We start from the raw sequence: 72,089 nt of genomic DNA, 5'->3' as shown, positions 1-72,089 counted from the left end.
TGGAGTCTGGAAGAGAGAGGAAACACTGATTAGAAAATTCAAAACAAAAAATGTTGGCAGTGCTCAAGGATATCTAAATCAATGCAAGGAGTATAGCAAATGAAGCAGATGAGCTCAGGGCACAGTTAGACACACGGCAGTATGATATCATAGCTATTACACAAACATGGCTAAAGGAGGGACAGGCATGGCAGCTCAATCTTCCTGGTTACAGGGTTTTCAGACGTGAGAGGGAAGGGGATAAAAAAGGAGGGGGAGTGGCAATTTTGGTCAAAGAAACTATTACAGCTGTGAGGAGGGATGATATGTTGGAAGGTTTATCAAATGAGACCGTATAGATTGAGCTGAGGAACAAAAAAGAGGCAATCACACTGCTGGGAGTGTACTATAGACCCCAAAACAGTCAGAGGGAGATGGAAGAGCAGATATGTAGGCAAATATCTGAGAAGTGCAAGAACAATAGGGCAGTAACAGTGGGGGATTTGTACCACCCAAACATTAACTGGGATAATTTTTGTGTAGAGGGAATTGAGGGAGCAGAATTCTTGAGGTGCATTCAGGAGTACTTTTTTAGCCAATATGTAGCAAGTCCAACAAGAGAGGGTGAAGTTTTAGACTTAGTTTTAGGAAATGAAGAGGGGCAGGTGGAAGGAGCGGCAGTGGGACAGCAATTTGGTGGTAGTGATCATAATTCAGTCAGTTTTAATATAATTATGGAAAGGACAAGGACAGAACAGGAGTTAGAGTTCTCAATTGGGGTAAGACCAACTTTACTAAGGTGAAGATTGATTTACCGAAAGTGGACTGAAAACAGGTAGTTGAAGGTAAATCAGTGTCAGAGCAGTGGGAAGAATTCAAAGGGGAGATTCAAGGGGTTCAGAGTCAACATGTTCCCACAAAGAAAAAGGGTGGGAAGGCCAAATCTAGAGCCCCATGGATGTCAAGGAGTTTATGGGTATAATAAGGCAGTAAAGGAAAGTTTATGCCCAACACAGAGAACTGAATACTACAGAAAGCCGAGAGGAGTATAGAATGTGGAGGGGGGAAATCAACATTGAAATTAGGAAAGTTAAGCGACAGCATTAAAGAATATTGGCAATCAAAATTATGGTGAACCCAAAGATGTTTTTTCAATACATTGAGAGTAAAAGGATAAATAAGGAAAGAATAGGGCACAGAAAAGACCAAAAAGGTAACCTATGTGTAGGGCAGAAGATGCTGGCATTGTTCTGAATAAATACTTTGCATCTGTCTTCACAAAAGAGGGGGAAGATGCATATATTGTAGATAAGGAAGAGGGGTGTGAAGTATGGATGTGATCCATACAGAGGGAGAGAGGACATATTAATGGGATTAGTGTATATGAAAGTTGATAAATCACGAGCGCCGGATGGAATGCACCTCAGGCTGTTAAAAAGAAGCAAGAGAGGAAATAGCAGAAGAGCTGATCATCATTTTCCAGACCTCACTGGATACAGGTGTGGTGATGGAGGATTGGAGGACTGCTAACGTTGTACCTTTGTTTAAAAAGGGAGTGAGGGAGACCAAATAATTACAGGCCAGTCAGTCTAACATCAGTAGTGCGCAAATTATTGGAATCTATTCTGAGAGACAGGATAAAATGTTACTTCGAAAGGCACAGATTAATCAAGGATAGTCAGCATGGATTTGTTAAGGGAAGATCTTGTCTAACCAACTTGATCGAAATTTTGAAGAATTAAGAAGGAAGATAGATGAGGGTAGTGCAGTTGATGTAGTCTTCACGGATGTAAATGTAGGTGGTATGAGTTTGCAGATGGCACAAAGATTGGCTGTGTGGTAAATAGCAAGGAGGACAGCCGTAGACTGCAGGAAGATCTTCATGGTCTGGTCAGATGGACAGAAAAATGGCAAATGGAATTCAATTCAGAAGTGTGAGTTGATGCACTTGGGGAGGTTAAACAAGGCAAAGGAATACACAATTAATTGGAGAAGACTGAGAGGTGTAGAGGAAGTGAGGGGCCTTGGAGTAAATGTCCACAGATCCCTGAAGGTAGCAGGACAGGTCGTTAAGGTGGTAAGAAGGCATATGGAATCCTATCCTTTATTAGCCGATGTATAGATTTTAGAGCAGGGAGGTTATGCTGGAACTGTATAAATCATTAGTCAGGCCACAACGAATACTGTATGCAGTTCTGATCACCTTATTACAGAAAGGATGTAATTGCACTAGAGAGGGTGCAGAGGAGATTCACGAGGATGTTGCCGGGATTGGAAAAATGCAGCTGTGAGGAAAGACTGGATAGGCTGGGGCTGTTCTCCTTGGCACAGAGAAGGCTGAGGGGAAATCTCATTGAAACATCCAAAATTTTGAGGTGCCTGGATAGAGTTGAAGTGAAGGGCCTATTTACCTTAGCAGAGAGGTCAGTGACTGGGGGAAACAGATTTAAAGTGATCTACACTAATGGAATTGATTCTGTATCTTTCCATTTCACAGTGTGGGTGAGTTCTGAACTGGTATCTAATTTGTGTCTCAGGTTACAATATCTTTCAGCACCTTAGAAACTTTCTCTGTAATGAATGTTGAACTTGTATGTAACTTGTATCTCAGGGTACACTATGGGGATGTTTAAACATCCTTTATCATGAATGGATGTGAGCTTTGAGTAAGGTATTTAATTTAAATCTCAGGGTACAGCATTACGTTAGATTCTGTGCCATTCAATCAATACTGTGTGCCAATTCTATCTGATATTTAATTGATAGCTAAGTCAGCATTATATTTAGATTGACACATTGTATTTCAATCTGTTAATGAGTGTGACTTTGACTTGGGATTGAGGTATCTGACTGTCAATGGGACTGAATTGGGGTGAAATGGAAACAACTTATTTCTCTCCTGCTTTGTTTGATTGTTGGATTGAAAGTGTGTCTCTGGAACTCGGGATCAATGTGGGCCTGACTACTTCTGCAGTCTGAGACCAGGGAACTGATGAACTGTCTATCCCTCTGTACTCTGAGTGATAATGTACCTACTGTGTGTGAGAGGAGCTGGCTGCACTGTTCCTTGTGCCTCGAGTGCAGCAACCATCACATTCATCACAATTCCTTCAAGTATTTGCCTGTATGAAGAAAAAATATGTCTTAACTCAAGAACAGGGGAGGTGCAAAATATCAAAGAGGTGAATTTAATTTCGCAATTAATAATCATTAAAAACACCCACAAATGAAAACCAGTGTCAGTATCTGTCTCCACTGAAGTACTGAAGCTCCCAGCTCCTGCATCACAAGTATTCTGGGCAGATCCATCCAGACAAAACACTGCACTGGGATCGTCCCAACTGCTCGATGCTCGACACATATTTCCAGCCACCCTGCTTCATATGCACCAATAAAGAAAAATAAAGCCCCATATGTATATCCCTCAATTCCTTTCTTCCCATACAGTTGTTCCACCTCCCCTGAAATGCATCGATATTATCGCCTCGACCTCTCCCTGTGGTTGCAAATTCCAGATTCTAACCACTCACTACATTAATACCTTTTTCATGAATTCCTCATTGGTTTTATGAATGTCGATTTTATATTTTTGGCTCTTGTTTCAGACAACACCACAAGAGGAAACATATCTGCATGTATTCTATAGAAGCCCTTCACTATTTCCTCACTTTTTTCATTTGTTAGTGTGATGTAGGCATCACTGGCTATGCCAGCATTTATTGCCCATTCCAAATTGCCCTTGACAAAATGGTGGTGAGCTGCATTCTTGAGCTGCTGCAGTCCTTGAGATGTAGGAATTCCAACGGTGCTGTTTGGAAGGGAGTTCCAAGATTTTGACCCAGCGACAGTGCAGGAATGGTGATATAGTTCCAAGTCAGGATGGTGTGTGGCTTGGAGGGGAACATGCAGGTGGTAGTGTTCCCATGCATCTGCTGCCCTTGTCCTTGTTGGTGGTAGAGGTTCCAGGTTTGGAAGGTACTGTCGAAGAAGCCTTGGTGTGTTGCTGCAGTGCATCTTTTAGCTGGTACGCACTGCTGCCACTGTGCATCAGTGGTGAATGGAGTGAATATTGAAGGTGGTGGATGTGGGCAATCAAACAGGCTACTTGAGTGTTGTTGGAGCTGCACTCATCCAGGCAAGTGGGCAGTATTCCATCACACTCCTGACTTGTGCCTTGTGAATGGTGGACGGATGTGGGGAAACAGGAGGTCAGTTACTCGCCACAGAATTCCTAGCCTCTGACCTGCTCTTGCAGTCACAGCACTTATATGGCTGGTCCAGTTCAGTTTCTGGTCAATGGTAACCAATGGTCAATGTTAATGGTGGGGGATTCAGTGATGGTAATGCCATTGAACATCAAGGGGAGATGATTAGATTCTCTCTTGTTTGAGATGCTCATTGCCTGGCACTTATCTGATGCCAATGTTACTTGCCACTTATCAGCCCAAGCCTGGATGTTGTGCAGGTCTTGCTGCATCTGGTCATGGGCTGCTTCAGTATCTGAGGAGTCATGAATGGTGCTGAACATTGGGCAATCATCAGAAAACATCCACACTTCTGGCCTTGTGATGGAGGGAAGGTCGTTGATGAAGCTGCTGAAGATGGTTGGGCCTAGAACACGAGCCTAAGGAATTCCAGCTGTAATGGCCGGAGACTGAGATGATTGACCTGAACAACCACAGCCATCTTCCTTAGTGCTAGGTATGACTGCAAACAGCAGAGCATTTTGCCCCGATTTCTATTTACATTGGTTTTGCTAGGGCTGCCTTGTTGCCATACATGTCAAAGGCTGCCTTGATGTCAAGGGCAGTCACTCCCACCTCACAATGCAATGTTTCTTTAACTCGAAAATAAAAGCAAAAGACTGTAGATGCTGGAAATATGAAATAAACAAAAATGCTGGAAATACTCAGCAGTTCAGGCAGCATTTGTGGAGGGAGAAACACAATTAACATTTCAGGTCTGTGTCCTTTCATTTTACAATATGCTTTATGTCCTGGTAGATAACAGTGCATTCAGTCTGCAGTAATGGAATTAATACTGTATCCTCCAGTCTGACCACTTGTGAGATTTGTGGAGTGGTGTGTAACATGTAGCTCAGTCTGCAGTCTGGTTACATTATTGAGATTAATTCTGTACTTCACAATCAGGTACTGTTTGTCTGTTCTATCTGACATTGAATTTGTAGTTCAGGCTGCTGTCTTGTGAGAGTGACACAGTGCCTTGCAATCTGATAGTGGGTGTGATTTTGGACTGGGATTGATGTATCTACCTGTCAGTGGGACGGAGTTGGGGTGAAATGGAAACAACTTCAGTCTGTCATGCTCTGTGTGACTGTTGGATTGACTGTTAGTCTCTGGAACTTGGGATCAGTGCCAGTCTGACTAGTACTGCTGGCAGTGATTGTGGAACTGATGTCTCTTTTCTCTCTGAGTGATACTGTACTTACTGTGTGTGAGAAGCCGGCTGCACTTCCCCTTGTGCTGAGGCATCATTCTATTTATTCTGCTTCCTTCAAGTATTTGCCTGTAGAAAGAAAAGGTATTTATTATAATTCAGGAAGAGGTGTGGTGGATGTTACAAGAGAGACCAAAACAATCTTTGAATGAATAATCATTGTGAACAATCACAAAGGAAACCCAGCAATACAAACAGAGTCAGTGTCTGATTCCACTGCAGTCCTTCAGCCCCCAGCTACTGCATACCAGGGGCTTTGGCCGTTTTACAACAATTAAATGACATCCAGAAACAATCCACTGGGCCATGAATGGGACTGACCGACGGAACAGGGACTTTTACACAGGTCAGATTTCCAGTTCCCGCTCCCATGGTCTAACCGTTCAAGCGAAACCAAACAGCCACTGTTCAAAATGTGTCCTTCACACTTCTCACCTGGTGCCTATAATAGATTCTCTTTGTGTAACTCCCCACATTCTGACTGTCCGCTTCTATTTCCACACTTCACTGTCCAATAACAATAAACTGCGGGACCAGGCTGGATCGCTCTCTTTGAGCTGGCACGGACATGTTGGGCCGAATGGCCTCATTCTGAGCCGGAAATTTTCTATGTTTCTGTTTGCTGAATTGCTGCCTGAATCTGCGCCTGCGCTCCCCTCCCCCAGCACTGCCTGTGAGCGGAAGAAGATGGTTTGAAACAGTCGCGAATGGAGAGATCCCGTTCCCGGGGGAAGGAAGCAAACAGCAGCCTCCTTCCAGCAGCACATCGCTTTGGGAGCGTGTCCGCAGATAGACATAGAGATCAGCATCGAGTCCGGGGCAAGTTCAGGGGCAGGCGGGGGCTGTTTGTAAGAGGCGGAATGGAGAATCAACTGGTCCCGGAACATGGGGTGAGTGGGGGAAGGGAGAGGCCATTCTCAGGCTGTGTGTCGACGGGGAAAGGAGACAGAATGGGAAGAACCTGTTACTGCAGTGCAGTCAAACAATGATAATATTTGGATGACTGGGCTTCCTTTGTGGGGGCTCATTATTATTCGAGAGATTAAATTCATTAAAATCCTGTATCTTCTATCTCACCTGTATTTTAGTTATAAACATACTTTTGTTCAAACAGACAAATAATTGAATGAACCAGAATAAATGTGATGTTTCCTCCACCCAAGTTACAAGGAAGAGTGCCACCAGCTCCTTCTCACACACAGTCCGTACATTATCACTCACAGAGCGCAGAGACACAGACAGGTCATCAGTTCCACAGTCTCAGACAGCAGAAATAGTTCCAGAGACACATTTTCAATCCATCAATCAAACAGAACAGGAGAGACGGACGTTGTTTCCATGTCACCCCAACTCAGTACCACTGACAGGTAGATTCATAAATCCCAGTCCAAATTCTCACCCACTATCAAATTATCAGTGTGTCAATCCCACAATAGTGCAACCTCAGCTACAAATTAAATACACATAGAACTGACACATGGTTGCTGTTTCAAAGTTACAGAATTAAGGGCGGTGCAGTGGTTCTCACCGCAGCCTCACAGCTCCAGCGACCCAGGTTCAATTCTAGGTACTGCCTGTGTGGAGTTTGCAAGTTCTCCCTGTGTCTGCGTGGGTTTCCTCCAGGTGCTCCGGTTTCCTCCCACATGACCAAAAGATTTACAGGTTGATAGGTAAATTGGCCATTATAAATTGCCCCTAGTATAGGTAGGTGGTAGGAAAATATCGGGACAGGTGGGGATGTGGTAGGAATATGGAATTAGTGTAGGATTAGTATAAATGGGTGGTTGATGGTCGGCACAGACTCGGTGGCCGAAGGGCCTGTTTCAATGCTGTATCTCTAAACTAAACTAATATAATCTGAGATTCAAGTTAAATACCAGCCCAATATTTACACATGTTATCAGTTTATTATCAGTATTAATTCCCATAATGTGTCCAGACATATACATTAGATACTAGTCCAAATCTCAAATGCATAATCAGATTGAGAGATTCTGAACTATAGTATAACCTGAGATACAAACTCAGATTCCAGTTTAAAACTCATCCGGATTGTGAAACTAAAAGATACATTATAAATTTGATGAGTTTAGTCTGAGCTATAAATTACATACCAGTCCTAAAACCTCATAGTGTCAGATGGAAGACACTGGACAATTCCAGACTGAGCTCATTTTGCACACAAGTCCAAGATTCTCCCTCAGAGTCAGACTGAATGGCATTGATCAAATTGATTAGTACAGCCTGAGTTACATTTGCACATCAATCCTGTATCAGATTGAAAGATACATGATCTTTCGCTATTATGTTCACAGTGACAGATATTTAATACTTGGCAAAACTTCAAACATATTGTCTGCTTAAAACCAACCACATCTGTGGCCTGCTGCTGTGCTGACATTTTATGCAGAATGAATCCAGACTTGCAAACAGTCCCAGGGACGGAAGGTTATATAATGAATCCCCCACTCACACAGAGTACCAGATACTGACAGATAAAGTGATGTTGATACACAGGCTCAGTGCCAGATGCTGAAAAGTATAGGTTGCTTATTGCACTCACTCACAGTACCTCAGCCCGAGTCATCTAAAGCAACCTAACACACAAATAGTAGCACTGAGAGATTGAGAAAGAGTCCAAAACTCACATAGAGTACCAGGCACTGACAGATACAAACTGAAAACTACACACACATGGATATGGGATTGGCTAACTCACAGAAAACAGAGAGTGGGGATAAATGGAGCATTTTCAGATTGGCAAACTGTAACTAATGGAGTGCCACAGGTACAGTGCTGGGGCCTCAACTATTTATGGTCTATATTAATAACTTGCATGAAGGGACCACGTATATTGTTGCCAAATTTGTAGATGGTACAAAGATATGTAGGAACGCAAGTTGTGAGGAGGACACAATGTGTCTGCGAAGAGATATAGATAGGTTCAGTCAGTGGGAAAACATTTGGCAGATGGAGTATAATATGGGGAAATGTGAGATTGTCTACTTTGGCAGGTAGAATAGAAAAACAGAATATTATTTACATAGAGAGAGACTGCAGAATGCTGCTGTACCAAGGAATCTGGGTGTCCAGGTACATGAATTACAAAAATGTTCGCATGAAGGTATAGCAAGTAATTAGGAAGGCAAATGGAATGTTGGCATTTTTAGCAAGGGGAATGGAGTTTAAAAGTAAGGAAGTTTTGCTATAACTTTACAGGGCATTAGTGACATCCCAATTCCATACAGTTTTGGTCTCCTTACATGAGGAGGAATATACTTGCATTGGAATCAGTTCAAAGAAGGTTCACTCGACTGATTGCTGGGATGTTGGATTGTCTTATGAGAAAAAGTTGAGCAGGTTGGGCCTATACTCACTGGAGTTTAGAAGATTGAGTGGTGATCTTATTGAAACCTGTAAGATTCTCAGTGGGCTGGACAGGTAGATGCTGAGAGGATGTTTCTCCTTGTGGGGGATTATAGAATTAGGGGCCAGAGTTTAAGATAAGCAGTCTCTCTTTCAAGAAGGAGATGAGGAGGAATTTCTTCTCTGAGAGGGTTGTTAATCTTTGGAATTCTGCTCTCCAGAGGACTGTGGAGGCTGTGTCATTGAATATATTCAACGCAGCAATAGACAGGTTTTTGATCGACAACAGAGTCAATGGTTTTGGGGGCAGGCAGGAAAGTGAAGTTATGGCCACAATCAGAACAGCCATGATCTTATTGAGTGGCAGAGCAGGCTTGATGGGCCAAATGGTCTACTCCTGTCCTATTTCGTATCTTCTTCTGTTCTTACACACACACACACACACACACACACACACACACACAACCAATGTGTGGCGGATCTAGAATTAATCTCACTTTCATACACAATACCAGTGACTGAAAGGTACAGAATTAATCTCACAGATAGATACAGTACCACCGACAGGTACAGAATGAATCCCATGCTCACAGTCAGCACCCGGGATAGAAAGATACACGTGATTCCCACCCTCACATAACAATATCAGACTGAGTTACAGAATGATTTCCACATTCATACTGGGCACCAATGACTGCGAATTAATTCATCCCACAATCACACACACTACCAAAGGCTGACAGATACAGAATTAATCCCACACTCCTATGTAGTAGCAAAGACTGACACATACAAAATCATTCTCAAATACTCCTGCAGTACCTGGCAGATTCAGTCACTGCCAAACTCACATAAATCACCAGAGGCTGACAGATAAAGAATGAACTCACACACACACTGAGATACTGACAGATATAGCTTGAATTCCACACATACAGAACCACTGACAGATTCAGACTAAGTCCCAAATCACATAACATTCCAGAGACTGACAGAATGAATCAAATACTCACACACAGTGCCACTGACAGAATGTATTCCACACTCACATACAATACCGAAGACTGCCAGATACAGAATGTATCTCACACTTACACAAAGTACCAGTGAGTGACAGGTACAGAATGAATCCCACATTCACACATGACGTTAGAGATGGACAGCCAAAAAACAATAAGACTGCCAGAATAGATAGAATTCACATCAAAATTCTAAAATATGGCAGAGAAACACTCGACACAAATACATGTCTCATTTCCCTCATCTGGAAGGAGGAGAGCATGTCAGGGGACCTCCGCGTTGCGGTAATTGTGATCATCTTTTTAAAAAGTTGACATGACCGACTGTGTTAACTATAGAGGGGTATCCCTGCTGTCCACCACAGGGAAGGTCATCACAAGAGTCCTTCTCAACTGCCTCCTCCCCGTGGCTGAAGAGCTCCTACTGGAATCACAATGTGGATTCTGTCCATCAACAGGCACAGTGAACATAATCTTCACAGCAAGACAACTTCAAGAAAATGTCGGGAGCAGCAGCAACCTTTATCCATGGCCTTCTCTGACCTGACAAAGGCCTTCGACTCTACCAACCGAGAGGGATTATGGAATGTCCTCCTCAAACATACTGCACTACGACATGCAAGCTGTAATCCTTGCCAACGGATCTATCACTGACCCAATCCGAGTGCAAACTGGGGTCAAGTAAGGCTGTCATCGCACCAATGCTCTTTTCCATCTTCCTTGCCGCAACACTCCACCTCATCTCCTCACACTCAAACACAGTACCTGACAGAGACAGAATGAATCCATACAGCACCAGAGACTGAGTTACCAAATGACATAAAACACTCAAACACAGCAGCCTAGACTAAAAATAAAATTAATTGCACACTCACATGCAATAGCAGAGACACAACGACACAGAATCAGTCAATAAGTGTCCTCCCAACAACAGCCAGGACATTTCCAGGAAGCTCCACACAGGGAGCAGCTCTTTCAATTTTAACTGGGGCTGGAGAGAGTCTTTGTGAAATATACTTCCTGATTGCAGTAAGGGAATTTGTGATTGGTTGCAAATATTTAATCTGATTGGATGGCGAAAGAGACCAAATGTCGAATTACAATATTAAATCGTTGGGACATCTTTCCAAATCACCCAATCACAATCTTTGCTTTTCCCCATCCCTCATTAGCATAGAGCTGTGGGATTGTCTATTTAATCCGCACTCGGAAGGGGTTTGGTTTATTTCTGAGTCTGAAATTGAAACTGAAGATGGTTGAGGAGAAGAAGAAAGCAGCTGCTAAGAAGGGCGCCAAGAAAACCTTAAATAAACCGTCAGCAAAGGGCGGCAAGAAGCGGAGAAAGTCGAGGAAGGAGAGTTACTCCATCTACATCTACAAAGTGATGAAGCAGGTTCACCCCGACACCGGCATCTCCTCCAAGGCCATGAGCATCATGAACTCGTTTGTGAACGATATTTTCGAGCGCATCGCGGGTGAGGCTTCCCGCCTGGCCCATTACAACAAGCGCAGCACCATCAGCTCCTGGGAGATCCAGACCGCCTGCTGCTGCCCGGGGAGCTGGCCAAGCACGCCGTGTCGGAAGGGACAAAGGCGGTGACCAAGTACACCAGCTCCAAGTAAAACTGCACAATGGACTGAAAAACATCCCAAACACAACGGCTCTTTTAAGAGCCACCCACAATCTCTCTGAAATAGCTGCATCCGAACATCTCTATGAAATAATTTTCAGACAATGTGTAACATAATAAATGTCCCACTGCTGTGTTTTTGTCTGCTGTCCCATAAACCGAACTCAAACCCATAATCCGCTCATCCGCCTTTACTTTTTTGCTTAAAGCTGTTATTGTGGTTTTGCACAGCCCCTGAATGACCGCATTAACAGCTGCTTTCAGCGGTAAGGGTCAGACCTCAGTCCCTTCACTCTATTCCTGAAATGTGAACTGATTCATCATTTTATTAACAGTAACTCTCCGCACTGTAACAGCCCGGAATGGGATTATTACACAGCAGAGTAAGGGCAGTTTGAGGACTCGATCCTGCTTCCTCTTTTCAGAGAAGGACACTGGGTTCTGATTGAAGATAAACTGAATGTTTCCCTTCAGGGAAATGCTGTGAACAGGGATTTAGAACCTCCCGGGACAGTTTGAAAGCAATTGTAGAAAGATCCACAATTTAAATAACATTTTAAACCCGCGTCTGTAATTCGTGACGGAAAAAGTTGAATAAAACAAAATAAAGAGAAGGGATTTTAAATATTTGACGAAGGATGAAATTTATTTTAATCCGCTCCTTTCTGACAATGAAATTGGCGTCTTTTTGAAACTGATAAATTTTCTGCTTCTGATGTTTTGGCGGTAAACCCCGCCCTCTTCTGTTGTCAGTGACCTGATTGGTGATGAATAGAGGCAAATGAGGTGAATTAAGTACCGGCCAATGGGGAGAGTTTTCAGTCTATAAGTAAAGTAAATGCGGTGGAAATTATCCATTCTTTGTGAAAGTATTTGCGAGATTGTGGAAATGTCTGGAAGAGGAAAGACCAGCGGCAAAGCTCGGGCCAAGGCCAAGTCTCGCTCCTCCTTGGCTGGATTGCAGTTCCCGGTGGGCCGTGTTCACAGGCTCCTGAGAAAGGGCAACTATGCTGAGCGTGGGGGTGCCGGAGCCCAGGTCTATCTGGCTGATGTGCTTGAGTATCTGACTGCAGAAATCCTCGAGCTGGCCGGTAACGCGGCCCGGGACAACAAGAAGTGCCGCATCATCCCCAGACACCTGCAGTTGGCCGTCCGCAACGATGAGGAGCTCAACAAGTTGCTGGGGGGAGTGACTATCGCTCAGGGTGGGGTGCTGCCTAATATCCAAGCCGTGCTGCTGCCTAAGAAAACCAGCGCTCAGAGCTCCCAGAAAAAGTAAAGCGGCCAAAATGTCACCTAATAAACCAAAGGCTCTTTTCAGAGCCACCCACAGTCTCTGTGAAAGGGCTGGTTACTGTCTGATTCCAGAATGCCAGTAACAGGACCGAATGAGAACTATTTCAAATGTTTAAGCATCTGTTTCAGTGATTTCTCACTGTCACCCCAAAGCCTGTCTAATTTATTACTTCCACACTGAGTCAGTTATTTGTCCCGTTACAGATTGCTGAATAGAGTCTTACCTCCGTGTGCAGATAAGTAGACAAAAAAAATTACAGATTAAAACTTCGTAATATATATGATCCATCAAAAGCTTTTTTTATTCCGCTTTTATCAGCACAAAGTCCTGGCCCGATTTTACGAACAGCTTTAAACTAACGCCAGATTTACCATTAATTCGCTTCTTTCTGACACTGAAATTGACGGCTTTTTCGAATTCAAACTTTCTGCCAATTTAAGCCAGTGATTTGTTGTATTTCCTGATTCGAAGCTCTGCGATTGGTTAAGACATGTGAATGAGAAGAGGGTGACCAATCAGAAGTGGGCTCTGGATGGCGCGGGCTCAAATTGCGGGAATTCCAGGTCCCTGAATGACTGAGCTGAAACTGATCAGTTTCACAAACCCTGTCAGTTTCAGTGCAGGAAACACCGTCTCGGGAGAAATAACATCACAAGTGGGTTTAGTTCCAGTGAACGATTTAACGGCTGCTGCAAAACTCTCGGATTCCCTCATTGCAGCGAAATCATTTTGAAATTCTATGAAAACCATGAGTGATTCTGGAGGAGTGATGTGGCTTTTCACTAAGGGCATGTGTGGACTGGGGAAATAACTAACTGTGGAGCCTCAGGCACTGTTTACACAGTCCGTTTAGAAAATCAAATCCACTGCACATCCTTGCTGCAAATGAAATGTCAAATTCGGGGATTCCAGTTTTTTTCATCCCGAACACAGCAGATTGATTGAACAAAGAATTAAAAGTAAAATACTGCGAATGCTGGAAATCTGAAATATTTCAGATTGATTGAACTGTTCTAAACAGCCTATCCCAGCTCCCATTTCTCGGTCAGTGCTCTCTCTGTGAGGCGGTGGGTGGCTCTTAGAAGAGCCTTTGTTTTGTGTTTGCTGGAAATGGTCAAATTGTTCAACCGCCGAATCCGTAGAGAGTGCGGCCCTGCCGTTTCAGAGCGTACACCACATCCATGGCAGTGACCGTCTTGCGCTTGGCGTGCTCAGTGTAGGTGACCGCATCCCTGATCACATTCTCCAGAAAAACCTTCAACACCCCGCGAGTCTCCTCATAGATCAAACCCGAGATCCGCTTGACACCGCCACGGCGAGCTAGGCGGCGGATTGCTGGTTTGGTGATGCCCTGGATATTATCACGAAGCACTTTGCGGTGCCGCTTTGCTCCCCCTTTGCCCAGTCCTTTGCCTCCTTTACCTCTGCCAGACATGATGATTCTTCACTCAGATCACTACACAATATAAGAAGCAGACTCTTGCAGGCTCTACTTTGCACAGACCGCCCGGACCTGCCTGAGAATGGCAGAGAGAGAGCAGGAAGGGGAGGAGACAGAGTGAAGATTGAACAGAGAGCAGATGGGGAGGAGACACCCAGAGTGACAGACAGAGAGAGAACGGCCACTCATCTTTCAGCTCCACCTCCAGTTTCCTCTGGTTCGCCAATTTCAAACCCTTTATTAACAGTGGAACCGAAACCCAGCTCTCCACACAAACCCTTCCAGACTCGGCCTTCATAGTCAAGGCTTTCCAGAAAGCCGGAGCTTTTAAATATGGTTCCGCTACAATTAACACTCAGTAATATTCCCACCTAAACACAGTCCATTCTATAACAAATAACCTACTCAGTAACATCACCATTTCCACACACATCCTCTTCCAGCAGTTTACAAACACCTTATTGCAGCTGTTTGGGGAATCTCCTGTGTTAAGATTGGAGTTGGAAAGCGGCCTTTACCCGGCAGTGTTACCGTCTCACACTGAATCTGCCAGACATCCTGTTGATCTGTCTCGTTCCCCTCTGTCTCTCTTGACTATTACATGGCACGGGTAGTATTTCAGAAAGTACTGCAATGGAGGGAGTGCTGGAGACTCCAGGCCAATCCTGGAGGGATGGGGGAAATATCTTTCGAAATTCCCTGGAGAGAATCGTGATGTGACAGGTCTCCAGGGACAGACCAAGGAGAGAGTGTGGACATTGAATGGAAACATGGCAAAAAGAGTTGGGGATTCAGGAACACAATCCTCTCTGATAGGTTACAGCCTCCCCTCTGCTCCTGCTCTTGACGAGACACTTTTCCAGTTTAAATTTATGGACAAGGTGGGTTAGTTGCTCTCTGGGTGGGTGGGGGGAGAGGAGCCTCAGTGGCCATGGGTGGGACAGGGAAAATGGAGACAGAGAACCAGGACTCCGGTCACTCCCCAGCGATGTCTGCTGGAAAGTACCTGTGGATCGGATGATGCCGGGGTCCCATGGAGAGGGGAAGGGGGTGGGGTGATGGAGTGAGGAGGTGGAGAGGGAGTGTTCGTGGTGTCACAGCCAACCCCCTGCCCAAACCAAACTCCCACATCCCAGCATTATATTGTCCAATTCCTGGAGGCGGAGGATGGCGATTCCCGTTGGATTAATTTCTAATGTTCGGCATCTTATCCTGATAAAATCACCAGTTCTGAAGGAGGCCATTCTGTACTTATTCTCAGGTCATCGAGGGGTCATCTTTCCCTTTTCAGCTCCTGACTGCTGGTATTTTTGCTGTTAAATATGAAATGCAACGTATGTTCGCAGCTGTTTCTGCCCTGTTGCAGCCATAGGAACATAGAAATGGGGGTAGGCCATTCAGCCCCTCGAGCCTGCTGCACCTTTCAATTAGATCCTGGCTCACCTGTATCTTAACTCCAGCTACCTGCTGTGATTTCATAAACCCTCAGACCATCACTGGATAAACATCTCTCAATCTCAGGTTGGAAATTGTCAATTGACCCTCAGGTTTATCTGATTTTTCGGAGAGAATTCCAGGTTCCCACTACTCTTTGTGTGAAAAAGTGCTTCCCGGCAATATTCCTGAAAGACAGAAATCTAATTTTTGAGTTCTCTCCCTTTGTTGTGGAACTGCTTGTTTACAGATCTGACCGAAGTCCACACTGCAGAACAAACAGCTGTTCCTCTGATCCTGTCACTTCAGCTTTGGATTTGAAGCTCATGCCTCTTTCCATGATGATTCTTTGTGCCCTATCTCTGTAAATGGTTATGCCTGTCTTTTTGTGGGGTATGTCAAACATTCTTTTTTCCAGTCCTACTCAGGACCCCACCCCCAGCTCTTTTTCCGGTACAATGATGACTGGATCAGTGTCATTTCCTGCTCCCGCTCCGAACTGGAAAATTTCATCAACTTCGTTTCCGATTTCCCCCTCACTGTGGTTGACAGGGCTCTCAACCCTTTTTATTATTTTATTTTATCATTTTTTTAAAACTTGGTTTTTCAAGTATGTGCTTTTGGACAGACCTATTGATTATTCTGTCATTAACACTCTCTCTGCACTAATATTTTGTCTTTCACTACACCATCAGCACACTCCCTTTGCCCCATGACCTCCTTGTCAGTTAATCTCTCCTGCCCTCTGCCCGATTACACACCTTCCCTTTTGTTCTCTTCCCCACCTCCCCCCACCCCCGCTTCACTTGCTTAAAACCTATTACATTGAGTGTGGGACAAATTCAATCCATCTTTTGTACTGTATGAGATTAATTTTGACACACTTACTGGTACATTATGTGACAGCGAGTTTAATTCTACATCTGTCTGTCTGTGGTACTGTGTCTGAGTGTGAAATCATTTCAGTGTCAGTCTATGAAACTAAATGTGATTGTTTGATTCATTCTGTATGTCAATCATGAGTATTGTATGTGAATGTGTGGCAGCTTCTGTATCTATCTGCTACTGTGGGTGAATGTGGATATCATTCGGTATCTGTCAGTGTCCAGAACTAAATGTGAGTGTGAGATTCATTGTGTATGCATCAATCTTACAGTCAGAATGTGACTGTATGGTTCATTCTCTATGTGTCAGTCTAAGGTACTATATATGCCAGTGGTTTTAATTCTGTGTCTGTCATTGTATGTGAGTCATTTTATGGTCTCACTGTATATCTGTCAATCTCTGGTTCTTTCTGTGAGAGTGTGATTAATTCTCTACCTGCTGGTCTCTGAAATTAATTGATTTTGTGACTCACTCTGTGCCTGTCAGTCTATGATACTGTGAATAAGAGGGGAATATATATGGTGTCTGTCTGAACTTGGTATCGAGTATGATTGTAGGATTCATTGTGCATCTATCAGTATCCAGACTGAATGAGAAATAAGGTTCATTCTGTACGTGAAAACTCTGGTATTCTAGCCACGTGAACTCGAATGTGCCTGTCAGTCTTTGACACTGTATCTGATTATGGGATTGACTCAATACCTTTCAGACTTTGGTACTATGCATATGTGTGGTTCAAGTTCTGCATGTCAGTCTCTGTTACTCCATGTGAGTGTCGATATCCTTTATGTATCTGTCTGTCTCTCGCAATGAATGCAAGTGTGGGATTAACTCTCTTTTCAACAGTATCTGGTACTGAATGTGAGCATGTGACTCCTACAGTATCTGTCAGTGTTTTCTATTGTATGTGAATGTGCAATTCCTCCTATGTCTTTCAGTGCCTAGTACAGTGTGCATGGGATTCATTCTGTACCTGTCAGTATCTGGTACTGAATGAGATTGTGGGATTCATTCTGTTGTCTGTCAATCTCTGCTAATGTACGTGAGTGATATCTGTTATGCATATATTATTTTCTGGTACTGGAAGTGTATATTGTATTTATTCTTTACTTGTTAGCCTCTGGTACCGCGTATGAGTATGGGTCTCATTCTGTTTCAGTCAGTTTCTGGTACAGTCTGCGTGCGCATATCCATGGTTCATTTTGCATTTGGCAGTCTCTGGTACGAAATATGCGTTACAATTCATTTTTTATGTGTCTGTCTCTTGGCCAGTCCATTACAGTGGGATTAATTTTGTACCTCTCAGCTGCTGGTTATGTCTGCAAGTGTACATTCTGAATCTATGTGACGCTGGTGCTGTATGAGTGTGGAATTCTTCTGCACCTGTACTTAATATGTATCTACGGGATGGTATTGAGAACTATTTGTTTAATGCCATAATGTATCACTATTTTCTTGTCTCACTAGTATTTTAAAATATAGATCACTGCACATTTTAACTGTGTGTATTACTGAGTTGTAGTTTGAGCTTTTTGGACTAGTATTTAGTCTGTAACTGTATGAACACATTTGTGAATGACAACATATATTTCAAACTCACACATGGCATGCTCAGTATAATCAGAATCATTCAATTGATAAGATATCATTCAGTACAGCTCTTAGAGAGATTATTGGATTGGTATGTAATGTGTAGTGCAGTGTGCACTAATTGACATAATACTGTAACTTTCCTTTTGATACTGTATCAGATGTTTGTACTACATTGTAATCTGTCACTCAGTCTGCAGCCTGGGCTACATTATTAGGATTCATTCTGTACCTTTCCATCAGCTGCTCTACCTCATATTTAATTTGTAGCTTAGGGTGCACTCTTGTGGGATTGATCCGGTGCTTTTCAATATGATAGTGGGTGTGATTTTGAACTAAGATTGATGTACCTAGCTTTCAGCAGTACTGAGTTGGGGTGAATTGGAAACAACTTCTGCCTCTCCTGCTTTGTTTGATTGCCTGCTGGATTGAAAATGTGTCTCTGGAACTTGGGATCAGTGTGAGTCTGACTGCTTCTGCTCTCTGTGACTGTGGAACTCATGGCCTGTCTGTGTCTCTGAGCTCTGGGAGTGATAATGTACCTACTCTGTGTTAGAAGGAGTGGACTGTACATATCCTTGTGCCGGGGAATCATCACAATCCTTCTGGTTCCTTCAAGTATTTGCCGAGAGAAAGAAAGAAAAATATCTCTTGTAACTCAAGATCAATTGAGGTGGAAGCTCGAAAAGACATGAATATACTATTTCAATTAATAATCATTATGACCAACCACAAAGGATGATCAGTAATACAAAGAGTGTCAGTGTCTGATTCCACTGCAGCACTCAGCTTCTGCTGATCAGGTTTTCTTTGGAAGTTTTATAACAATTTCGTGACATCCAGGAACAACCCAACATCTGCACTGCTCCATGAATGGGAATACCTGCTGGAGCAGGGATATTTGCACAAGTCAAGTTTTAAATTCCACCTGGCATTATAATGCAAGAACATAATAACTAGGAGCAGGATTAGGCCATTCCGCCACTCGAGTCTGTTCCACCATTTAATAAGATCATGGCAGATCTGATCATAGTCTCAACTCCACTATCCTGCCTGTCCCAATAACACTTCACTCCCTTGTAAATCAAAAGTCAGTCTAACTCAGCCTTGAATATATTCAATGACCAGCTTCCACCATCCTCTTGGGAAGAGAATTCCAAAGAACAACAACCCTTTGAGAGAAGAAATTCCTCTTCAGTTCCATCGAAAATGGGTGCCCCCTTATGTTGAAACTGTTCCCCCTAGTTCTTGATTCCCTCATGAGGGGAAACATCATCTCAGTAAATACCCTGTCAAGCCCCTTCAGTATCATATATGTTTCATAAGATCACCTCTCATTCTTCTAAACTCCAATGAGTGTAGCACAACCAGGTCAAACGTTCCTCATAAGACAACATCTTCATCCCTGGAATCAACCTAGTGATGTTTGCCTGAACTACCTCCAATGCAAGTATTTTCCTCCTTAAATAAGGAGACCAAAACTGTATACACACTCAAGGTGTGGTCTCACCAACACGCTGTACAGTTGTAGCAAGACTTCCCTACATTTCTACTCCATCCCCATTGCAATAAAGGCCAAAATTCCAATAGCCTTCCTAATTACTTGCTGTACTTCCATGCTAACTTTTTGTGATTCATATAAGAGGACACCCAGATCCCTCTATACCACAGCATTCTGCAGTCTCTCCTTATTTCAATAATATTCTTCTTTTCTCTACATCATACCAAAGTGGATAACCTCACATTTTCCCACATTATACTTAAAATGCCAAATTTTTCCCACACACTTAACTTGTCTTTATCTCTTTGCAGACTCATTGTGTCCTCCGCACAACTTGCTTTCACACCTTTCTTTGTATCAACAGCAAATTTAGTTACAATACACTCGATCCCTTCATCCAAATCATTAATATAGACTGGAAGTAGTTGAGGCCCCAACACTGATCCCTGTGGCACTCTACGAGTTCCAGTTTGCAAACCTGAAAATGACACATTTATCCTAATTCTCTGTTTCTTGTTAGTAAGCATGTACCAGCGACCTGGGTTCGATTCTGGGTACTACCTGTGCAGAGTTTGCAAGTTTTCCCTGTGACCGCGTGGGTTTTCGCCGGGTGCTCCGGTTTCCTCCCACAGCCAAAGACTTGCAGGTTGATAGGTAAATTGGCCGTTATAAATTGCCCCTAGTATAGGTAGGTGGTAGCGGAATTGAGGGAAGTTGGGGATGTGAGAGGGTAATGGGATTAATGTAGGATTTGTATAAATGGGTGGTTGATGGTCAGCACAGACTCGGTGGCTGAAGGGCCTGTTTCAGTACTGTATCTCTAAATAAATAAAATAAATAATATATTACCCGTTAACACCACGAGCTCTTACCTTGTGTAGTAACATTTTGCATGGCACTTTGGCGAATGCCTTTTCAAAATACAACTACACTACATCTACTGGTTCCCCTTCAGTTACCCTGCTTCTTACATCCTCAAAGAATGCTAATAATGTTGGCAAACTTGATTTCCTTTTCATAAATCCATGTTGACTCTGCATGATTGTATTATAATTTTCTAAATGTTCTACAGATTGGAGGGTGGCAAATGTAACCTCACTATTTAAAAAAGGAGGGAGAGACAAAACAGGGAATTACGGACCAGTTAGCCTTAAATCAGTAGTGGGGAAAGTGCGAGAGTCTATTATAAAGGATGTGATAGCAGAACACCTGGAAAGCATAAACGGGTTTGGACAAAGACAGCATGGGTTAACGAAAGGGAAATCTTGCTTAACAAATCTACTGGAGCTTTTTGAGGATGGAACTAGTAGAATAGATAAAGGAGAACCAGGGGATGTGTTGTATCTGGATTTTAAGAAGGCTTTTAATAAGGTCCCACATAAGAGGTTCGTGTGCAAATTTAAAGCAGATGGGATTGGGGGTAATATACTGGCATTGATTGAGAATTGGTTGACAAACAGGAAACAGAGAGTAGGAATAAACGGGCCTTTTGCCTGGTGGCAGGCAGTGAAGTGTTGCGTACTACAGGGATCAGTGCCTGGGCCCCAGCTATTCACAATATATATTAATGACTTGGGTGAGGGAACATTTCCAGGTTTGCAGACGACACAAAGCTCGGGAGGAAACTGAGTTGTGAGGAGTATGCAAAGAGGCTGCAATGTGATTTGGACAAGTTGGGTGAGTGGGCAAATGCATGGCAGATGCAGTATAACTTGGATAAATGTGAGGTTATTCACTTCGGTTGTAAAAACAGAAAGGCAGATTATTATCTGAATGGTAACAGATTGGGAAAGGGGGAGGTGCAAAGAGACCTGGGTGTCCTTGTACACCAGTCGCTGAAAGCAAATATTCAGGTGCAGCAAGCAGTTAAGAAGGCAAATGGTATGTTGGCCTTCATTACAAGCGGATTTGAGTACAGGAGCAAGGAAGTCTTACTACAGTTATACAGGGCTTTGGTGAGAGCACATCTGGAGTATTGTGTGCAGTTTTGGTCTCCTTATCTGAGGAAGGATGTTCTTGCCATGGAGGGAGTGCAAAGAAGATTTACCAGGCTGATTCCTGGGATGGCAGGATTGACAATGAGGAGAGATTTGGTTGACTAGGCCTATACTCACTAGAGTTTAGAACAATGAGAGGGAATCTCATAGAAACCTATAAAATTCTAACAGCACTAGTCAGGCTATATGCAGGGAGGATGTTCCTGATGGCTGGGGTGTCCATAATCAGGGGTCACGGTCTCAGGATACTGGTATGCCATTTAGAACCGAGATGAGGAGAAATTTCTTCACTCAGAGGGTGATGAACTTGTGGAATTCTCTACAAAGAAAATTACAGCACAGGAACAGGCCCTTCGGCCCTCCAAACCTGCGCCGATCCAGATCCTCTATCTAAACATGTCGCCTATTTTCTAAGGGTCTGTATCTCTTTGCTTCCTGCCCATTCATGTATCTGCCTAGATACATCTTAAAAGACGCTATCGTGTCCACGTCTACCACCTCCACTGGCAACGTGTTCCAGGCACCCACCACCCTCTGCGTAAAGAACTTTCCACGCATATCCCCCTAAACTTTTCCCCTCTCACTTTGAACTCATGACCCCTAATAATTGAATCTCCCACTCTGGGAAAAAGCTTCTTGCTATCCACCCTGTCTATACCTCTCATGATTTTGTACTGCAGAAGGCAGTGGAGGCCAAGTCATTAAATATATTCAAGAAGGAGATAGATATATTTCTTAATACAAAAGGGATCAAGGGATATGGGGAGAAAGCGGGAAGAGGGTACTGAATTATACGATCAGACTTGATCATTTTTGAATGGCAGAGCAGGGTCGAATGGCCTACTCCTGCTCCAATTTTTCTATGTTTTCTGCGATGACTGACTTAATCATTGGTTCCAGCATCTTCTCAACGGCAGACATTAGGCTAACAGGCCTATCGTTGCCTGCTTTCTCTTTACTGCTTTCTTGAACAGGGACATTACATTTGCAGTTTAATATCCACTGGAACTGTTGCAGGATCTAGGGAATTTAAGAAGATTACAACCAATGCATCCACTATCTATGCAGACACTTCTTTTAAACCTTAGAATGTAGGCCATCAGATCCAGGGGACTTGTCAACCTTTAGTCCCATTAGTTTTCCAAAAACATGTTTTTCTCGCGTTGGTGATGTTTTAAGTTCCCCCCTCCTTACCCCCCTTGATTTTCTTCTATTCTTGGGATGTTTTTTGTGTCTACTTCTGTGAAGACAGATGAAAAATTCTTGTTCAGAGTATCTGCCATTTCCTTGCTTCTCTTGGATCAATCGTTCAACGGAAACCGACAGCTGCTGTTTAAAATGTTTCCTTGACACTACTCACCTGGCGCCAGCAATAGGTGTTGTTTGCATAACTGTCCCCATCCCTACTGTCTGGCTCTGTTCCCTCTATTCACTGCTCAATAACAACACAGTGTGAAACTGGAGCTCAACCATGAACATGCATTACAGGTTTGAGGAGAGAAAACAACAATGATTTTCAACAGCAGCTTCTTCCTGCTCTGTCTCCGTTACCTTGTCCACAAACAGCCTGAGAAAGGCTTCTCCTTCCGCGCTCACTCCATGTTCCTGCTCCACTCCGCCTCTTACAAACAGCCCCCAACTCCCCCTGAACTTGCTCCGTCGTCAATGCTGATCTCTGAGCCCCTCTGCGGACGGGCTCTCAAAGCAATGTGCTGCTGGAAGGAGACTGCTGTTTACTCACTTACCCCGGGGCTCTAAGTCTCCATTCCCGTCTGTTTCAAACAAACTTCTTCCGCTCACTAATTAAATGACGCAGAAGGACACGGCTGGAGGAGGCGCATCGCGCATGCGCTTCTTTCCCCACTCATATACAAAAAAAATAAATTGGAATAAAAGCAAAATACTGCGGATGCTGGAAATCTGAAATAAAAACAAGAAATGCTGGAACCACTCAGCAGGTCTGGCAGTATCTGTGAAAAGTGAAGCAGAGTTAACGTTTCGGGTCAGTGACCCTTCATCGGAACTGACAAAAATAAACTGGAACTTTCCCCAGTTCAGTTTTCTCCGAGTTTGAGCAAAGGAACTGGGGCTGTGGGGAAAGGTCAGAAAACGTTTCAAGCTGGGGGATTCCCCCTTTCTGAAGCTCAGTTTGAGATCATTCCCTGCAGTGTGTTTGCTCTTCATTCACCCGTCTTCTCAAAGCAATTCTCCGAGGGAGTCACTGTGTTTGCTGCGATCGCGCAGGAGTTAATATCTGACAGTAACAGTCCCAGATTAATGTCATCACATTGAAACTGTCCTTCACTGACAGTCATATCGAACGGTGTGAGCTGAGATTACAGAGATCAACAGGGCCAAGAGCGTTAAATTTGGAACATTGTTCACCTCACTCTCTAACTGTTACCCAGAGTCAAGGAATAATAATGTGTCTGTTTCTGATACAATGTCAGTTAGAGATGAGACTGCACCGTCTGTCTCCCACGGATCTTTCAAGATAAAATGAGGCTTCCAGTTCAGCCTGTAACTGCTGATGGGGATCTCTCTCTCTCTCTCTCTCTCACTTATTCACTTTCAGCTCTGTCTCTAGTGCTCCATAAAAACGTGGGATCCAGTTATTGGGTGTGATATGGACACACTAATAGAAAATGCACTATTGACACTCCCTCTCTAATGCTGTACATATGTTTGGGATACCATTATTTAGGATGATATGTATGCACTTTATTGTGTTACTAATACTGTCTCTGATGATACATAAGAATGTGTAATACAGTGTGATATGGACACACTGTTACGAATGGTCGGACTGATTCTCTCTCTCTCTGTGGTGCTGTATATGAAAAGGGGATAATGTTAGTGAGCATGATAGAATCATAGAATCATAGAAGGTTTAAGGCAGAGAAAGAGACCACTTGGCCCATCATCGTATGCGGCAGCCGAAAAACAGTGAACGTAAAGGAATGGCAGGGGGGCTTCAACCTCGAGAGTCCACCTTCTGTGCTTTGTGGGAGCTCCTGGATGCTTCCCGTGTCCTGGAGAACCATTTGGCGGTCATCACCTCGTAGCAGATGTAATGTACAACAAAACTCCGCTCTCGTTGATTGACGTCTATGCCCCGGTTCAATGCAGCGAGCAGCTGACCGTCTTCCAGCATCTCCCACTGCTGCTGGCGACATCCAGGCCGGTCATCCTAGGCGGTGACTTCAAAGGCATCATTGATGCACCTGGATGATCCGGCAGAGACGACAGCAAACTGGATGCTATGTCCAGATCCTTAATAGAAACAGTAAAAGATGCCAAACTGCACGACGTCTTCAGCAAACCTGCAGACAGAGCGCAGCATAGATACACATGGTCAAGAACGGACGGGTCTGCCCATTCCAGGATTGACTTCCTATTTGTGTCCCGTGTTTTCACGGTCAGATCCACCGACGTCAAGCCGGTGTTCTTCTCCAAGCATTGCCTTTTACTGGCTGACTTTCACTTACAGGATGACCAGCGGGTTGGCAGGGGGACATGGAAGCTCAATGCTACACTGCTAACCCCAGAGAATGTTGAGGAACGCAAAAGGGATTACAAAGGTTGGAGGACCGTGAAACCCCACCTTTGAGTCTCCAGTTCAGTGGTGGGAAGCGATCAAGGAGAACATCAAGAGGTTCTTTATCTTCAAAGGGGTTCAGAGGGCGAGAGAGATAGACAGATGGAAATGTCACGACTCCAGAAAAGTATGCAAAATCTGCTCTGGCTTCAGTCGATGGGGGTCAAGGTCAAGGAGGACCTTCATGAGGTGAAGAGCCAGCAGGCCTCGCTCTTTGCCACGGAGGCCTACAAGATCATCTTCCAGTCCAGAGTCCGCTCCATTGAGCAGGATGAGATGTGCTTGTGTTACTTCTTCTAAAAGGTACACAGAGAGAGCTCTGTTATCAGCAGCCTGCAGGAAGAGGATGGCTCGGTAATGTCTTCGCAGTCCGACATACTAAGGATCAGCAAATCCTTTTGTGCTGGGCTGTATGACGCGAAGCCCACAGACAGCAGAGCCTCCCAGTCCTTACTGTCATCGATCACAGAGGTCTTAGATGACAGCAGGAGGGAGAGACTGGACAAACCGCTAATTCTGGATGAGCTGACTAAGGCCATCAAATCCTTCGAGATAAGTAAAACTCCTGGAAGCGACGGCTTACCGGTTGAGTTGTATTTGGTCCTGTGGGACTGGGTCGGCCCGGACCTGCTGGAAGTATACGACAGTATGCTCCTAGCCGGCAGCATGTCAGAATCCATGAGGAAAGGCATCATCACCCTCATCTACAAGGGAAAGGGGGAGAGGGCAGAAATCAGAAATTGGCGGCCCATCTCACTGCTTAATGTAGACTACAAGATACTGTCAAATGTCATCGCCAGTCGAGTCAAGTCTGCTTTGGAGTTGGTGATCCACCCTGATCAGACCTGTACTTTACCCACTCAGGGACACGATCACCCACATTCGGGACAGGAGGGTGGACACCTGCCTCATCAGCCTGGACCAGGAGAAGGCTTTTGACAGGATATCGCACACCTACATGATGGACGTACTTTCGAAAATGGGGTTTGGGAAGGGAATCTGCAATTGAATCAAACTGCTCTACACAAACATCAGTAGCACAGTCTCAATCAATGGGTGGGAATCAGAAAGTTTCCCGATCCAATCTGGAGTCAGACAGGGTTGTCCTCTCTCCCCTGTCTTGTTTATTTGCTGTATTGAACCCTTTGCTGAGTCTATTAGGAAGGATGCGAGCATAAGAGGGGTGACAATCCCAGACAGTGGAGGCACTCAGGTTAAAAACTCCCTGGACATGGATGACGTCGCAGCCTTCTGCTCGAACCCGCTGTCTGTGCGCAGACTGATGAGCATCTGCGACCAGTTCGCACTGGCCTTGGGAGCCAACGTTAACCACGGCAAGAGAGAGGCCATGTTCTTTGGGAACTGGGCTGACCGATCCTTTGTCCCCTTCACCGTCAGGTCAGACTACCTGAAGGTGCTGGGGATATGGTTCTGAAGGGCCGCGGCATGCACCATAACCTGGAAGGAGCGAGTAGCCAGGGTACAACACAAGCTGAGCATGTGGGAGCAGCAACTTTCTTCATTATGGGTAAGAACCTGGTCCTCAGGTGCGAGGCGCTCACGTTGTTGCTGTAAGTGGCACAGGTCTGGCCCATACCCCATTCCTGCGCTGTGGCGATCACCCGAGTCATTTTCCGCTTCATCTCTGGATCCAAAATGGACCGGGTCCAAAGGGACATGATGTTCAAACCTCTGGATAAGGGTGGGCATAATGTACCCAATATCACCCTCATCCTGATGACTACCTTCGTGTGCGGCTGCATCAAGCTGTGTGCAGATCCCCAATACGCCAACACCAAGTGTCACTACGTGCTGAGATTCTCTCTGTCCCCAGTGTTGTGAAGGAAGGACCTGGTCGCATTGCCGTGGAACGCTCCATCTAGTTGGACTGTGCCGTACCACCAATCATTCGTGGAACAGTTTCTGCGGAAAACACCTTTGACCACCAATCCATCAGGCAGTGGTCTGCACGGAATGTCCTCAAGGCCCTACGGGAAAAGGAGATGGTGGATGCTGTCGGATGGTTACCCGAGCAGACTGCCAAATCATTTGGCGGGATGCCTCATCACCAGAACTTTCCAACAAGCACCAAGGTGTAGCTTGGCTGGTGGTGAGAAGAGCCCTCCCCGTCAGATCCTTCCTGCACGCCCGAAGTCTCACCCCCTCCGCACAATGCCCTCGAAGTGTCTGCGGTGGGGATGAGATGGTTGCCCAGCTTCTTCTGGAATGTGTCTTTGCAAAGCAGGTGTGGAAAGAGATGCATTGGTTTTTGTCGAGGTTCATCCCAAGCAGCTCTGCAACACAGGAGTCTGTGCTCTACGGGCTGTCCCAAGGGACACACACCGAGATAACCACAACTGCTGCTGGAGGACTATCAATTCGGTGAAAGACACTCTTTGGTCTGCCCAAAACTTGGTGGTCTTCCAGCGCAAAAAGTTGTCCACCACCGAATGTTGCAGACTGGCACACTCGAAGGTCCAGGACTCCGTGTTGAGGGACGCACTAAAGCTTGGGGCAGCCACAGCAAAGGCTCAATGGGGAAAGACCACCATGTAAGCTCCCCCCACCAAGCTGAACTGAGGGGCTGGATCCATGGAAAACCCCCACAAACTGTAGCGGGAAAATTTTCATTTGCCATAAAATGTATATGGCATGAAAAATGAAATGGAAGGGTTGTGAGGCAACTCACTCCTGTATTGAATGAAACTGACCTCCTTTGCACTGTTTGTATTTTTTGACTTGGTGCTGTTTGGAACTGTTTTGCAATGTATTTTTTACAGATCTTTATGAATAAAGTATATTTTGGAAATAAAAAAAAAACATTTGTGCAAGTAAGTGTTGTCAATTGCAGCTGCTTGAGCTCTGGGTTTAGAACTTGAGCAGCAGCTGGAGACACTGCTGTGCATTCATGAGGAGAGTTACATGGAAAGCATGTTCATGATTAGAGAGAGATTCGAGATGCAGCACGGAAACAGGCCCTTTGGCCCACCGAGTCTGTGCCGAACATCAACCACCCATTTATACTAATACTGCACTAATCCCATATTCCTACCAAACATCCCCACCTGTCCCTACATTCCCTACCACCTACCACCTACCTATACTAGTGACAATTTATAATGGCCAATTTACCTATCAACCTGCAAGTCTTTTGGCTTGTGGGAGGAAACCGGAGCACCCGGCGAAAACCCACGCAGACACAGGGAGAACTTGCAAACTCCACACAGGCAGTACCCGGAATCGAACCAGCGTCCCTGGAGCTGTTAGGCTGCGGTGCTAACCACTGCGCCACTGTGCCGCCCACAGTGGTCACCCCACAGCTTAAGAGTACGCAGGGAGAGAGGGAATGGGTGACCACAAGGCAGTCAAAAAGAATCAGGCAGGAAGTGCAGGACACCCCGAGTGCATCTCACTCTCCAACAGGTATTCAGTTCTGAATACGGAGGACAGTGATGCTTCACCAGGGGAGTGCAGCCAGATCCAAGTCCATGGCACCATGGGTGACTCAGCTGCAAAGGTGGGTACAGAGAAGATTGGAAAAGCCATAGTGATAGATGATTCAATAGTGAAGGGAACAATCAGCTATTTCTGTGGCCACAGACGTGAATCCAGGAATGGTGTGTTGCCTCCCTGGTGCCAGGGTCAAGGATGTCATTGAGCAGTTACAGAGCATCCTGAAGGGGGAGGGTGAACAGCCAGCATTTGTGGTCCACATCGGAACCAACAACATCGGTAGAAATAAGGATGTTGTCCTGCAGTCAGAATTTATGAAGCTAGGTAAGAAATTAGCAAGCAGGGCATCAAAAGTAGTAATCTCCGGATTATTCCCAGTGCCACGTGCAAGTGAGTACAGGAATAAAAGGATAAGACAGATGAACGTGTGTCTGGAAAGATGGTGCAGGAGGGAGGGCTTTAGATTCTTGGGACAGGTCACACGGATTGCAGTTGAACAGAGCCTGGACAGAGTTCCTTGCGGGACATGTTGCAAGTGCTGTTGGCGAGGGTTTAAACTCATTTAGCAGGGGGATGGGAACCGGAAAGCATGGAAGGCAGAAAATTAATGGATGAGTCTGGAAGAAAGAGGAAACAAAGGTTAGAAAATGTAAAAAGAGTTTGGCAGTGCTCAAGCATATCTTTTTCAATGCAAGGAGTGTAGAAAATAAAGCAGATGAGCTGAGGGCACAAATAGACATGTGGCAGTATGATATCACAGCTATTACAGAAACTGTATAAATCATTAGTCAGGCCACAACTTGAGTACTGTGTGCAGTTCTGATCACCTCATTACAGAAAGGATGTAATTGCACGAGAGAGGGTACAGAGGAGATTTACGAGGATGTTGCCGGGACTGGAAAAATGCAGCTTTGAGGAAAGATTGGATAGGCTGGGGCTATTCTCCTTGGCACAGAGAAGACTGAGGGGAGATCTGACTGGCATGTACAACATTTGTGGAGTCTGGATAGAATTGAAGTGAAGGGCCTGTTTACCTTAGCAAAGAGATCAGTGACTAGGGGAATAGATTCAAAGTGATTGGCAGAAAGATCACAGGGGAGATGAGGGAAATACTTTTTAGCCAGTGGGTGGTGGGGGTCTGGTGGAATTGATACTGTATTTTAGTTTCGTATTGCATCACTTTTTAGAATGGTATGTAATGTTTATATCAATCTACACTGATGGAATTGATTCTGTCTCTTTCAATTTCACAGTGTGGGCGAGGTCTGAACTGGTATCTAATTTGTGTCTCAGCTTACAATATTTTTCAGCACCTTTGAAACATTCACTGCAATGAATGTTGTACTTGTATGCAACTTGTATTTCAGGGTACACTATGGGGATGTTTAAACATCCTTTATAATGAATGGGTATGAGCTTTGGGTATGATATTTAATTTAAATCTCAGGGTACATCACTCGGTTAGATTCTGTGCCATTCAATCAGTAGCGTGTGCCAATTCTATCTGATATTTAATTGCTAGCTCAGTCTGCATTAAATTTGACAGGCAGAGAGATCTGGGCGTACAGGTCCACATGTCACTGAAAGTGGCAACGCAGGTGGATAAGGTAGTCAAGAACATATGGCATGCTTTCCTTCATCGGTCGGGGCATAGAGTATAAAAATAGGCAAGTCATGCTGCAGCTGTACAGAACTTTAGTTCGGCCACACTTAGAATATTGCATGCAATTCTGGTCGCGACACAACCAGAAGGACGTGGAGGCTTTGGAGAGGGTACAGAAGAGGTTTACCAGGATGTTGCCTGGTCTGGAGGGCATTAGCTATGAGGAGAGGTTGGATAAACCCGGATTGTTTTCACTGGAACGACGGAGGTGGAGGGGCGACATGATAGAGGTTGACAAAGATATGAGCGGCATGGACAGAGTGGATAGTCAGAATCTTTCTCCCTGGGTGGAAGAGTCAATTACTCGGGGACATAGGTTTAAGGTGCGAGGGGCAAAGTTGAGAGGGATGTGCGAGGCAAGTTCTTTACACAGAGGGTGGTGAGTGCCTGGAACTTGCAGCCGGGGGAAGTGGTGGAAGCAGGTACGATAGCGACGTTTAAGAGGCATCTTGACAAATACATGAATAGGATGGGAAAAGAGGGATACGGACCCTGGAAGTGCAGAAGGTTTTAGTTTAGGCAGGCATCAAGATCGGCGCAGGCTTGGAGGGCCGAATGGCCTGTTCCTGTGCTGTACTGTTCTTTGTTAGATTGACACATTGCATTTCAATCTGCTAGTGGGTGTGATTTTGACCTGGGATTGAAGTATCTGACTGTCAGTGGGACTCAATCGGGGTGAAATGGAAAAAAACTTCTTTCTCTCCTGCTTTGTTTGGTTGTTGGATTGAAAATGTGTTCCTGGAACTTGGGATCAATGTGAGCCTGACTATTTCTGCAATCTGAGACCAGGGAACTGATGAACTATCTGTACCTCTGCACTCTGAGTGATAATGTACCTACTGTGTGTGAGAGGAGTTGGCTGCACTGTTCCTTGTGCCTCGAGTGCAGCAACCATCACATTCATCACAATATCTTCAAGTATTTGCCTGTATGAAGAAAAAAATATATCTGATAACTCAAGAACAGATGCGGTGTATAATGTCAAAGAGGTCAATTTAATTTCTCAATCTATAATCATTAAGAACATCCACAAATAAAAACCGGTGTCATTATCTGCCTCCACTGAAGTACTGAAGCTCCCAGCTCCTGCATCGCAAGTGTTCTGGGCAGATCCATCCAGACAAAACACTGCACTGGGATCGTCCCAACTGCTCTATGTTCTACATATATTTCCAGCCATCCTGCTTCACATGCAAAATTTTTTTAAAAATGAAGCCCGATATGTATATCCCTCGATTCCTTTCTCCACATACAATTGTTCATTTGTTCCACCTCCCCTTCAGTGCATCTATACTATTCACCCCAACCTCTCCCTGTGATAACAAATTCCAGATTCGAACCATTCACTGCGTAAATACATTTTTCATGAATTCCTCATTGGTTTTATGAATGACGATTTTATATTTTGGCTCTTGTTTCAGATGCCACCACAAGTGGAAGCATGTCCCCATGTACTCTATAAAAGCCCTTCACTATTTCCTCACTTTTGTCATTTGTTTTTTGTGATGTAGGCATCACTGGCTATGCCAGCATTTGTTGCCCAATCCAAATTGCCCTTGACAAATTGGTGGTGAGCTGCCTTCTTGAGCCGCTGCAGTTCTTGAGATGTAGGAACACCAACAGTGCTGTTTGGAAGGGAGTTCCAGGATTTTTACCCAGCGACAATGAAGGAATGGCGATATCGTTCCAAGTCAGGATGATCTGTGAATTGGAGGGGAATTTGCAAGTGGTAGTGTTCCCTTGCAACTGCTGCCCTTGTCCTCCTCAGTAGTCGAAGTTCCAGGTTTGGAAGGTACTGTCAAAGGTGCAGTGCACCTTGTAGATGGTACGCGCTGCTGCCACTGTGCATCAGTGGTGAATGGGGTGATTGTTGAAGGTGGTGCTTGGGGGCAATCAAGCAGGCTACTTGAGTGTTGTTGGAGCTGCACTCATCCAGGCAAGTGGAGAGTATTCCATCATACTCCTGCATTGTGTCTTGTGAATGGTGGCTATGTTTGGGGAGACAGGAGGTAAGTTACTCACCACAGAGTTCCTAGCTTCTGACCTACTCTTGTAGCCACGGCATTTATGTGGCTGGTCCAGTTCAGTTTATGGTCAATGGTAACCCCCCCCCCACACCCCCCGCCCCCAAATGTTGATGGTGGGGGATTCAGTGATGGTAATGCCACTGAACATCAAGAGGAGATGATTAGATTCTCTCTTGTTTGAGATGGTCATTGCCTGGCACTTATCTGACGCGAATGTTACTTGCCACTTATCAGCCTAAGCCTGGATGTTGTCCAGGTCTTGCTGCATCTGGGCACGGGCTGCTTCAGTAGCTGAGGAGTCATGAATGGTGCTGAACATTGCGCAATCATCAGTGAACATCCCCACTTTCGGCCTTGTGATGGAGGGAAGGTCATTGATGAAGCAGCTGAAGATGGTTGGGCCTAGAACACGAGCCTAAGGAATTGACCTGAACAACCACAGCCATCTTCCTTTGTGCTAGGTATGACTCCAAACAGCAGAGGGTTTTGCCATGATTCCCATTTACACTAGTTTTGCTGGGGCTCCTTGGTGCCATTAATGGTCAAAGGTTGCCTTGATGTCAAGGGCAGTCACTCTCACCTCACAATGCAATGTTTCTTTAACTCTAAAATAAAAGCAAAATTCTGCAGATTCTGGAAATATGAAATTTAAAAAAACAAAAATGCTCAAAATACTCAACAGTTCAGGCAGCATATGTGGAGAGAGAAACAGAATTAACATTTCAGGTCTGTGTCCTTTCATCTTACAATATGTTTTATGTCCTGGTATGTAATGGTCAGGTTCATTCAGTTTGCAGTAATGGAATTAATAATGTGTCTTTCACTCTGACTATTTGTGAGATTTGTGGAGTGGTGTGTAACATGGAGCTCAGTCTGCAGTCTGGGTACATTATTGAGATTAACTCTGTACTTTACAGTCAGGTACTGTTTGTCTGTTCCATCTGACATTGAATTTGTAGTTCAGGCTGCTCTCTTGTGAGAGTGACACAGTGCCTTGCAATCTGATAGTGGGTGTGATTTTGGACTGGGATTGATGTACCTACGTGTCAGTGGGACTGAGTTGTGGTGAAATGGAAACAAGTTCAATTTTTCCTGCTCTGTCTGACTGTTGCATTGACTGTTGGTCTCTGGAACTTGGGATCAGTGCCGGTCTGACTACTTCTGCTGGCGGTGATTGTGGAACTGATGTCTCTGCTCTCTGTGAGTGATACTGTACTTACTGTGTGTGAGGAGCTGGCTGCACTTCCTCGTGTCGAGGAATCACGACATTTATTCTGCTTCCATCAAGTATTTGCCTGCAGAAAGGAAATGTATTTATTATAATTCAGGAAGAGATGTGGTAGAAGATACAAAAGTGACCAAAACAATTTTTCAATTAATAATCATTATGAACAATCACAAAGGAAACCCAGCAATACAAACAGAGTCAGTGTCTGATTCCACTGCAGCCCTGCAGCCACCAGCTACTGCATACCAGGGGCTTTGGCCATTTTACAACAATTAAATGACATCCAGAAACAATCCATTGGGCCAGGAATGGGACTGACCGACGGAACAGGGACTTTTACACAGGTCAGATTTCCAGTTCCCGCTCCCATGGTCTAACCGTTCAAGTGAAACCAAACAGCCACTGTTTAAAATGTGTCCTTCACACTTCTCACCTGGTGCCGATAATAGATTCTCTTTGTGTAACTCCCCACATCCTGACTGTCCGCTTCTGTTCCCACACTTCACTGTCCAATAACAAGAAACTGTGGGAACAGGCTGGATCGCTCTCTTTGCGCTGGCACGGACATGATTGGCCGAATGGCCTCATTCTGTGCCGGAATTTTTCCATGTTTCTGTTTGCGGAATTGTTGCAGAAATCTGCGCCTGCGCTCCCCTCCCCCAGCACTGCCTGTGAGCGGAAGAAGATGGTTTAAAACAGCCGCCAATGGAGAGATCCCGGTCCCGATGGAAGGGAGCAAACAGCAGCCTCGTTCCAGCAGCACATCGCTTTGGGAGCGTGTCCGCAGATAGACTCAGAGATCAGCATCGAGTCCGGGGCAAGTTCAGGGGCAGGCGGGGGCTGTTTGTTTGAGGCGGAGTGGAGCAGGAACTGGTCCCGGAACATGGAGTGAGTGGGGGAAGGGAGAGGCCATTCTCGGGTTGTGTGTGGACAAGGGGATGGAGACAGAATGGGAAGAAACTGTTACTGCAGTGCAGTCAAACAATGATAATATTTGTATGGCTGGGCTTCCTTTGTGGGCGTTTATAATTATTATGAGAGATTAAATTCATTAAAATCCTGTATCTTCTGTCTCACCAGTATTTGAATTATAAACATTCTTTTGTTTAAACAGACAAATAATTGAATGAACCAAAATAAATGTGATGTTTCCTCCACCAAGTTACATGGAAGAGTGTCACCAGCTCCTTCTCACACACAGTCCGTACATTATCACTCACAGAGTGCAGAGACACAGACAGGTCATCAGTTCCACAGTCTCCGACAGCAGAAACAGATCCAGAGACACATTTTCAATCCATCAATCAAATGGAGCAGGAGAGACGCACGTTGTTTTCATGTCACCCCAACTCAGTATAACTGACAGGTAGATTCACAAATCCCAGTCCAAATTCTCACCCACTATCAAATTATCAGTGTGTCAATCCCACAATAGAGCAACCTCAGTTACAAATTAAATGCACATAGAACTGACACATGGTTGCTGTTTCAAAGTTACAGAAATAACCTCAATGAAGTGCTCCGAGATTCAAGTTAAACACCAGCCTAATATTTACACGGGTTTTGACTTTATTATCAGTATTAATTCCCATAATGTGTCCAGACATATACATTAGATACAAATCTCAAGTGCATCATCAGATTGCAGAGGTACACACTCAGATTCCACTTTAAAACTCATCCGGATTGTGAAACTAAAAGATACAATATAAATTTGATTAGTATAGTTTGAGCTATAAATTACGTACCAGTCCTAAAACCTCATATAGTGTCAGATGGAAGATACTGTACAATTCCAGACTGAGCTCATTTTACATGCAACTCCAAGATTCTCACTCAGAGTTAGACTGAATGGCACTGATCAAATTGATGAGTACAGCCTGAGTTACACTTGCACATCAATCCTGTATCAGGTTGTAGGATACATTATATTTCACTATTGTGTTCACAGTGACAGATACTATTTAATACTGGGCAAAACCTCAAACAGGATTTATGTATCTACCTGTCTGCTTAAAACCTACCACATCAGTGGCCTGTTGCAGTGCTGAATTTTTATGTAGAATAAATCCAGACTTGCACCAGTCCCAGTGACGGAAGGTTATATAATGAATCCCACAATCACACAGAGTACCAGACACTGACAGTTAGAGAGTGATTTTGAAACACATGCTCAGTGCCAGATGCTGAAAGGTATAGGTTGATTACTGCACTCACTGACAGTACCTCAGCCTGAGTCATCTGAAGCAACCTAACACACAAATAGTAGCACTGAGAGATTGAGAAAGAGTCCAAAACTTAGAGTAACAGACACTGATAGACACAATCTGAAAACTGCACGCACATGGATATAGTATTGGCTAACTCACAAGAAACAGAGTGGGGATAATTGGGGAATTTTCAAATTGGCACACTGTAACTAATGGAGTGCCACAGAGATCAGTGCTGGTGCCTCAATCTTTATGGTCTTTATTAATAACTTGCATGAAGGGACCGAGTGTAAATCCAAATTTATGGATGGTACAACGATAGGTAGGAAAGCAAGTTGTGAGAAGGACACAAAGTGTCTGCAAAGAGATATAGATAGGTGAAATAAGTGGGCAAAAGTTTAGCAGATGGAGTATAATATGGGAAAATGTAAGATTGTCTACTTTGGCAGGAAGAATAGAAAAACAGAATATTACCAAGGAATCTGTGTGTCCAGGTACATGAATTACAAAAAAGTTAGCATGCAGCTATAGCAAGTAATTAGGAAGGCAACTGGAATGTTGGCATTTTTAGAGAGGGGAATGGAGTTTAAAAGTAGGGAAGATTTGCTGTAACTGTACAGGGCATTAGTGACATCCCAACTAAAGTACTCCACACAGTTGTGGTCTCCTTACTTAAGGAGGGCTATACTTGCATTGGAATCAGTTCAGGGAATGTTCACTCGGCTGATACTTGGGAAGTTGGATTGTCTTATGAGAAAAAGTTGAGCAGGTTGGGCCTATGCTCACTGGAGTTTAGGAGATTGAGAGGTGATCTTATTGAAACCTATAAGATTCTCAGTGGGCTGGACAGGTAGATGCTGAGAGGATGTTTCTCCTTGTGGGGGAATGTAGAATTAGGGACCACAGTTTCAAGATAAGTGGCCTCCCATTCAAGAAGGAGATGAGGAGGAATTACTTCGCTCAGAGGGTTGTTCATCTTTGGAATTCTGTTCTCCAGAGGACTGTGGAGGCTGGGTCATTGAATATATTCAAGGCTGTGATAGACAGATTTTTGATCTACAAGGGAGTCAATGGTCATGGGCGCAGGCAGGAAAGTGGAGTCAAGGCCACAATCAGAACAACCCCGATCTTACTGAATGGCGGAGCAGGCTCGATGGGCCAAATGGCCATCTCCTGCTCCTATTTTGTATCTTTTTATCTTCTTACACACACACACACACACACACACACACACACACACACACTCAACCAGTGTGTGGCAGTGGATCCAGAATTAATCCCACTTTCGTACAAAATACCAGAGACTGAAAGGTACAGAATAAATCCCACAGATACATACAGTATGACTGACAGGTACAGAATGAATCCCATGCTCACACACAGCACCAGGGATTGAAAGATACATGTGATTCCCACCCTCACAGAACAATATCAGACTGAGTTACAGAATGATTTCCACATTCACATCGAGCACCACGGACTGCTAATTAATTCATCCCACAATCACACACACTACCAGAGGCCGACAGATACAGAATGTATTGCACACTTTCACAAAGTACCAGTGAGTGACAGGTACAGAACGAATCCCACATTCACAAACTGTACTAGAGAATGGCAGATCCAGTACCAATGACCAATTCAGAATGAACTCCAAATTTACACATGACACTAGAGATGGAGAGAATTAATTCCACATTCACACTCTGCGAGAGACTGATAGTTACAAAATGGATCCAGAACATGCAGACAGTGCCAGAGACTGACAGTTACAGAATAAAGTACACACTCACATACAGTACCAGAAATGACAGAAATGGAATTGATACCACACAAAAATGTGATACCAGAGATGGAGCATAAAGAGTGAATCACACACACACAACAAGAACAGAGATAGAGTTATACAGAATGAATCACACAAACACACAACAAGAACAGAGATAGAGTTATACAGAATGAATCTCACGCTCATGTACAGGACAACAGATTAACAGGTAAACAATCACCCTCAAACACACATACATTACCAAGGGTCAGTTCAGAATGACTGCAAAACTCAAATAATGTGTTCGAGGTTGAAAGATGCAGATGAATACAAAACTCACACACAAGATACTCATCGATACAGCCTGAAAACTGCACTCAAACACAGTGCAAGGGACCGACAGATACTGAATGAATCCCACACTCATATTCAATACCAGAGACTGACAGATGCAGAATGGATGTCACACTGAACTTCTTCTTCGGAACTCCCTCAGGAATGAGGATGACTTTCTTCCACTCCAGGGTTGTGGTTCATTAGGCAAGTGAATAGTCCAATTCTTGATCCACACACTCGGCCACAGGTGGGGCAGATGGTGCTTGGTGAGGTGGGTGAATGGGATTCTCCAATTTCCAAATACTCCTTCCACTCTTTGCATTTGGTTGCTTCCTGGGCATGTCGACGAATTTCAAACTGGCTGGCACCTTCGCGGATGCTTCTTCTCCATTTTGGGTGGTCTCAGGCAAGAGATGCCCATGAATCAGTGCAGATGTCAGGGCTTTTCAGGATGTCTTGAAGGAAATTCTTGTAATGTTTCCTCTGCCCTCCTGGTAGCTTCTTGCCCTGATGGAGTTCAGAGTAGAAAGCTTGTTTTGGGACTCTGGCGTCAGGCATGGGGATGATGTGGCCCGTCCAACATAACTGACTAGCCATGACCAGTGTCTCGATACTGGGGATGTTGGCCTGAGAGAGGACACTGATATTGCAGCGCCTGTCCTGCAACTGAATTTGCAGGATCTTGCGGAATCACCACCGGTGATATCTCTCCAGGGCTTTGAGATGTCTGCTGTACAGTATCCATGTTTCTGACACATACAGGAGGGCAGGTAACACTGCAGCCATGTCAACCATGAGCTTGGTGTCTGATTTAAGTTCTTTGTCATCAAACATTCTTTTCCTCAGAGGACTGAAGGCTATGCTGACACAGTAGACGTGATGCTGAGTGTCATTGTCGATATCTGCCCTTGGTGACAGGAGGTTCCCAAGGTATGAGCAGTGATCCACATTGCCCACTGGTTTACCGTGGATCTTGATAGTCGAGGGGCAGTGTCGGGGAGCAGGCTGGTAGAGGACCTCTGTCTTCTGGATGTTTTGCTTAAGGCCAATTATTTCATACACCTCCGTGATTGCATTGATCAGGGTTTGACGCTTGGCCTCTGAGTGTGCGCATACGCAGGCGTCGTCAGCATACTGCAGCTTGATGACAGAGGTTGGAGTGGCCTTACATCTGGACTGGAGGCAACATAGGTTAAATAGTTTCCCTCTCGTCCTGTAGAGTGGATCTACACATGCGACCTAAATAACAGCTGATGGGCTGAAAGAACACTGGAACAACAAAAACGTGCTGACAGCCACGACATGTGAGGATTCTTCAGCACAGTCAAGACCATTTATGGCCCAAATTACCAAGGACCTACCCTACTGAGAGTAAAGAATGGAGTGACACTGATCAAGGTCAGAGAGGCAATCAGCACTCGTTGGAATTAGCACTTTGAAGATCTCCTCAATCGCAACTCAGTCCTTGATGCAAGTGCCCTTGACCGCATTCCACAGCATGCTACCCACCGTGCTGTCAGCACAATCCCAGGCTGACAGAGATTGAAAAGGACATCTGACAGCTAAAAAAGCAATAAGGCCGCTGGCATAGATGGAATTCCCATCAAAATTCTAAAATCTGGCAGAGAAGCACTCTTGACACAAATACGCGGTCTCATTTCCCTCATTTGGAAGGAGGAGAGTATGGCAGGGGATCTCCGAGACACTGGAATAGTGATCATCTTTAAAGAAGGTGACAAGACTGACTGTGGTAACTACAGAGGGGTATCCCTGCTGTCCACCACAGGGAAGGCCATCACAAGAGTCCTTCTCAACTGCCTCCTCCCCGTGGCTGAAGCGCTCCTTCTGGAATCACAATGTGGATTCTGTCCATCAAGTAGCACAATGGACATGATCTTCACAGCAAGACAACTCCAAGAAAATGTGGGGAGCAACAGCAACCTTTCTACCTGGTTTTCTCTGACCTGACAAAGGCCTTCGACTCCACCAACCAGGAGGGATTATGGAACGTCCTCAAATTTGGCTGCCCAGAGAAATTCATCATCATCCTCTGACGACTGCATGATGACATGCAAGCTGTAATCCTTCCAACGGACCTACCACTGACCCAATCCCAATGCAAACTGGGGTCGAGCAAGGCTGTGTCATCGCACCAATGCTCTTTTCCATCATCCTTGCCACAACACTCCACCTCATCTCCTCATACTCACAGTACCAGAGACTGACAGATACAGAATGGATGTCACACTCACAGTACCAGAGACGAACAGATACAGAATGGATGTCACACTCACAGTACCAGAGACTGACAGATACAGAATGGATGTCACACTCACAGGACCAGAGACTAACAGATACAGAATGGATGTCACACTCACAGTCCTAGAGTCTGATAGATAGAGAATGAATCCACACAGCACCGGAGACTTCTTTTCTTCTTCTTTGGCCTCCTTGTCTCGAGAGACAATGGGTAAGCGCCTGGAGCTTGTCAGTGGTTTGTGAAGCAGCACCTGGAGTGGCTATAAAGGCAAATTCTTGAGCGACAGACTCTTCCACAGGTGCTGCAGGTAAAATTGGTTGTCGGGGCTTTTACACAGTTGTCTCTTCCCTTGAGCCTCTGTCTTTTTTCCAGCCAACTGCTAAGTTTCTTCGACTCACCACACTTTAGCTGCGCATTTCTGGCTGTCCGCCAGCTCTGGCGATCACTGGCAACTGACTCCCACGACTTGTGATCAATGTCACAGGACTTCATGTCGTGTTTGCAAACGACTTTAAAGTGGAGACATGGACGGTCGGTGGTTCTGATACCAGTGACGAGGTTGTTGTACAATGTGTCCTTCGGGATCCTGCCATCTTTCATGCGGTTCACATGGCCAAGTCATCTCAAGCGCCGCTGGCTCCGTAGGCTGGAAAGGCTGGGGATGTTGACCGCCTCAAGGACTTCTGTGTTGGAGATATGGTCCTGCCACCTGATGCCAAGGATTCTCCAGAGGCAGCAAAGATGGAATGTATTGAGACGTCGCTCTTGGCTGACATACGTTGTCCAGGCCTCGCTGCCGAAGAGCAAAGTACTGAGGACACAGGCTTGATATACTTGGACTTTTGTGTTCCGTGTCAGTGTGCCATTTCCCCACACTTACTTGGCCAGTCTGGACATAGCAGTGTTCTCGCACCTACACTGTTTGGGATCTTCTTCTCCCTGCTGCTCTCACATGCGTTCAAGTCTTCAGAAGAAGGAATTTTACTCCAAGATCAGATGGCAGTTTGTTCAACCTTGCCCGTCTAAGAGCGAAGACCAAAGTACAGAAAGTCCACATCAGGGAACTCCTCTTTGCTGACGATGCTGCATTAACATCCCACACTGAAGAGTGTCTGCAGAGACTCATTGACAGCATTGCGGCTGCCTCCAACGAATTTGGCCGAACCATCGGCCTCAAGAAAACGAACATCATGGGACAGGACATTATAAATACTCCATCCATCAATATGGGCGAATACGCTCTGGAAGTGGTTCAAGAGTTCACCTATCCAGGCTCAACTATCACCAGTAACCTGTCTCCCGATGCAGAAGTCAACAAGCACATGGGAAAGGCTTCCACTGCTATGTCCAGACTGGCCAAGAGAGTGTGGGAAAATGGCACACTGGCACGGAACCAGAGACTGAGAGCTACCAAATTACATAACACACTCAAACACAGTAGCAGAGAGTAAAATAAACGGAATTAATTGCACACTCACATGCAATAGCAGAGACACAACGACACAGAATCAGTCAAAAAGTGTCCTCCCAACAACAGCCAGGACATTTCCAGGGAGATTTACACAGGGAGGGGCTGTTTTACTATCAACTGGGACTGGAGAGAGTCTTTGTGAAATATACTTCCTGATTGCAGTAAGGGTGTTTGTGATTGGTTGTAAATATTTATTCTGATTGGATGGCGGAAGACACCAATTAGGCAATTTCAATATAAAACCGTTTAGACATCACTCCCAATCACCCAAGCACAATCTTTACTTTCCCCCATCCCTCATTAGCATAGAGCTGTGGGATTGTCGATTTAATCCGCACTCGGAAGGGGTTTGGTTTATTTCTGTGTCTGCAATTGGATCTGAAGATGGTTGAGGAGAAGAAGAAAGCAGCTGCGAAGAAGGGCGCCAAGAAAACTGTGAGAAAACCGTCAGCAAAGGGCGGCAAGAAGCGGAGAAAGTCGAGGAAGGAGAGTTACTCCATCTACATAGTGATGAAGCAGGTTCACCCCGACACCGGCATCTCCTCCAAGGCCATGAGCATCATGAACTCGTTTGTGAACGATATTTTCGAGCGCATCGCGGGTGAGGCTTCCCGCCTGGCCCATTACAACAAGCGCAGCACCATCAGCTCCTGGGAGATCCAGACCGCCGTGCGCCTGCTGCTGCCCGGGGAGCTGGCCAAGCACGCCGTGTCGGAAGGGACAAAGGCGGTGACCAAGTACACCAGCTCCAAGTAAAACTGCACAATGGACTGAAAAACATTCCAAACACAACGGCTCTTTTAAGAGCCACCCACAATCTCTGAAAAAGCTCCATCATCTCTATGGTATCAATTTGTTTTTTTCATGAAGAGTCTGGAACTTTCCAATTGCCTTTGTGATCTCTGTTTTAACCCCATGGTTTCTGGGTGATTCACTTTCACTGTTGAGATCTTTGTGTCTCTACTTAATGCCGTGTAAATTAATTACTGATCACTGACCCCATGTTCGCTTTGATCTCGGACGCGCGTTCATTTTCGCTATTGTACTATTTCGTCAATCAGCTGACAGATCAGTTCTCAGTCACTTGTTTCCCTTGTTCAAGCTCGGCCTCAATAATTGATAAGTACATTTTCTAGAAACCCCGCTGTTGTAGGAAACCTCAGTCTCACATTTCAACTCCTGACAATAAAACACTTTCTCTCCGCTTTTGTCTCCCACAAATAGGTTAAATCTAGAATCAGTGATGCGGTATCTTGACAAAGATTGACCTGTAATGTGTCCGCTTCCAGAATGCTGTGAATGAGACTTTCTGCCGCCGCTTACAGACTGTTTCAAAAAGGACGGAGAATAGTCCGAGATCAAAGCGTACATGGGGTCAGTGATCAGTAATTAACTTACGCTGCATTATTAAGCAGAGACAGAAAGATCTGACGAAATCACCCAGAATCCCCAGAATCCATGGGGTTAAAAGAGATCAGAAAGGCAATTAGAAAGTTCCAGACTCTTCGTATAAAAAAACAAAACAAATCAAAACCAGAGAGATGATGTTGTAGCTTTTTCAGAGAGATTGTGGGTGGCTCTGAAAAGAGCCGTTGTGTTTGGGATGTTTTTCAGTCCATTGTGCAGTTTTACATGGAGCTGGTGTACTTGGTCACCGCCTTTGTCCCTTCCGACACGGCGTGCTTGGCCAGCTCCCCGGTCAGCAGCAGGCGCACGGCGGTCTGGATCTCCCGGGAGCTAATGGTGCTGCGCATGTTGTAATGGGCCAGGCGGGAAGCCTCACCTGCGATGCGCCCGAAAATATCGTTCACAAACGAGTTCATGATGCTCATGGCCTTGGAGGAGATGCCGGTGTCGGGGTGAACCTGCTTCATCACTTTGTAGATGTAGATGGAGTAACTCTCCTTCCTCGACTTTCTCCGCCTCTTACCGCCCTTTGCTGATGGTTTACTCACAGTTTTCTTGGTGCCCTTCTTCGCAGCTGCTTTCTTCTTCTCCTCAACCATCTTCAGTTTCAATTTCAGACACAGAAATAAACCAAACCCCTTCCGAGTGCGGATTAAATAGACAATCCCACAGCTCTATGCTAATAAGGGATGGGGGAAAGTAAAGATTGTGATTGGGTGATTGGGAGTGATGTCACAATGGGTTAATATTGTAATACTATAATTGGTGTCCTTCACCATCCAATCACATTCAAACTTTGCAGCCAATCACAAACATTCGTACTGCAATCAGGAAGTATGTTTCACAAAGACTCTCTCCAGCTCCAGTTTACATTGAAAGAGCCGCTCGCTGTGTCAAGCTCTCTGGAAATGTTCTGCATGTTGTTGAAAGGACGCTTATTGATGATTCTGTGTCGTTGCTATTGCATGTGAGTGTGCAATTAATTCCATTTCTTTTATTCTCTGCTCCTGTGCTTGATTGCGTTCTGTCATTCAGCAGTTCTCAGTCCCTGGTGCTGTATGGATTTATTCCGTATTTATTTATTTCGAGATATATTATAAATTGTCCCTAGTATAGGTAGGTGGTAGGGAAACACAGGGACAGGTGGGGATGCGGTAGGAATATGGGATTAGTGTAGGATTAGTATAAAATGGGTGGTTGATGGTCGGCACAGACTCGGTGGGCCGAAGGGCCTGTTTCAGTGCTGTATCTCAAAACAAAACTAAAACAAATAGCACTGAAACAGGCCCTTCGGCCCACCGAGTCTGTGCCAACCAACAATCACCCATTTATACCAACCCTGCAGGAATCCCAACCTACACTAGGGGCAATTTACAATGACCAATTTACCTATCAACCTGCAAGTCTTTGGCGCTGGGAGGAAGCCGGAGCACCCGGCGAAAACCCATGCGGTCACAGGGAGAACTTGCAAACTCCGCACAGGCAGTACCCAGAATCGAACCCGGGTCCCTGGAGCTGTGAGGTTGCAGTGCTAATCACCGCACCACTGTATCTTTCAGACTCTGGTCTTGTGTTTGAGTATGACATCCATTCTGTATCTGTCAGTCTCTGTTGCTGTGTTTGAGTGTGAGGAGTTGAGGCGGAGTGTTGCGGCGAGGAAGATGGAAAAGAGCGTTGGTGCGATGACACAGACTTAGTTGACCCCAGTTTGCATTGGGATTGGGTCAGTGGTAGGTCCGTTGGGAAGGATTTCAGCTTGCATGTCATCATGCAGTCGTTGGAGGTTGGTGACGAATTTTTCCGGCAGCCAAATTTGAGGAAGACGTTCCATAATCCCTCCTGGTTGGTAGAGTCGAAGGCCTTTGTAAGGTCAGAGAAGACCAGGTAGAAAGGTTGCTGCTGCTCCCTACATTTTCTTGGCATTGTCTTGCTGTGAAGATCATGTCCACTGTGTCTCTTGATGGATAGAATCCACATTGTGATTCCAGTGGGAGATCTTCAGCCACGAGGAGGAGACAGTTGAGAAGGACTCTTGTGATGACCTTCCCTGTAGTGAACAGCTGGGATACCCCTCTGTCATTACCACAGTCGGTCTTGTCACCATTTTTGGTGATGATCACAATGACAGCATCTCAGAGATCCCTGGCATGCTCTTGTCCTTCCAGCTGAGGGAAATGAGACCATGTATTTGTGTTACGTGTTCTTCTCTGTCGTATTTTAGATTTTCAGAGGGAATTCCATCTCTGCCGGTGGCCTTCATTTATTTTTTTACCTGTTAGATTGCCTTTTCAATTTCTGTTGGGCTGGGATTGTGCTGACGTCATGGTGGGTAACATGCTGTGGAATGTGGCACTTGCATCAAGGACTGAGATGCGATTGAGAAGATCTTCAAAGTGCTACTTCCAACGAGTGCTGACTGCCTCTCTGACCTTGATCAGTGTCACTCCATTCTTTACTCTCAGTAGGGTAGGTCCTTGGTAATTTGGGCCATAAATGGTCTTGATGGTGCTGAAGAATCCACACATGTCGTGGCTGTCAGCAAGTTGCTGTATTTCCTGCACTCTTTCAGCCCATCAGCTGTTCTTTAGTTTGTGTAAGCAGATCTACTCTACAGGACGAGTGGGAAACTATTGAAACTACATTGCCTGCAGTCCTGAAGCAAGGCCACTCCAACATCTGTCATCGGGCTGCAGTATGCTGACAATGCTTGCATATGCGCACACTCAGAGGCCAAGCTTCAAACCCTCATCGATGCATTCATGGAGGTGCATGAAAGAATTGGCTTGAAGCAAAACATCCGGAAAGCTAAGGTCCTCTGCCAGCCTGCTCCCCGACACTGCCCCCGACTATTAAGATCCACGGCGAATCACTGGACAATGTGGATCACTGCTCATACCTTGGGAACCTCCTGTCACCAAGGGCAGATATCGACAATGACACTCAGGATCGCTTCCAGAAGGCCATGTGGCCCATAAATCCTGCTCTGCCATTCAATAAGATCATGCCTGTTCTGATTTAGGCCTTAATTCCACTTTCCTGCCTGTGCCCATTGACCAATGACTCCCTTGTACATCAAAAAATCTGTCTATCACAGCCTTGAACATATTCAATGACCCAGCCTCCACAGTCCTCTGGAGAACAGAATTCCAAAGATGAGCAACCCTCTGACAGAAGAAATTCCTCCTCATCTCTTTCTTGAATGGGAGACCACTTATCTTGAAACTGTGGCCCATAATTCTACATTCCCCCACAAGGAGAAACATCTTCCCAGCATCTACCTGTCCAGCCCACTGAGAATCTTATAGGTTTCAATAAGATCACCTCTCAATCTTCTAAACTCCAGTGAGTAGAGGCCCAATCTGCTCAACTTATTCTCACAAGTCAACCCTTCATCCCAGGAATCAGCCTAGTGAACATTCTTTGAACTGACTCCAATACAAGTATATCCCTCCTTAAGTAAGGAGACCAAAACTGTATGGAGTACTTTAGTTGGGATGCCACTAATGCCCTGTACAGTTACAGCAAAACTTCCCTACTTTTATACTCCATTCCCCTTGCGAAAAATTCCAACATTCCATTTGCATTCCTAATTACTTGCTGTACCTTCATGCAAACTTTTCTGTAATTCATGTACCTGGCACCCAGATCCCTCAGTACAGCAGCATTCTGCAGTCTCTCTATGTAAGTAATATTCTGTTTTTCTATTCTTCCTGCCAAAGTAGACAATCTCACATTTTCCTATATTATACTCCATCTGCCAAACTTTTGCCCACTGACTTAACCTATCTATATCTCTTTGCAGACACTTTATGTTCTCCTCACGACTTTCTTTCCTACCTATCTTTGTACCACCCATAAATTTGGCAACGGTACACTCAGTGCCTTCATGCAATTATTAATATAGACCATAAATAGTTGAGGCACCAGCACTGATCCCTGTGACATTCCATTAGTTACAGTTTTCCAATCTGAAAATGCCCCATTTGTCCCCACTCTCTGTTTCCTGTGAGTTAGCCAATCTTATATCCATGTGTGTGTAGTTTTCAGTTTGTATCTATCAGTGTCTGGTACTCTATGTGAGTTTTGGACTCTTTCTTACTCTCTCACTGCTATTTTTTGTGTGTTAGGTTGCTTTAGATGACTCAGGCTGAAGTACTGTGAGTGAGTGCAGTAATCAACCTATATCTTTCAGCATCTGGCACTGAGCATGTGTTTCAGCATCACTATCTATCTGTCAGTATCTGGTACTCTGTGTGAGTGTGGGATTCATTATATAATCCTCCGTCCCTGGGACTGATGGCAAGTCTGGATTTATTCTCCATAAAATGTCAGCACAGCAACAGGCCACTGATGTGGTAGGTTTTAAGCAGACAATATATTTGAGGTTTTGCTTAGTATTAAATATCTGTCACTGTGAACACAATAGTGAAAGATAATGTATCCTACAATCTGATACAGGATTGGTGTGCAAGTGTAACTCAGGCTGTACTAATCAATTTGATCAGTGCCATTCAGTCTGAGTGAGTATCTTGGACTTGCATGTAAAATGAGCTCAGTCTGGAATTGTACAGTATCTTCCATCTGACACTATGAGGTTTTAGGACTGGTATGTAATTTATAGCTCAGACTATACTGATCAAATTTATAATGTATCTTTTAGTTTCACAATCCGGATGAGTTTTAAACTGGAATCTGAGTTTGGATCTCAGGTTATACTATATTTCAGAATCTCTCAATCTGATTATGGACTTGAGTCCAATGTATATGTCTGGAAACATGATGGGAATTAATACTGATAATAAACTCATAACCTGTGTAAATATTGGGCTGGTATTTAACTTAAATCTCAGAGTACATTATTGAGGTTAATTCTGTAACTTTGAAACAGGAACCACGTGTCAGTTCTCTGTGTGTTTAATTTGTAGCTGAGGTTGCACTATTGTGGGATTGACACACTGATAATTTGATTGTGGGTGAGATGTTGGACTGGGATTTATGTATCTACCTGTCAGTGGTAATGAGTTGGGGTGGCATAGAAACAACGTCTGCCTTTCCTGCTCTATTTGATTGATGGATTGAAAATGTGTCTCTGGAACTATTTCTGCTGTCTGAGACTGTGGAACTGATGACCTGTCTGTGTCTCTGCGCTCTGTGAGTGATAATGTACGTATTGTGTGTGAGAAGGATCTGGTGGCACTCTTCCTTGTAACTTGGGTGGAGGAAATAGCCCATTTATTCTGGTTCATTCAATCATTTGCCTGTTTGAACAAAAGTATGTTTGTAACTAAAATACAGGTGAGATCAAAGATATAGAGTTTTAATGAATTTAATCTCTCAAATAACAATCATTATGGATACCCGCAAAAGAACCACCGCAACACAAATATTGTCAGTGTTTCATTCCACTACAATAAGTTTCTTCCCATTCTGTCTCCATCCCCTTGTCCACACACAACCGGAGGATGGCCTCTCCACTCACTCCATGTTCTGAGACCAGTTTCAGATCCACTCCGCCTCATACAAACAGCCCCCGCCTGCCCCTGAACTTGCCCCGGACTCGATGCTGATCTCTGAGTCTATCTGCGGACATGCTCCCAAAGCGATGTCCTGCTGGAAGGAGGCTGCTGTTTGCTCCCTTCCCCCGGGACCGGGATCTCTCCATTCGCGGCTGTTTTAAACCATCTTCTTCCGCTCACAGGCAGTGCTGGGGGAGGGGAGCGCAGGCCCAGATTTCTGCAGCACTTCAGCCAGAAACGTGGAAAACTTCCGGCACAGAATGAGTCCATTCGGCCCATCATGTCCGCGCCAGCGGAATGAGAGGGATATAGCCTGTTCCCACAGTTTGTTGTTATTGGACAGTGAAGTGTGGAAACAGAATCGGACAGTCAGGATGTGGGGAGTTACACAAAGAGAATCTATTATAGGCACCAGGTGAGAAGTGTGAAGGACACATTTTAAACAGCGGCTGTTTGGTTTCATTTGAACGGTTAGACCATGGGAGCTGGAACAGGAAATCTGACCTGTGTAAAAGTCCCTGTTCCGTCCGTCAGTCCCGTTCATGGCCCAGTGGATTGTTTCTGGATGTTATTTAATTGTTGTAAAATGGCCAAAGCCCCTGGTATGCAGTAGCTGGGGGCTGCAGGACTGCAGTGGAATCAGACACTCACTCTGTTTGTGTTGCTGGCTTTCCTTTGTCATTGTTCACAATGATTATTCATTGAAAAATTGTTTTGGTCTCTCTTGTAACTTCCACCACATCTCTTCCTGAATTATAATTAATACTTTTTCTTTCTACAGGCAATACTTGAGGAAGCTGAATAAATGTAGTGATTCCTCGACACAAGGGGAAGTGCAGCCAGCTCCTCACACACAGTAAGTACAGTATCACTCACAGAGAGCAGAGACATCAGTTCCACAATCACCGACAGCAGAAGTAGTCAGAACACAAAAACACACAAAATAGGAGCAGGAGTAGATCATGTGGCCCGTGGAGCCTGCTCCGCCATTCAGTACCATCGTGGATGATCTTAGGCTTCAATTCCAATTTCCCGCCTGCTCGCCCTGATTCTCTGAGAGATCAAAAATCTGTCTATCGCAGCTTTGCATGTATTCAATGATGGAGCATCCACAATCCTCTGGAGTAGAAAATTCCAAAGATTCACAACCCTTTGAGTGAAGTAATTTCTCCTCATCTCAGTCCTAAATGATCAGCCCCTTATCGTGGGACTGTGTCCCCATGTTTTAGATTGTCTGACCAGCAGAAACAATCTCTCAGTGTCTCCCCTATCCAGCCCCTTTGGAATTTTGTATGTTTCAATGAGATCACCTCTCATTCTTCTAAACTCCTGAGTATAGGCCCAATTTACTCAGCCTCTCATCATAGGACAATCCCCTCATCCCAGGGACTAATTTAGTGAACATTTGCTGCACCGCCTCCAATGCACATAAATCCTTTCTTAAGTGTGCAGACCAAAACTTCACACTGTATTCCAGATGTGGTCTCACCGAAATCCTGTACAATTGTAGCAAACTTCTTTATTCCTGTATTCTAATCCCCTCGCAATAAAGGCCAACACGCCATTTGCCTTCCTAATTGCTTGTTGTACCTGCATGCTAACTTTCTGTATTCCTTGTACACTGAACACTCAAGTCTCTTTGAACACCAACAGTTACAAGTTTCACACCTTTTATCAAATATTCTACTTTTCTATTCTTATGACCAAAGTGAAGAACTTCACACTACCCTACGTTATACTCCATCTACCATCTTCTTGCCCACTCACTGAACTTGTCTATATCTCTTTGCAGCCTCTCTATGTCCTCCCACAGCTTCCCTGTCCACCTACCTTTGTATCATCAGCAAACTTAGATACATTACTCTCTGTCTCTTCATCTAAGTCATTAATTTAGATTGTAAATAGCTGAGACCCCAGCACTTATCCTTGCAACACTCCATTATTCACTGCCTGCCAATCTGTTTATACCCACTCTTTGCTTCCTGTCCATTAACCAATCCTCTATCCATGCTAATATATTACCCACAATTCCATGAGTCCCTTATCTTCTCTATTAACCTTTTATGTAGCACCTTATTGAATGCCTTTTGGAAATCCAGGAATATGACTAGTTTCCCTTTACCCTGCTAGTTACATCCTCACAAAACTTTCATAAATTTGTCAAACAAGATTTCCCTTCAGGAAAATCATGTTGACTTGTTTGAATGCTTTTCTCAATGCATTGTTCAGACTTCCTGCATTTTCCCAAGGACTGATATTAGGCTAACTGGCCTGTAGTTCACAGTTTTCTCTCTCCCTCCTTTCCTGAAAGGCAGTGTAACATTTGCCAACTTCCAATCTGATGGAAATTTTCTGACCCCCTCCCACACCCACTGCAATATTACAGGGAATGGGGGTGGGGAGAAACAGCCTGTCTGCCCCAGGCCAATCAAGGCCCTTAATTGGCCAATGAACAGCCACTTATGGGCCTCCTCTCTCTGCTGCAGGTATTTTATCCTCGGTTGGGTTGGGGGCGGGGAGGCAGTGTGGCAAAGGCACCAAGAACCCTGCCTGATAAAACCAGGCATCTTTCTTGCGGGCTGCGGGGGGGGGGGGGGGGGGGGTCCTCCTGATTAGGCACCCTGTTCCCCATGGAGGGCCACCCTCAAAGCTCCAACCGCCCCCATTGGGCACCCCCGGACCCTGTACCTGACCCCCCATTGCCTCAGACTTAAAGGTAACATTATATATTCTATCAGAACAGACTGAATGACAAATAACATAGCACTCCACAAAACTATAGTGTTAGAGTGAAAGATATTGTCTCAGTTATTTATTGCAGCCTGAGCTACACATTATATGCCAATCTAAAATCACATACAGTTTCAGACTGAGATACAGTATTTATTCCATAAATGCAAAATGAGCTATATGTTCCACAGGAGTTCATACTATTGAACAAGCCTGGACTCTTTTCTCTAAGTGGTCACCTAATAGAAGCATTGCATAATATGAAGGGTTTCGTTCGGGTAGAGGTAGAGATGTTTCCCACTTGTGGTGGAGTCCAAAGCTGTCGATATGAAAGAGTCAGTAATAAATTAAATAAATAACTCAGGGGAATCTTCTTTACCCTGCTTTGACAGCACTTGAGCTGCTGAACATTGTTACATTTAACATCAAGCTAAATGATTAAATGAGGCAGAAACAATTTGAGAGATTTGCTGATGGGATTAGATGAAGTAGGGTAAGAGTAACCTCATTGGAACTCCCAGCACTTGGGCAGAAAAGCCTGTCTCTGTGCTGTAAATACTATGTAATTTTGTGTAGAGTGAATCCAGAATGACAAACTAACCCAGAGATTAATGGCTACTGAATGCATAACACACACAGGCAGTACCAGAGACTGACAGATACTGAACAAAACCCACACTCACAGGCAGTACCAGAGACTGACAGATGCTGAACAAAACTCACACTCACAGGAAGTACAAGAGACTGACAGATACTGAACAAAACCCACACTCACAGGCAGTACCAGAGACTGGCAGATACTGAACATAACCTACACTCACAGGCAGTACCAGAGACTGACAGATGCTGAACAAAACCCACACTCACAGGCAGTACCAGAGACTGACAGATACTGAACAAAACCCACACTCACAGGAAGTACCAGAGACTGACAGATACTGAACAAAACCCACACTCACAGGCAGTACCAGAGACTGACAGATACTGAACATAACCTAAACTCACAGGCAGTGCCAGAGACTGACAGACATTGAACATAACCTACACTCACAGGCAGTACCAGAGACTGACAGATACTGAACATAACCTACACTCACAGGAAGTACCAGAGACTGACAGATACTGAACAAAACCCACACTCACAGGAAGTACCAGAGACTGACAGATACTGAACAAAACCCACACTCACAGGCAGTACCAGAGACTGACAGATACTGAACATAACCTACACTCACAGGCAGTGCCAGAGACTGACAGACATTGAACATAACCCACACTCACAGGCAGTACCAGAAACTGAAAATATTGAACAAAAAGTACACATGCGGACAGTACCTGAGACTGACAGATACTGAACAAAATACACACTCACAGGCAGTACCAGAGACTGACAGATGTTATGTCCATCCCAAATTCACAACAGAAAAAATAACTGAGAGATCCAACAGAAATCCAACACTTACATATAATACCAGTGACTTAAAGGTACAGAATTAATCGCACAGAATGAGTCTATACTGACACATAATACCAGGGAATGACAGATACAGAATGAATCACACAGTCACATACAGCAACAGGGACATTTTGGCACAGTATGAATCTGACAGTCGTGTACAGAAACAGAGGCTGACAGATATCAAATGAAACCCACACACACATACAGTGACACTGAGAGCTATAACATATATGCCACATTCATATATAGTACCAGAGATTGACAGATGCAGAATGAATTCCACACACACAAACAGTTCCAGAGCCTTATACATTCAGAGTGAATATGACACTTTGTACCAGAGACTGACCAATGCAGCATGAATCCCACACTCCCACTCAGTAATAGAGACTGACAGATAGCCACAAATAAAGAATGATTCTCATTCTCATGTACAGGACAACAGACTGATTTGCCACAATGGTGTCTCTAATCTTTGGGCAAACTCAGTGTAATAACAACTCATCTCCATTCCCAGTATTTCTAAATCCCACCTGTCCTCCATAATCTGAACAATTATTGCATGTCGTGTTGACTGTCTGATCTGTAAACTGCACTGGATCACAGATTGCTGACTTTTGCTAGCTGAAAGTGAGAACTGCAAAATAGAAGCAGAAATTGGCACAGCCTGTCAGGGTTAATAAACAGGTAATGTGAGGTAATAAACTTTGTAATAAACTCATATTGCTTCACATTTTTATACTGAAAATAAAAGTAATCAATTCTTAATAAAAATGTTTACTACATTGATCTGATATTTGTAAATGTGCCCTGTTATATATTACACTACATTGAGCAGTATTTCTGTCTGATTTTTCAGGATACTATTTGCATTACTTCAAATAAAGAAAACATAACGACACAAAGAACTGAGCACAATGCTGAAAGTTTCACAGCAAACAGTCAAAAGGGAAAGAGATAACATATAGAAAGAAAAAAAGCTAAAATACTGAAAACACTCAGCCAGTCCGGAAACAACTGTGGAGAAGAGAAGCTCGGGTTAATGGTCCAGTTCTGTGACCCTTCTATAGACCTGAAACATTGCTCCTCCCTTCCTCTCTCCACAGATACTGCTGGAACTGCTGAGTGTTTCCAGAATCTTCTGTTATTCAGATTTCGAGCGGCTGCAGTATTTCTCTTTTTGAAGAATAAAACAATCCCTGGGAGGGAATGAAAGTTTACATAAGAAATAAGAGCAGGAGTGGCCACTCTGCCCATTGAAATAGTTCCACCATTCAATAATATAACAGCTGTTCTCCTACCTCAACTCCATCTTACCACACTGGCACAGCCCCCTTGATTCCCTTAATATCCAAAAACCTATCGATTTCTCTTGAATATACACAATGATTGAGCATCCAGAGTTCTCTGGGATAGAGAATTCCAAAGATTCATAACCCTTTGACTGAAAAGAAAATCTCCTCTTCTCAGTCAAATATGACCAAGCCCTTTATACTGAGACTGTAACCCTTCATTCTAGATTGCCCAGCTAGAGGAAACATCCTCCCAGCATTTACCATGTCAAGCCACTGAGCATTTTATCTGCCAGTGAGATTACCTCTCACTCTACTGAGTTCTGGAGAATAGAGGCCTAGTCTATTCAATCTCTTCTCAGAGGACAATCCCCTCATCCTAGGAAGCAGCCTAGTGGCACGTCTCTGTACTCCCTCTAAGGAAATTATATCCTTCCTTAGATAAGGGGACCAAAACTGCACAGCACTCCAAGTGTGATCTCACGCTGTATAATTGCAATAAATACTCATACTCTAATCTCTTTGCAATAAAGGCAAACATATCATTTGCTTTCCTAATTGGTTGAGTACCTGCACGTTAACTTTCTGTGATTCCTGGACAAGGACACTCGGGTCCCTCTGAATGTAAACATTTCCCATTCTCTCACTAATTTCAAAAATGTTCTGTATTGCTGTTTTAGATTAGAGATACAGCACTGAAACTGGCCCTTCGGCCCACCGAGTCTGTGCCGAACATCAACCGCCCATTTATACTAATCCTGCACTAATCCCATATTCCTACCAAACATCCCCACCTGTCCCTATATTTCCCTCCCACCTACCTAATCTAGTGACAATTTATAATGGCCAATTTACCAATCAACCTGCAAGTCTTTTGGCTTGTGGGAGGAAACTGGAGCACCCGGAGAAAACCCACACAGACACAGGGAGAACTTGCAAACTCCACACAGGCAGTACCCGGAATCGAACCCAGGTCCTTGGAGCTGTGAGGCTGCGGTGCTCACCACTGCGCCGCCCTGCCAAAGTGTGTAACTGTACACTTCTCCCCATTATATTCCATCTCTCACATTCTTGCCCACATACTTAGTCTGTCTAAATCCCTTTTCTCCCCCTTTGCATCCTCCTCACAGTTTACTTTGCCACCTCACTTTATATCATCGGCAAACATGGATAACATGACATTCAGTCACCTCATCTAAGTCATTGATACAGAATGGAAATAACTGAGTCCCGAGCACCAATCCTTGCAGTATCCAACCACTGACAGCTTTCCTGCCGAAAATGACTCGGTTATTCCTACTCTCTGTTTTTTGTCTGTTAACTACTACTCAATCTATACTAATATATTATCCCCAAATTGCATGGGACCTACATTGGTGTAATAACCACTTGTTTGATAACTTATTGAATGCTTTTTGAAAATCCAAACAGACTACATCCACTGGTTCCCCTTATCTACCCTGGCAGTTACAACATCAACATATTCTAATAATTTATCATTGACAATTTCCTTTTAATAAATCCATGTTGACTCTGCCCAACCATATTCTGATATTCCACATCACCCTTTACCATGTCTGTAATAATAGATTGTAGCATATTCCCCATTGCTGATGTCAGGCAAACTGGCCTCTAGTTCTTTGCTTTCTCTCTCCTTCCTTTCTCGAATAGTGTGGATATGTTTGTTTCCCTCCAATTCACAGCTTCCAGAATCCAGGAATTGTTTCTTATAAGGAACGGGAATAGCTGTGGGAAAATGAATCTGAGTAATTCTATTCTGAGTCCACTGTATGATTCAGGTCAAATAATAATTATCAATAAAAAGGAGTAAAATCAGAGTTCAATTGAACTTTAATTTGAAGGAAATCAGCGTTGGAAATATGTTTATTCAAATTATACACTTCTTGCTTTGGGAAACAAAATTCCTTCGAGACAGCACCCAACTCAGTTCCTATCTTTCAGTTTCTCATCTGAGGAATTTAAGGAACGCCAAACTGTAATGGCTGGGAATCAAACCCGGGCACAGCTGCTTGGAAGGTCATTGACCTGAAACATTAACTCTGTTCTCTCTCCACAGATGCTGCCTGACCTGCTGAGTATTTCCAGCATTTTCTGTTTTTATTCCAGCTGTTTGGAAGGCAGCTTTGCTCATTGCTCTAACAGCATCGCTCACATGGAGCAATCCATTGAGTCTTTCTGTGGATTTTGGGACTGGGCCGCTGTCTTTTGGTCTCTGATGCTATAATCACAGCCAATAAAATACTCAGCTCAGTTCCAGGTGTTTAAAACTGGTGAACTGAAAGGCGACATGATGTGTCAGGATGTTTCTGAACAGCAATAATCTCAATTTTGCAACACAGAAAGAGTTCATTTGAACAATTGTGCTGCTCTTTGAACGATCTATCCATCAGTCCCACCTCACTGTCATTTTCACATTGCCCTGTAATTTCCCCATCAAATAATGATCCAATTCCCTCAGGAAAGTTATTATTGAATCTGTTTTCACCTCCCTTTTCAAGCAGTACATTTATGATCATCAGAACGCGTGTTAAAATATCACCTCATCTTCCCCTGATTCTTTTAACAATTCTGCGTCCATTGGTTGCAGACCCTTCTGCCAGTGGGAACAGTTCCTCTTCAACCCATTAGAATGTAGAACACAACTACTAAATATTACATTAACATCTCTGCACCAAGAAGAACGACCCTAGATTTGCTACAAAAACAAGAAAAGCTGGAATCACTCAGCAGGTCTGGCAGCATCTGTGGAAAGAGAAGCAGAGTTAACGTTTCGGGTCAGTGACCCTTCTTCGGAACTGACAAATATTAGAAAAGTCACAGATTATAAGCAAGTGAGGTGGGGGTGGGGTAAGAGATAACAAAGGAGAAGGTGCAGATTGGACCAGGCCACATAGCTGACCAAAAGGTCACGGAGCAAAGGCAAACAATATGTTAATGGTGTGTTGAAAGACAAAGCATTAGTACAGATTAGGTGTGAATATACTGAATATTGAACAGCAGCAAGTGCAAACCTGAAAAAAAACCTGAAAAAAACAGTGGGTAAGCAAACTGAACAAACTAAGATGAAATGAAATAAATGCAAAAAAAGATAGTAAAAAATGTAAAAAAAGAATGTATAAAAAAGGAAGAAAAAATAACTAAAAATGAAAGTAAAATGGGGGGCTGTCATGCTCTGAAATTATTGAACTCAATGTTCAGTCCGGCAGGCTGTAGTGTGCCTAATCGGTAGATGAGATGCTGTTCCTCGAGCTTGCGTTGATGTTCACTGGAACACTGCAGCAATCCCAGGACAGAGATGTGAGCATGAGGGCAGGGGGGAGTGTTGAAATGGCAAGCAACCGGAAGCTCAGAGTCCTGCTTGCGGACTGAGCAGAGATGTTCCGCAAAGCGGTCACCCAGTCTGCGCTTGGTCTCCCCAATGTAGAGGAGACCACACTGTGAACAGCGAATACAGTATGCTACATTGAAAGAAGTACAAGTAAATCGCTGCTTCACCTGAAAGGAGTGTTTGGGGCCTGGGATAGTGATGAGAGGGGAGGTAAAAGAGCAGGTATTACACCTCCTGCGATTGCAGGGGAAGGTGCCCTGGGACGGGGACGAGGTGGTGGAGGTAATGGAGGAGTGGACCAGGGTGTCGCGGAGGGAACGATCCCTTCGGAATGCTGACAGGGGAAGGGAGGGGAAGATGCGACTGGTAGTGGCATCACGCTGGAGGTGGCGAAAATGGCGGAGGGTGATCCTTTGGATATGGAGGCTGGTGGGATGAAAAGTGAGGACAAGGGGAACCCTGTCACGGTTCTGGGAGGGAGGGGAAGGGGTGAGGGTAGAGGTGCGGGGAATGGGTCGGACACGGTTGAGGGCCCTGTCATCCACAGTGGGGGGAAATCCTCGGTTGAGGAAAAAGGAGGTCATATCAGAAGCACCGTCATGGAGGGTAGCATCATCAGAGCAGATGCGTCGGAGACGGAGAAACTGGGAGAATGGAATGGAGTCCTTACAGGAGGTAGGGTGTGAAGAAGTGTAGTCGAGGTAGCTTTGCTATCCTTTCACGCATCTCTAGTGCCATTCTAGTCAATCTCCTCTGCACTCTCTCTCAGGCCTTGATATCCCTGCTAAAATGTGGAACCTAGAATTAGACACAATGCTCCAGCTGAGGCCGATAACCAGTGAGATTTATAAAAGTTCAACATAAACTCCTTGTTTGTGACCCGTATTCCTATTTCTGGTTTCTAACCCAGTGTCGGCTCTGAGCTGTTGAAGCTGCCTGAATAAATATTTCCGCCCAACAAAGCGCTCAACTTAAAGGCCGGAATGTGAGACGCTGCTGAGAATAAGAGACCCTCGCAGCCAGGCGTCATTTCCCGGTGGATTTTTCAATAGAAACTGGGGCTGGAGAGAGTCTTTGGGAAATGTAATTCCTGAATGCAGTGAGAGAGTTTGTGATTGGTTGCAGATATAAAACTATTGTGACATCACTGCCAATCACCCAATCACAATCTTTACTTTCTCCCATCCCTCATTAGCATAGAGCTGTGGGATTGTCTATTTAATCCGCACTCGGAAGGGGTTTGGTTTATTTCTGTATCTGAAACTGAAAATGGTAAGGTCCCCCCACCAGGCTCCCAGTGGAGCCATCATCCACCCTCCCTCCAGCTTCGCTATTGGGGGAAGTCGAGGCTTCTTGGTCTACGCTGGGCAGCCCAGAGTTTACGCACCTGTGGCAAATCTGGTCACATGGCAGCCAACTGCAGCACGGTTGTTTGCAAGAACTGCAAGGAGGAAGGCCATCAGACCAAGGACTGTAAGCAGACTAAGTGTTGCAACTTGTGCGGTGCGGCAGGCCATCTCTACAAGACCTGCCCCAAACGTTGCCTCAGCTATGCTCAGGCGGCAAGGTCCAAGGGAAGGCCGGGAGAAGGTTCGACGAAGGCGTCCGCTGTTCGAAAGGAGACCAGCAACCTTCTTCGCAGTGAGGAACTTCAACCTGAGAAGGAAGAGGAGGCAGCTGAAACCAACGACCCAGCACCTACCCAGCGCCCGGAAACCCCTCCTCCACAGACAGGATCAATGGAGGAGGAGGCAGCAGATGGACAAACAGGTCAGTGGCAAGTGGTCCAGAGGAAAACCACAAAGAAAAAACATCCCAAAGCCACCACCCAAACCAGTGGCAAGAGGAGGTTCTCTTCTGAATCAGACTGCAACAACTCCTCTTCACTGGACGGGGAAATGCTGGAACGACAGCCCCTTCAAAAGAGGCGGCAGAATTCCGAGATGGATGATAAGGCATCCCAGCCCCCGGGCACTGGAAGCTGTGATGGGCCCGGTGTGCCCCAACCCCAATGCCTCACACGTAACGACGTGGCCAACGCATCTCAGCTCCGGGACAGCGGGAGCAAAGACACGTCTGGCGCTGTGATGTTTTCGAGGAGGAACAGATGGAAGCAGCTGAGGACAACCCAATGCTCTCTGCCTACAAGACCCCCCCCGATGTCACCCGAGCGGCACAAACCCTGCATGAAAAATCAGGAGGGGTTTCTGAGCGCAACCAACGTGAAACTGCTTGCGCACACGATGGGTATGCAGGAACATCCCGAAGGACTGGAACCAGCGAGGACAAATGGTATGGGAAGCAACAACTAATTTTTAGTAAAAAATGGGTGTAAGAATTGCTTCCATTAATGTGCGTAGCATTAAATCTACTACGCGATGTGTTTCAACCTTGGATTACCTTGCCAAGGCCAAAGCTGACCTGCTGTTTCTGCAGGAGTGTGGAATACCACACCTCAGCACCTACAGGCAGTGGTCGCGATGGTGGTCCCACGGGCCATCGATCTGGTCGGGGGGTAATGACTGCCGCTCCTCCGGCCTGGGTATTCTGCTGTGGGGAGGTAACTTCACCATCTCCGAAGTTAAGGAGGTGGTGGGCGGCCGCCTCCTCATAGCAGACGTGATGTACAACAACGCTCCGCTCCAGTTGATCAACGTGTACGCCCCGGTACAACGCAGCGAGCGTCTGACCGTCTTCCAGCCGCTCCCACTGCTGCTGGCGACGTCCAGGCCGGTCATCCTAGGCGGTGACTTCAACTGCATCATCGATGCGGCTGGACGATCCGGCAGTGACGACAGCAAACTGGACGCTACGTCCAGATTCCTAGCAGAAACAGTTAAGGATGCCAAACTGCACGACGTCTTCAGCAAACCTGCAGACGGAGCGCAGCGCAGATACACATGGTCAAGATCGGACGGGTCTGCCCGTTCCAGGATTGACTTCCTGTTTGTGTCCCGTGCTGTCACGGTCGGATCCACCGACGTCAAGCCGGTGTTCTTCTCCGACCACTGCCTCTTACTGGCCGACTGTCACTTACAGGACGACCAGCGGGTTGGCAGAGGGACGTGCAAGCTCAATGCGACACTGCTGACCCCAGAGAACGTTGAGGAACTCAAAAGGGATTACAATGGTTGGAGGACCGTGAAACCCCTCTTTGAGTCTCCAGTTCAGTGGTGGGAAGCGATTAAGGAGAACATCAAGAGGTTCTTCATCCACAAAGGTGTTCAGAAGGCGAGAGAGAGACAGAGGGAACTGTCCCGACTCCAGAAAATTATGCAAAATCTACTCCGGTTGCAGTCAATGGGGGTCGAGGTCAAGGAGGACCTCCAAGAGGTGAAGAGCCAGCAGTCCTCGCTCTTTGCCAAGGAGGCCTCCAAGATCATCTTCCGGTCCAGAGTCCGCTCCATCGAGCAGGATGAGACGTGCTCGCGTTACTTCTTCCAGAAGGTACACAGAGAGAGCTCTGTTATCAGCAGCCTGAAGGAAGAAGATGGCTCGGTAACGTCTTCGCAGTCCGACATACTAAGGATCAGCAAATCCTTTTATGCTGGGCTGTATGACGCGAAGCCCACAGACAGCAGAGCCTCCCAGTCCTTCCTGTCATCGATCACAGAGGTCCTAGATGACAGCAGGAGGGAGAGACTGGACAAGCCGCTAACTCTGGACGAGCTGACAAAAGCCGTCGAGTCTTTCGAGACGAGTAAAACCCCCGGGAGCGACGGCTTACCGGTCGAGTTGTACTCGGCCCTGTGGGACTGGGTCGGCCCGGACCTGCTGGAAGTATACGAGAGTATGCTCCTGGCCGGCAGCATGTCAGAGACCATGAGAAAAGGCATCATCACCCTCATTTAGAAGCAGAAGGAGGAGAGGGCAGAAATCAGAAATTGGCGGCCCATCTCACTGCTTAATGTTGATTACAAGATTCTGTCCAAAGTCATAGCCAGTCGAGTCAAGTCTGCTCTGCAGTTGGTGATTCACCCCGATCAGACCAGTACTGTACCCGGCAGGAAGATCTCTGATAGCCTCGCGCTACTCAGGGATACGATCGCCTACGTACGGGACAGGAGGGTGGACACCTGCCTCATCAGCCTGGACCAGGAGAAGGCTTTTGACAGGATATCGCACACCGACATTATGGACGTGCTTTCCAAAATGGGGTTTGGGGAGGGAATCTGCAATTGGATCCAACTGCTCTACATAAACATCAGTAGCGCAGTGTCAATCAACGGGTGGGAATCTGAAAGTTTCCCGATCAAATCTGGAGTCAGACAGGGTTGTCCTCTCTCCCCTGTCTTGTTTATTTGCTGTATTGAACCCTTTGCTGAGTCTATTAGGAAGGATGCGAGCATAAGAGGGGTGACAATCCCAGGCAGCGGAGGCACTCAGGTCAAAACCTCCCTGTACATGGATGACGTCGCCGTCTTCTGCTCGGATCCGCTGTCCGTGCGCAGACTGATGAGCATCTGCGACCAGTTCAAACTGGCCTCGGGAGCCAAAGTTAACCACGGCAAGAGCGAGGCCATGTTCTTTGGGAACTGGGTTGACCGATCCTTTGTCCCCTTCACCGTCAGGTCAGATTACCTGAAGGTGCTGGGGATATGGTTTGGAAGTGCCGGGGCGTGCACCAAAACATGGGAGGAGCGAGTAGCCAAGGTACGACAAAAGCTGGGCATGTGGGGGCAGCGATCTCTCTCCATTGTGGGTAAGAACCTGGTGATCAGGTGCGAAGCGCTCACGTTGTTGCTCTACGTGGCGCAGGTCTGGCCCATACCCCACTCCTGCGCCGTGGCAGTCACCCGAGCCATTTTCCGCTTCGTCTGGGGATCTAAAATGGACCGGGTCCGGAGGGACACGATGTTCAAATCTCTTGACATGGGCGGGAAAAATGTACCCAACATCGCCCTCATCCTGATGACCACCTTCGTGTGCGGCTGCATCCAGCTATGTGTAGATCCCCAGTACGCAAACTCCAAGTGTCACTACGTGCTGAGGTTCTATCTGTCCCCGGTGTTGCGAAGGATGGGCCTGGTCACATTGCCGCGGAACGCTCCGTGCAGTTGGGCGACGCCATACCACCTATCCTTCGTGGAGCAATTTCTGCGGAAAAACACCTTTGACCACCGGTCCATCAGGCAGTGGTCTGCACGGAATGTCCTCAAGGCCCTCCGGGAAAAGGAAACGGTGGATCCTGTCGGATGGTTCCCCGAGCAGACCGTCAAAGTCATTTGGCGGAATGCCTCATCACCAGAACTTTCAAACAAGCACCAAGACGTAGCTTGGCTGGTGGTGAGAAGGGCCCTCCCCGTCAGATCCTTCATGCACACCCGAAGTCTCGCCCCCTCCGCACAGTGCCCCCGCGTTGGCTGTGGTGGGGAAGAGACGGTCGCCCACCTCCTCCTGGAATGTGCCTTTGCAAAGCAGGTGTGGAAAGAGATGCAGTGGTTTTTGTCAAGGTTCATCCCAAGCAGCTCTGTAACACAGGAGTCTGTGCTCTACGGGCTGTTCCCAGGGACGCACACCGAGACAAACATCAACTGCTGCTGGAGGACTATCAATTCGGTGAAAGACGCCCTTTGGTCTGCCCGAAACTTGCTGGTCTTCCAGCGCAAAGAGTTGTCCACCACCGAATGTTGCAGACTGGCACATTCCAAGGTCCAGGACTACGTGCTGAGGGACACACTAAAGCTTGGGGCAGCCGCAGCAAAGGCTCAATGGGGAAAGACCACAGTGTAAGGTTCCCCCACCAAGCTGGACTGAGGGGCTGGAACCATGGGAAACCCCTCGAACTGTATCGGGAAAATTTTCATTTGCTGTAAATGTAAAAATGTAATTGGCATGACAAATGTGAAATGGAAGGGTTGTGAAGCAACTCATGATTGTATTGAAGGAAACTGATCTCCCTTGCAATGTTTGTATTTTTTGGTGCTGTTTGAAACTGTTTGGCAATGTATTTTTAACAGATTTTTACGAATAAAGTATATTTTGGAAATAAAAAAGAGAAGAAAGCAGCTCCTAAGAAAGGCGCCAAGAAAACCTTAAATAAACCGTCAACAAAGGGCGGCAAGAAGCGGAGGAAGGAGAGTTACTCCATCTACATCTACAAAGTGATGAAGCAGGTTCATCCCGACACCGACATCTCCTCCAAGGCCATGAGCATTATGAACTCGTTTGTGAACGATGTTTTCGAGCGCATCGCGGGTGAGGCTTCCCGCCTGGCCCATTACAACAACCATCATCTCTGGGTGATCCAGACCGCCGTGCGCCTGCTGCTGCCCGGGGCGCTGGCCAAGCACGCCGTGTCGGAAGGGACAAAGGCGGTGACCAAGTACACCAGCTCCAAGTAAAACTGCACAATGGACTGAAAAACATCCCAAACACAACGGCTCTTTTAAGAGCCACCAACAATCTCTGAAAAAGCTGCATCCGACATCTTTATGAAATCACTTTAAGACGATGTATAATATAATAAAGATCCCACTGCTGTGTTTGTATCTCCTGTTATTAACCGAACACGAACCCATAATCTGATCACCTGCCTTCACTTTTTTTGCTTAAAGCTGCTCTTATTCTGTTTTTTCACAGCCCCTGTATGACCGCATTAACAGCTGATTTCAGCGGTAAGGATTAGACCTTAATCCCTTCACTGATTAATCATTTTATTAACAGCAACTCTCCGCAGTGTAACAGCCTGGGATGGGATTATTACAGAGCAAGTTAAGGGCCGTTTGAAGACTTGATCCGGCTCCCTCTTTTCAGAGAAGGACACTGGGCTCTGATTGAAAACTAAACTGAGTATTTCACTTCAGGCCAATGCAGGCCCCACCCGGGACAGTTTGAAAGCGATTGTCGAATGAGTCACAATTTAAATAACATTTTACAAGTTGAATAAAACAAAATCAAGAGATGGGACTTTAAATCTTTCACTAAGGATGACATTTATTTCAATCCGCTCCTTTCCGACAATGAAATTGGCGGGCTTTTTGAAATTGACAAATTATGTGCTTCTGATGTCGTGGCGGGTAAATCCCGCCCTCTTGTGTTGGTCAGTGACCTGATTGATGAAGAATATAGGCAAATAGATTTAAGTACCGACCATTGAGGAGAGTTCTCAGTCTTAAAGTAAAGTAAATGCTGCGGAAATTATCCATTTGTGAAAGTATTTGTGAGATTGTGGAAATGTCTGGAGGAAAGACCGGCGGGAAAGCTCGGGCCAAAGCCAAGTCTCGCTCCTCCCGGGCTGGACTGCAGTTGCCGGTGGGCCGTGTTCACAGGCTCCTGAGAAAGGGCAACTATGCTGAGCGTGTGGGTGCTGGAGCCCCGGTCGATCTGGCTGCTGTGCTCGAGTATCTGGCCGCTGAAATCCTCGAGCTGGCCGGTAACGCGGCCCGGGACAACAAGAAGACCCGCATCATCCCCAGACACCTGCAGCTGGCCGTCCGCAACGAGGAGGAGCTCAACAAGCTGCTGGGAGGGGTGACCATCGCTCAGGGCGGGGTGCTACCCAAGAAAACCAGCGCTCAAAGCTCCCAGAAAATGTAAAGCAGACAAAATGTCATCTAATAAACCAAAGACTCTTTTCAGAGCCACCCACAGTCCCTGAAAGGGCTGATTACTGTCTGATTCAAGCATGTCAGTAACAGAACAGAATAGGAACTATTTAAAATGTTTATGAGCAACTATTTCGGTGGCTTCTCACTGTCCCCCTGATCCCTGTGTGAAGGGGAATTACCAAAAGTCTAATTTATTCCTTTCCACACCGAGTTTGAGTTATTGGTCCCTTAAGGATTGCTGAATGGAGTCTTCCACCGCCGGTTACAGATAAGAAGTGGGGGGGAAAATGACAGGTTAAAGCTGTGCGTAAAATAGCGCCAGGAATTTGTGGCGATAATAGCGGAATAAAGAAAGGTTTTTAAAGGTTGGTGGAAAATATTTTACGAACAACTTTAAATAGATTTTCCAGTAATTCGCTTTTTGCCGACACTGAAATTGGCGCCTTTTTCGAATTCAAACGTTCTGCCAATTTCGACAATTTAAGCCAATGATTTGCTGCATTTTCCCCAATTCGAGGCTCTGCGATTGGTTAAGAAATGCGAATGGGAAGAGGTTGACCAATCAGAAGTGAGCGCGGGCTCAAGCTGTGGGAATTCCAGGTCCCTGAATGATTGAGCTGAAACTGATCAGTTTCACAAACCCTGTCAGTTTCAGTGCAGGAAACACCGTCTCGGAAGAAATAACATCACAATTGGGTCTGGTTCCAGTGACCGATTCAACGGCTGCTGCAAAATTCCCGGAATCCCTCATTGCAGCGAAATCATTTTGAAATTCTATGAAAACAATGAGTGATTCTGGAGGAGTGATGTGGCTTTTCACTGAGGGTATGTGTCGAATGGGGAAATAACTCAGTGTCGAGCCTCGGGCACTGTTTACACAGCCCGTTTAGAAAATCAAATCCATTGCACATCCTTGCTGCAACTGAAATGTCAATTTCGGGGATTCCAGTTTTCTACACGAATACAGCACAGATTTATTCCAGACAGTTCTGAACAGCCTATCCCAGCTCCCGTTTCCAGCTCATTGCTCTCTCTGTGAGACGGTGGGTGGCTCTTCGAAGAGTGTGTGTTTGCTGGAAAGGGTCGAGTTGTGCGGCCCTGCCGTTTCAGAGCGTACACCACATCCATGGCAGTGACCGTCTTGCGCTTGGCGTGCTCAGTGTAGGTGACCGCATCCCTGATCACATTCTCCAGGAAACCTTTCAACTCCCCGCGAGTCTCCTCATAGATCAAACCCGAGATCCGCTTGACCCCGCCACGGCGAGCCAGGCGGCGGATTGCTGGTTTGGTGATGCTCTGGATATTGTCAGGAAGCACTTTGCGGTGCCGCTTTGCTCCGCCTTTGCCTAGTCCTTTCCCTCCTTTACCTCTGCCAGACTTTCTTCTATTAACTTCCAAAATATACTTTATTCATAAAAATCTGTAAAAAAAAATACATTACAAAACAGTTCCAAAAAGCACCAAGTCAAACAATACAAAGAGTGGAAAGGAGATCAGTTTCCTTCAATACAGGAGTGAGTTGCCTCACAACCCTTCCATTTCATTTCTCATGCCATGTACATTTGACAGCAAACAAATAATTTCTGGCTACAGTTCGAGGGGTTTCCCATGGATCCAGCCCCTCAGTTCACTATGGTGGGGGGACCTTACACTGTGGTCTTTCCCCATTGAGCCTTTGCTGCAGCTGCCCCAAGCTTTAGTGCGTCCCTCAGCACGTAGTCCTGGACCTTGGAATGTGCCAGTCTGCAACATTCGGTGGTGGACAACTCTTTGCGCTGGAAGACCAGCAAGTTTCGGGCAGAGCAAAGAGCATCTTTCAACGAATTGATAGTCTTCCAGCAGCAGTTGATGTTTATCTCGGTGTACGTCCCTGGGAACAGCCCGTAGAGCACAGACTCCTGTGCTACAGAGCTGCTTGGGATGAACCTCGACAAAAACCATTGCATCTCTTTCCACACCTGCTTTGCAAAGACGCATTCCAGAAAGAGGTGGGCAACCGTCTCTTCCCCACCACAGCCACCTCGAGGGCATTGTGCAGAGGGGGTGAGACTTCGGGCATGCAGGAAGGATCTGACGAGGAGGACTCTTCTCACCATCGGCCAAGCTACATCTTGGTGCTTGTTTGAAAGTTCTGGTGATGGGGCATTCCGCCAAATTACTTTGGAAGTCTGCTCGGGGAACCATCCGACAGGATCCACCATCTTCTTTTCCCGTAGGGCCTTGAGAACATTCTGTGCAGACCAGTGCCTGATGGATTGGTGGTCAAACTTGTTTTTCCACAGAAACTTTTCCATGAAGGATAGGTGTTACAGCACAGTCCAACTGGATGGAGCGTTCCACGGCAATATGACCAGGCCCATCCTTCGCAACACCGGGGACAGATAGAACCTCAGCATGGAGTGACACTTGGAGTTTGCGTACTGGAGGTCTACACACAGCTTGCTACAGCCACACACAAAGGTAGCCATCAGGATGAGGGCGATGTTGGGTACATTTTTCCCGCCTTTCTCCAGAGGTTTGAACATCGTGTCCCTCGGGACCTGGTCCATTTTGGATCCCCAGATGAAGCGGAAAATGGCTCAGGTGATCACCACAGTGCAGGAGTGCAGTATGGGCCAGACCTGCACCACGTACAGTAACCTGACACAATGGAGAGTGTTCGCTGCTCCCACATGTTCAGCTTATGTTGTACCCTGGCTACTCGTTCCTCCCAGGTTTTGGTGCACGCCCTGGCCCTTCCGAACCATACCCCAGCACCTTCAAGTCGGCTGACCTAATGGTGAAGGGGACAAAGGATCGGTCAGCTGAGTTCCCACAGAACATGGCCTCGCCATTGCCGTGTTTAACATTGGCTCCCGATGCCAGTTCGAGCTGGTCACAGATGCTCATCAGTCTGCGCACAGGCAGCGGGTTCAAGCAGAAAACGGCGATGTCATCCATGTACAGGGAGGTTTTAACCTGAGTGCCTCCACTGCCTGGGATTGTTACACTTCTGATTATCGCATTCTTCTTAATAGACTCAGAAAAGGGTCCAATACAGCAAACAAACAAGACAGGGGAGAAAGGACAGCCCTGCCTGACTCCAGATTGGATTGAGAAACTTTCTGATTCCCACCCATTGATTGAGACTGCGCTACTGATGTTTGTGTAGACCAGTTTAATCCAATTGCAGATTCCCTCCCCAAACCCCATTTTGGAAAGTACGTCCATCATGTCGTTGTGCGATATCCTGTCAAAAGCCTTCTCCTGGTCCAGGCTGATGAGGCAGGTGTCCACCCTCCTGTCCCGTACATAGGTGATCGTATCCCTGAGTAGCGCGAGGCTATCAGAGATCTTCCTGCCTGGTATAGTACAGGTCTGATCAGGGTCAATCACCAACTCCAGAGCAGACTTGACTCGACTGGCGATGACTTTTGACAGAATCTTGGAGTCGATGTTAAGCAGTGAGATGAGCCGCCAATTTCTGATTTCTGCCCCCTCCCCCTTCCGCTTGTAGATGAGGGTGATGATACCTTTCCTCATGGATTCTAATATGCTGCCGGCCAGGACCATACTCTGGTATACTGCCAGACATTTTTTAAAATTTCCAAAATATACTTTATTCATAAAAATCTGTAAAAATTACATTCCCAAACAGTTTAAAACAGCATCAAGTCAAAAAATACAAACAGTGCAAAGGTGATCAGTTTCCTTCTATACAATCACGAGTTGCCTCACAACTCTTCCATTTCATTGTCATGCCATTTACATTTCTACATTTACAGCACACAAAATTTTCCCTATACTGCTCGAAGGGTTTCCCATGGATCCAGCCCCTCCGCTCAGCTTGGTGGGGGGACCTTACATAATGGTCTTTCCCCATTGAGCCTTTGTTGCGGCTGCCCCAAGCTTTAGTGCGTCCCTGCCCACGTTGTCCTGGTCCTTGGAATGTGCCAGTCTGCGACATTCGGTGGTGGACAACTCTTTGCGCTGGAAGACCAGCAAGTTTCGGGCAGACTAAAGGGCGTCTTTCACCGAATTGATAGTCCTCCAGCAGCAGTTGATGTTTGTCTTGGTGTGCGTCCCTGGGAACAGCCCGTAGAGCACAGACTCCTGTGTTATCGAGCTGCTTGGGATGAACCTCGACAAAAACCACTGCATCCCTTTCCACACCTGCTTTGCAAAGACACATTCCAGGAGGGGGTGGGCTACCGTCTCTTCCCCACCACAGCCACCATGATAATTCTTGCCTCAAATCAGTGCACAATAAAAGAGACTGATTCCGTCAGCTTCCTTTTTTTTACAGGCCGCCCGGACCTGGCTGAGAAAGGCAGAGTGAGAGCAGGGAGGGGAGGAGACAAGAGTGAAGATTAAACAGAGAGCGAGAATGAAGGAGACACCCAGAGTGACAGACAGAGAGAGAACGGCACCTTATCTTTCATCTCCACCTCCAGTTTCCTCCGGGCTGAAAAATTTCAAACCCTTTATTAACAGTAGAACCGAAACCCAGCTCTCCACGCAAACCCTTCCAGACTCGACCTTCACAGTCAAGGCTTTCCAGAAAGCCGGAGCTTTTAAATATGATCCTGCTACAATTAACACTCAGTAATATTCCCACCAAAACACAATACATTCTATAACAAGGAACCTCCTCAGTAACATCACCATTTCCACACACATCCGCTTCCAACATTTTACAAACACCCTATTGCAGCTGTTTGGGGAATCTCCTGTGTTAAGATTGGAGTTGGAAAGCGGCCTTTACCCGGCAGTGTTATCGTCTCACACTGAATCTGCCAGACATCCTGTTCTCTTTATTGCGAGAGAGGAAGCACGGATTTAGGAAATGTTCATTTGAAATGATCTCAATTGAGAACGAGCCCGGCCGTGGGACAGGTATTCCAGTGCAAAGAGCTGTCTATGACCGAGTGTTGCAGACTGGCACATTCCAACATTCAAGACTATGTGCTGTGGGACGGCATTAAAGCTTGGGGAAGCCACCATGGAGTCTCAATAGAAAGGTGACAGACTAAGGCCCTCGTGCAGCGAGAGGCTGGAACCTGTGTAAAACCGCTCGGGCTGTTTGCACCAGAGAATGTTTGATGTGTAATGTAAATACTGTAAATATAACCTGTGCAGGCAGGGATAGTGAGATACCTCATGTACATTATTGAAGGAAACTGATCTGTATTGTACCTTATGTAATATTAAATTTGAACTGCTTTGCAATGTAATTGCACAAATTATATGAATAAAATACATATTGTGCAAAAGAAAGCAGCTTTCCTGTCAACACACACCTTGTCTCAGGGCACAACTTTCCTGTGATCTTGTCACACCCAACTTCGCTCTATATCTTCTGACACACACACTTTACAGTCTGTCATTTCCAAAAACAAGCATTCTAAAATCAAAAGACCTTTTGTTTATTTCTCCTTTCTTTTCATTTCTCCTCTATTCTTCTCAATCACTCCCTTCAACAGTCCTATTCAGATCAAGGTGGAATGTGAATAGTGTCACAACTCACCTCTGACACTATTATTACCCTTCTCTTCTCTTGTCTTATTCAATGGGAAAGTTTTATTCACCAGTCTGTTGCTGTTTTACACTCTTGCCATACCATCTGGTATTGCATCCATCTGAATTCTGTGCTTTCATGGCCTTATATTTCTTTTCCACTTCTGGATGATTTGTTTGCTTCAGTTCCATTCAACCAGGCTGGACCACAGGGAAGCTTAGAACAAAGAACAAAGAACAGTCCAGCACAGGAACAGGCCATTCGGCCCTCCAAGCCTGCGCCGATCTTGATGCCTGCCTAAACTAACACCTTCTGCACTTCCGTGGCCAATATCCCTCTATTCCCTTCCTATTCATGTATTTGTCAAGATGTCTCTTAAACGTCGCTATCGTATCTGCTTCCACCACCTCCCCTGGCAGCAAGTTCCAGGCACTCACCACCCTCTGTGTAAAAAACCTGCCTCGCACATCCCCTCTAAACTTTGCCCCTCGCACCTTAAACCCATGTCCCCCAGTAACTGACTCTTCCACCATGGGAAAAAGCTTCTGACTATCCACTCTGTCCATGCCGCTCATAACTTTGTAAACCTCTATCATGTCGCCCCTCCACCTCCGTCGTTCCAGTGAAAACAATCTGAGTTTTTCCAACCTCTCCTCATAGCTGATGCCCTCCAGACCAGGCAACATCCTGGTAAACCTCCTCTGTACCCTCTCCAAAGCCTCCACGTCCTTCTGGTCGTGTGGCGACCAGAATTGCACGCAATATTCGAAGTGTGGCCTAACTAAGGTTCTGTACAGCTGCAACATGACTTGCCAATTTTTATACTCTATACCCCGACTGATGAAGGCAAGCATGCCGTATGCCTTCTTGACTACCTTATCCACCTGCGTTGCCACTTTCAGTGACCTTTGCCTTGGGTGGGTCCACGTTGATCCATTACATTCAGAATCAACTCCTTGAAATAACTCCATAGTACAACTACAGTAACCACACAGAATCTGCTTCAAACACTCCTCCACATTTTATCTGTTCTGACTGTCAACACCTCCAGCTCTTTGGTTTAAGTGGAACCCATCAGGTTTGTATAGGCTCCTTCTATTCTGAAAGCTGTAGAACTGGTTCAGGGAATTCAGCCCTGTTTCTCTACTCTAAAGGCTCAGCCATGCTTGATCTGCGTGGTATTTTGCTTTTATTGCAACGTTACAAGACCTCCAATCCTCTGGAAAACGATGGTCAGACCTTCCACTATTTCTTCCCTGGCTTTATTCAACAGCCTGGGGTACATTTCATCTGGTCCTGGTGATTTATCCACATTCAAGGATGCTCATCCCATTAAGACTTCCTCTCTCCTTAACTTATCTCGTCCAATACTTCACACTCCTCCTCCTTCATAACAATATCTGCATCACACCCTCATTTGAGAAGACAGCAATGTATTCATTTAGGATATTGGCAACATCTTCCACCCCGACACAAAGGTTGCATTTTTGATGTCTTCTGTGCCCTGCTGTTTGCTCAGTTGCCTCTTACTCTGATGTTTTGATGCAACATCTTTGGGTCCATTGTTATTTTGCTTGTCCATGTTCTTTCCTGTTCTCTCTTTGTTCTTCACCTCTGCTCCCAAACGCCTCCAGAGCAGTCAAAACACAAGGTGTCAGAAGTGGGATTTGAACCCACG

At 45.5% G+C, this 72,089-nt stretch overlaps 3 protein-coding genes, 1 non-coding gene and 1 pseudogene across 4 annotated transcripts in view; 3 read left to right on the top strand and 2 right to left on the bottom strand.

Moving 5' to 3' along the window:
• Positions 1–11,073: 11,073 nt before the first annotated feature.
• On the top strand, positions 11,074–11,444 carry LOC137363036 (histone H2B 1/2-like; annotated as a pseudogene).
• A 30,551-nt stretch (positions 11,445–41,995) lies between these two features.
• Positions 41,996–42,367, top strand: LOC137362994 (histone H2B 1/2-like). Its single transcript, XM_068027112.1, has one exon. It carries the CDS (start codon positions 41,996–41,998, stop codon positions 42,365–42,367), a length of 372 nt encoding a protein of 123 aa, XP_067883213.1.
• An 884-nt stretch (positions 42,368–43,251) lies between these two features.
• LOC137363016 (histone H2B-like) lies at positions 43,252–43,617 on the bottom strand (the record flags this gene model as incomplete). Its single annotated transcript, XM_068027136.1, has 1 exon — positions 43,252–43,617. A coding segment is annotated over exon 1 (366 nt), but the record flags the coding sequence as incomplete, so codon positions are not given.
• Positions 43,618–63,378: 19,761 nt separating this feature from the next.
• LOC137363021 (histone H2B type 1-M-like) lies at positions 63,379–63,708 on the top strand (the record flags this gene model as incomplete). The annotated part of the gene is made up of 1 exon (XM_068027142.1): positions 63,379–63,708. A coding segment is annotated over one exon (330 nt), but the record flags the coding sequence as incomplete, so codon positions are not given.
• Positions 63,709–72,063: 8,355 nt separating this feature from the next.
• Positions 72,064–72,089, bottom strand: part of trnal-uag (transfer RNA leucine (anticodon UAG)) — an 83-nt gene continuing 57 nt past the window's right edge. The window contains exon 1 of the tRNA in view: positions 72,064–72,089. This exon is cut by the window's right edge and continues 57 nt beyond it. This is a non-coding gene — a tRNA (tRNA-Leu).

This window comes from Heterodontus francisci, unplaced genomic scaffold (assembly GCF_036365525.1).
Source record: "Heterodontus francisci isolate sHetFra1 unplaced genomic scaffold, sHetFra1.hap1 HAP1_SCAFFOLD_51_2, whole genome shotgun sequence".
Lineage (NCBI taxonomy): Eukaryota > Metazoa > Chordata > Chondrichthyes > Heterodontiformes > Heterodontidae > Heterodontus > Heterodontus francisci.
Note: the sequence above shows the minus strand (reverse complement) of the source record. Positions and strands in the feature narration are given on the sequence as shown.

What these genes read in the sequence shown, in the direction of transcription:
- LOC137362994 (XM_068027112.1), top strand. Translation starts at nt 41,996, where the DNA reads ATGGTTGAGGAGAAGAAGAAAGCAGCTGCGAAGAAGGGCGCCAAGAAA.